This window comes from Populus euphratica, unplaced genomic scaffold (assembly GCF_000495115.2).
Source record: "Populus euphratica unplaced genomic scaffold, PopEup_1.0 scaffold79.1, whole genome shotgun sequence".
NCBI lineage: Eukaryota > Viridiplantae > Streptophyta > Magnoliopsida > Malpighiales > Salicaceae > Populus > Populus euphratica.
The window spans coordinates 493,472-565,560 of record NW_011499959.1 but is presented as its reverse complement, the minus strand read 5'-3'; the positions used below and the strand labels follow the sequence as shown (position 1 = coordinate 565,560).

Below are 72,089 nucleotides of genomic sequence, written 5' to 3'. Positions count from 1 at the left end.
GTTTTGCTGCATAATATGTATGATTTTTTATCAAATTTTATTATAATAATTAGAATTAATTTTCACTTAAAACACCCACAGTAATTAATATATCTCAAAGATAAATTTAAAAATTATTATTATTATTATTATTATTATCATCATTAATAAAAATATTAATATTATTCCTATATAAAAAAAAAAATTAGGGTCCTACTAGACCCATTAGAGGTGTGCCTCAGCAGTAACCATGACTTTAATTTTCTCTTTGACCACCAATACAGCCTGTGAACAAGCCTCCAGCCCCCTTTTCCTCTAAAAGAGAAGTGCAGTTCACACTTGGGCAAAGACGACTGGCTTTTGAAATATATCTCAAAGATAAACTGGTTCGTGTTCTTGATGATCTTCACTCCCATTTCTTTGGCCAAAGCAGAGTCTGAACAAAGTAATCATTCGATAACCTTATTATTCTTTATCTTCTTCTTATGTATATTTTGTATTTCTTGAAACCCCTTCACTGCTTTTGATTTATTTTCCACGCCTTAGGATCGAAGCTGCTGACAGCGCCTTCGCCATTACCAACCACTACATGAGTTATACCATTCCCCAATTGGTTATATGCTGTCTTCTTATATCGTAACAAGCAGCTCTGGTTGTGAGGAAAGAAAGAGGTCATGGCCCTACATGCTCTTGCCTATATGGCTATATCATCATCTCACTAAACCAGAAAGAGATTGGGGTTCTGCAGTGCCGATACTCTACATATTCTTCCTAGTCCCAGTTTGCTTGCCTACATGATTGCTTCCTAAACGGCGTGAGCATTTCTCCTGGAACCGGCTGGCCTGCGAACTTACAGGCAACCAGAAATGCTTGGAAGTGGCTCTCCAATAGGCACTGAAATGATATTTCTCCAAATTAAATTCATCTTTTGAAATAAATTAATGGGACTTCTTTATATTGAGCAAAAGTAAAGTGATCATGATTTTATTTTATTTTTAAATTGAGTTGAATTTTGAATTAAATTATTTTTTAATTAAATCATATTTAATTTTGCCTGTCAAAAATTCTTATTATTATTTTTTTCATTTTTTTTTGAAAAAAATTATGTTAACATCGTGTTGGTGTTTGACTACGGGACTAGACCTAAGTAATTTTAAATTTTTTATTTTTTTTTACTTTAAAAAATTAGTTTTTTTTTTCTTTACTTCAAATTAATATTATTTTGATTTTTTTTTATTATTTCTTTTAATATTTATATGCACCAAATTTCCATTTTTTCCTTTGCTTCAAATTTTTTTTCATGTTTTTATAGAATTTTTCCAGAATATTTCAAAAATTTTAACTTTTTATTTATCTACAAATTAATATTCTTTTAGTCATTATAAATTATGTTTAGATTGAGTTTGGCAAGCCAAACCCAATCTAGCATTGGGCCCTCCCTACCAACAGGACCTCCAAACATGATCCAATGTTGCTAGAACCTATTGCTCAACAGCAGTCGCCCCAGATGCTTACCTAAATGCTGAGTTCTTCTACCAAAATCCAAGTTTATAAGGCATGTTTAATCCGTTAAACTTAATGATAGTGGGTGTAACTATCCAATAATAGTGGGCACAACAACAAGAAAAATTCATGTTGATTATAGACGCATCAAACAGCAAGTTCGATTTTTACGTGTTAATACCCAACCTCATATTAGATTTTAACGCGTCCAGGATCAATTTCATATTAATTTTTTTAATATAATAAAGTGTGTTATAAATATTTTTTTTATATAATTAAAAATATTTATAAATAAAAATATTATTATTTGTGTTATAATCATCCTTGGGATTGTTGATAGAATTATTTATGTTATAAATATTATTATTTTTTATTATAATTAATATTATTAATAAAATAATTAATAAATTTGAAAAAAATTATTATTACTATTAAAAAAATTATTTTTTATATAATAAATTTTTAACATTGTTTTATGAAAATAAATTTTTTTATAAAAATAAAAAATAAACTTCTAAACCTTAACCTTATTGTTTTTATAAAAATATAATATAGCACCTCGTAATTTAATACTTTCTTAAAGAAACTTTTATCCTTAACTTTAAAAAATGAGGATTTGTTTTTATGGGAGCTTACATTCTGCCCTCCTTAAGAAATTTATCCTCAAAATTTAGGTTCAATTTAAGCTTGAAATCAAATTTAACTTGTTCTATGCTTTTCTTATCATTACTATTTTCTTTCAACCATGCTTTTTCTGTGTACCCCGGTTTGGGTATCCATAAGCATCCACTTACACTAGCATTAAAACGACATACAATTATATTATCATAATCCAACCACCGTTCTTACACTGTCATAATGTTATTACAGCCTTCACTCGTACATCAGTATGCTATCCCACATAGCCTTTGTTTGTCCGTAAACTTACTTAACATAACAACCCACCTCATCTCCCTCTTCTGTGCCTTCACCTTAATTCTCACTTTTAGGATTTCAAACCATGACAACCACCCTTGGTTCCTTAAAGTTATATAATCATAAATCCATCTAACCCCTCATTAATTACATCACATGAGGTGTATCATCCTTAAAGTTATGCATAGTCTTTATTTATTCCAAACATTATAGTATTGTTTTACCTATCATCATAGACACACACAAAGAATACACCCTTGCACCTTTTAAAATCATAATTTTTCATTATTCACTTATTTTATTGCTAATTTTTATGTCCTTCTGTATTTATGGTATGTACAAAAAAAATACACCAAAAATAATTTCATTAAACAATGCATCTCAAAGAGTTTTCCATCTTATAAAAACTTTAACTTCCTTCCATTCATTCACATTCACATGTAATACTTAAATTATACTTGGAGCATTCGTATTCAATTATATCAACTTATTATTTTCTTCGTGTATATCTAGAAATATTTTTTTTATCTTGTTTGTCAATCATTCTTATTTTGACATATATCTAATACTATATAATATTTTAACTTTCATAATTTATAATATCATGGTCAATTGAATCTTATCCAATAACTTTGATATTAACTATAACAACACGTAATTTAATATATTTTTAAATGAATTTTGAGCTTTAACTTAAGAAAATAAAGATTTTTTACGGGGGTTTACATACAAAGCTGTAAAGTTCTCTACTTTCTACGATATTAATGAGAATAAAATATCTTTTTATATATTATTAATGATATAATAAATATGATAAGTCCCTTAAAAAACCTTATATCCATCTATAAACTTAAAAAAATTATTACTTTAATATGAATGATTATTCTATATAGAGAGGTATGATGATTTATTGCATCATTAATATTTTATATTATTGATAATTGTTTTGAATCAGATATAAAATCTTAGAACTTGATAATGTCTAAGTATTCCGAGTTTGGCTTGTGTGCTAATTTTATGTTACTTAGAAAATAAGATAATAGTTTATATTTTCATAATAGAAGATAAAATTAAAATAACAATGATCATAATAATCTTTGAATTCTATTTTTTTTTCTAATAAAAAAAATGGTGAGTTTTATATTTTAAAATTCTTACAAACTCTTCATCAATTTAAACATTAATCTCTTTAAATTTATTTTTCATTCATTAAGTCACTGAACTAGAAGTTTATTTCATGTATTTTGTTAAAGAAGACTTTTAAGCAAATATTGCTAAACTAGAATGATAATAGGTGGTATAATTGCAAGAATTCATAAATTGATGATATATTTGGAGTCTTCACAATAGACAAGGAATTGATTAGTCACTAGCTACACCCTTTCAAGTTTCAATGACATGTACCTTTATAATCCCATTTTCTTTTGAAGCTCAACCGCAAAAGTATTGTTAGATGAGTTTTTCTAATTCTTAAGATTAACTAAATTATGTATAAGTGTTGTTTACATATAATTTTTTTTTCCTTTAAAGTTTTCATTTAAATATTTATTACTATCACCAAGATCTCTATTGATAGTTATTTTGCCCAGATTTTCACCCCGAGTTTTGCAGTAATTGCCTCACTCTCACTCTCTTATTTATAAGAGCTTGATACTTGCCTCAATAGTCAGGTATAGGTCATGGATTTCGACTTTCAATCAGGGTTCTCAATTCCACTCCATTTTGTTTGGAATGTACAAAATATTTTATATCAATTTAAAAAATAAAATAGTTTTCATCTTATTTTTAATTTTGATCTATTTCAGATTTTTTAACTAAATTTTGGCCAAAATATTTCGATTTCATTGCACATGTTTCATTTTGGTCTTAAAAAGTCATTAAATTAAATTAAATTGAACTTGTTTTAATTTAATTAATTAAACAATCCAAATGTAAAAAGCTCTTTTTCATTACAATTTTTAATAATAATGATATCAATAATAGTATTAAAAATTATTATTACTATTTTTATTAACAATGATATTAACTTTTTAAAATTAAATTTATCACTAATATATATATATATATATATAGTTTATATTCATATTTTTTTCATATTTATACTTTGTAGGAATTTAAGTAAAACAAAGAATGCTTTAAATATCATTAGCCTTGATAACATTGACCTAACTTTATATTTAAAATATTTGTATTAAAACATTTTACTTTCATAATATTTTGATATTATGTTTAAATTAAATTACTTTAAGTTAAATATTTATTCAATCTTGACTATGTAGAAATATTTTAAATTTTAAAATTATATTTATTTGGTATTGTGTTTGTATTATATAATTTATAATTAATTTATTTTAAATGTAAAATATATTTGTTGAATATATATATATATATAGTACAACACCAAACCAATAAATCAAAATATTCTAAAACTAAAATATTTTATTTTAATTAAAATAATAAAAAACTTACCAGAATTGCCAACCTTCCTTTCAGCCACTTTACTGCTGGACAGCCTGATTCCCTTCATTATTTAGAACTCCGCGCGTTTCACGACTTCCCTTTCATTTCCAAAAATTCAAAATTTCCGGATTTTTTTTTTAAAAAAACCCTTACAGTAAACTATTTCCCGCCAAAATGGTCATTGGCCACCGTAGACCTCCGATCTCGCCGTCACCGTCAAGAGCGATTCTCCAGTCGAAGCTCACAAAACTAGTCTCTCGCCATGAGCAAATGAAGATCTCCTATCAGCAGCTGAAGTTTCAAATCGATACTGGTTTGCATCAAGTACCAAATCGTATTTATCACTATCAGTTGTTCGCTTCGATTTTTTGGTTTTCTTCGGTTTTGTAGCTGAATTTCATTGATTTTGTAGGCAGAAGAAGTGTTTGCGTCTTTGGCGATTCCGTTGATGAAGCTTGTTGGTTTAAAAACTGTGGAAATGGCCAGTAGAGGACGATTCACTACAATTGTAATCGATGATAGTGATCTTAACCAGGTAATCACATCCTGAATCCATGCTTCTTTTCTTTTAGGTTATTACATTTTGATTTAATTGATATATTAGATCTGTTTGGCAGAGTGGAAGAGTTGCTGGTGGAGCTGGAGACCGAAATAATCAGATTAGTGCATTTGAAGTATAATACTTTTTTTTCTTTGAATTTTAAGATCTTGCTGTTAATTAGAATTAGAAAACAGAGTTGCCTTTTGCATGGTCACAGCCATAGAAAATGCTAGCGGCAAACGTGTCTGTTGGGACATGCGTTGTATTTACTCTCAACCGGTATACCATGTATGCAGGGAGAAAATTTTGCTGCTGGAGCAGCCATAGCTGGAAAAGAAATCATAGAGAAACGGAAGGTGCAATTTGTACAGCTTGTCAAAGTCCTTAGACAAATTGAGTCCCAGGTCAATTCAAGCCAAGATGAAATCCTCCAGAACCTTGATAACCACCATGACTTCCTACAAAAACTCATTCAGAAATCCATAGCTTTAGTGTCCACCCTTGACAGTGAAAACCACGACACCACTGTCATCACAGTACGGCTTCTCCAAACCATATCCCACCATGTAACTACAGTGCTTAGATCAGTAAAGGATGGTGTGGATGACCTAATACAGGGATTATCTCAACAGATGTGTAATCCTATGTTGGAATATGCCAAGGGCCTCAAGGATGATATGAAAAATGGAGCGTGCATGCGTTTATTGGCCATGGCGGATAAGATGGAAAAAGTGATGAAAGATGGCAGGGTTGAGTTGGAGGATGCAAGGAAGAAAGCGAGACTGGCTGAAGAGAGGAAGATTGAAGCACTATGCAAGCTGAAGGAAACAGCAGAAAGAGTGAGGAAATTGAAGGAACACCTGAACTCTCTTTCAGAAGCCAAAAGAGGACTCAGAGATTCTTCATTTTCAGAAAAGGTACATTCACTTCACTCGTTCATCCTTGATAAATGACCTATCCCTCTTTTCTCCTCTGTTCTACATCAATCCTTTGTTCTCGAGCATTTGAGCATTTGATTTGAATTGATTGCTGCACGTGTATGAAATGCATTGCTTTCGTGTTTTGTTTAGGAGTACTGATATGGTGTAGAAACAGGCACACAGAATCAGCGAAAGTTGATATCTGTTTTTCACTTGGGTAACACGAAGTGGTTTTGCTAGAAAACGTAATGAGAGGTGCTGGCTTTAGCCACTCCATCTGATCATTATGGAACTACTTTGTTTCACAAGGATAGAAAAAACTGTTGTTATTATTAATTTGCTACTGCAACAATAATTTATCGTTTTAAATGAGAAGGAAAACAAACTCCTTGGCTGTCTTTACAAACACGCACACACGCACACACACACAGCTCGTGTGCATGCTTTGTCGCTTCTTTGACATTATACTGAAATGAGTCAATAAGGAGTTGGAGATTCCAAGAATGACTCTTCATTCTAGCAACCAGTATTTGTCTCTCGTTTGTGCTGGAAAATTTTAAGAAAGCAAAAGGTTTGACTCATTAGTTTTTGCTTCAGATCTGAATGAATATCACAGAGACCACTAAACCTGTTATTGGAAAACATGATAAAAGGTATTGTATGTAGGTTTGTCGTTGTTCTGTGTTTTTCCTCCATCTCCATTTATTCATGTTCTGATAGGTCAGCTTAACTAAAGGAAAAACATATGAAAGCAATTCACTTGAAAACATTTTCTTTTCTTTTAGTATTTGACGGTTTTGCTGGGATATTAAGCATCTGGATGGAGTCTTGCTTTTGTGAGTTCTTGGAAACAGTTGATAATATCTTTCTTTTTCATCCCTGTGAAGTTCTCAGACATGGAGGAAGACCGAACAAAAGATGACAAGCTATTGTGGGGGATATTGAAGAAGAAAAGAAAATGTAAAGTACCAGAGAGCCCCTTGGGACCTGAAATGCTTTTGTATTTTGGTGCCACTAAGGATAACCATAAGCCCAAAGGGGTGAGGCCATTGTCCAATCACAGACCAGCCAGAAGGAGCTGTACAGCAGGGCTGAGTCCAAAAACTCCATTCTTGAATGTTCTGATTCCTTTGGGCTCATCACCTTCAGCGGTAAATCAACCAGTAACTTCATTGAGGTACACTGCTCACTGAATACTTTGCTTGAAGTTGTGGATTTGCTAGCTTTCATTGTCAATGGAGGGTTTTGCTTCCTTTTCAGTTAGCATGCCCGTTAGCCTTTTAACGGGCTTTGCACTATGGTGCCCTTTCTCAAATTGGAAGCAAATGCATGATTAAAATAGCAGAATAGTCCCTTAGTACTGGAAGAGTTCCTTGCTTGTTTAAAGTTCACATATGAGATTAGTTGTAGGCCATTGCATCCTGTTTGCAGAATGAGAGTGCACTCTATAGTGACACTCACAATGGTTACAACAGAGTGAAATACTGAAAAGAAACGAAGTATGGTTCCCTTTTATTGTAACTGTTTTCTACTCGTGCAGATCTTCTGCAAATCGTCCAAAAGTGCATTTCTTATCTTTCAAGCTTTTGATGGTTAGTCTTTCAGAGAAAAACACTCACAGAAGTTAGGAAGGTTCTTGGTCCAATTGGAGAACAGGCCTCAAAAACAATATTACGACGTAGTTAATTTGTTTCTCGATACTATTGCACCTGATGCTATATTTTGCCTTCCTATAGAAGCTACATGTTTAGTAATACGCAGGTGGGCGGTAGCCCACTCCATTTGCATAAATACTGAAAGGGTGACTTTTCAAGTTCTCAAGTTTGAGCTGCTTCTAGTCTATATGTCAACGAGGACATAAAAGTGAAGAATAAAGGAATGGAATATATATTGACCTAAACCCAATAACCTAACTTGTTATCAGAAGGAATATTAATCTCTTGGGAATCCAATCCTTGGATGTTGATGGATTGTCTCCTACTTGGTACCCATCAGGAGAGCCAGCACTCATCGATTCTCCGAGGAGAAGATGCATGACACGAAATTTTCACCTTCCTGTTTTGGTTAACCTGTTTTCTCCAAAAGCAGGTGCATGCATAGTGATAAACTTAACGGATCTAAGAAAACCTTATGATCCTCCTCCCTTGAACACACTCAAGGGACGGACCTACCTAACCCTAACCTTGGTGTGCCTGGTGTGCCCAATGGGATGAGCATATCCTAGATGAGGGTCTGATAGTGTGCTAAGCTCAGCCACATGGAAACTTTGCCGTCTCCGAAGCTCTAGCATGTTGAGTATAGCACATGTCTCTTCAATTTTTTTATATTTTCTCTCTAAAAAGATGTTTATACAAAAATTAGAGAGTACTCTCACCTCCACTAAGATAGATTTTTTGCAATTACTAGTCGCAAGTCATCTTGATGTACTAAATATTAAGTGTAATTAAGTTATCAACTACTTTACTTAGGAAGAATTGTCGATTATCCAACTCGAAAATCCTATTCCTGAACTACTTATTTTTGGAACATCCTCAAGTTACATCTCAAGTCTTCCTCGTACCGATTACACAATCTAGTAGTGTATAATCTTCACCTCTCTTTGATTACCTAAACTGCAAGTGACAGTATAGTTTCGAAAATTATGAAGCAATGCTGAAAAATAGGCAAAGCTAGAGAACCAGGGGAAAGGTTATAACCTAGAAATTTCAAGGAGCACGAAGACTAAAACAACCCAGGGCCGACCATAGCTCCACATCACAGTGCTCAAACCAACCTGGCCAATCAGGTCAACTCGGGGACCCCACAATCCGACCCCTGGACGTATTGGGTTTTGTTTAACAAAAATTGAAGGTCTTTTAGACAAAAATATCATAGAACTGAATTAACCTATTAACAAAGTAGACTCATTTAAACTCATGACTCAAGTCTTAAAGACGGGTTATGCGTCGGCCGAGTCTCTTAACTACGCTCCATATGATGTAGACATGAGACAAGAGAGAAAATTTTCTTAAAAACGGTTTCCATTTTCTTCCCGCTTCAATCACAGTCTGTTATTGTAATAGAAATGGGAAATGACTGTTCTTCACTTTCTTCTCCAAATGGAGACTTCAGATCCATTCTTTTCATATTGAATTCCATAATCAGCACCTATATGATTCACAAGGACAATCAAACACTATTTTACTATACTTTGAGAAAGTTCGATAGACTAAATATTCTGCACGAGATATTATTTTACAAGGAAGTTTATTTTAGACCACTGCTTGATGATACAGATAATAGCTCTTCGTTGTAAGGGTAAAGAAATGGGATTTAAAAATGATTATAAAGTAATAATAGCATAAGTCAAGATAATTAATGCATGGCTTTGCACGCATCACCTAGCTAGATGATGCAGCTAGAGAAGAATTTGCTGGCGTCTCCATATATGCACGCCTAATTCTGATAGGCCGTTGCTGCTTGGAATTTGGAAGGGACAGTTGCCAGAAAAGAATGATAGAGATTTTGCTAACTGACAGTATTCGTCTTCATGCATGTTTCTGCCTAAGAATTTGCAAATATGAGATTAATCCGTAGCTGGACAGGTTCGTTCAGATATTTAGAGAGATCAGATGCTTGTGCTAGTCAATTCAAAACCAAGATGGATAATTTGATATATTCTTTCAGCTATAGATTCCAAGTCTATAGTGTATAGGTTTGTAGTGGCCTCTTGTTTCCAGATTAATTTCACGAGACACATTGTATACATCAAGGTTGAATCCCCCTTAATCAATCTGTTGACTTTTGAAGAGGGAATAATTCAATTGAATATCTATCTATTATTTTCCAAAAGCTGGCAACTATATACTGCTTTTGCCAGTGGTTTTACAGAAAACCAACAGTAGACTATATATTTAAGTGGAAATTCATCAGTAAGCTAGGTGCATATCAGACACGATATCCCTTCACTTTACAGGTGTTAATTAAGATATGGTTATGTGCACATGAGATAATGTAGAACGATAAAGAAAATGCTGCTTTTGTAGGGATGATTCCACAAGAATTCAACAGCAAGTGGGCAAAACCAATCTATATAAACCCCATGAAGGCCTATATTTTGTTATAGCAACCGAGAATAGGGTTTCATGTATGGTACAACAATGGTTGGAGAAGCTCCCAATCTCCCTCAGAGGCTTCCAATATCTCAGTTTATAGTAATTGTTTCAAATAATGAGAATGTTGGATGCCTTTGGGGGAGATTGAGAGCTTACTCCCCATGACTAAATGGGATAGATTCAATAAATTTATAAAAATACAGTCCACGATTCCTTCTCACCAACCAGCTCTTTGCTTCTCTTTTCAAGGATTTTGAAGATCCAACTTCTTCTGAACTCTCTCCCTCAACTGCTACTCTAGAGCTTGGCAATCCTTGTCGATTGTTTCTGTGTAGTGGTTGAGGTGAGGGGTTCAGAACATGTTGGCTTCGATCAGCTTCGAACTCCAGGCCATTTGCTGTTAAAACCCGCTTTACAGGATTTTCTTGTTTCTTAATTATGTCTTGTTTTAAAATTGATCATAAAATAATGTACGTATAAAAACTGTGATTTCTTATTTTAAAAAAAAATTAGCATAGACATATCAAATATCTCATAGCTTGATTTTATCATTTTTTTATGCAACTTTATTATTAGATTTTAAATAATAGAAATTAATATTCAAAACTTTATCGACGCAAGAAAAAAAACGTATTTTTACCTTAATTTAAATTTTAGAATAAATATAAATATTTATGCATATTTTATTCTTTTTCTTGTATATTTTTTATGAAGAAAATAAAATTGACACAATTTAGTTATCCTTAATAAACATCTGAGATAAGGTCATATTGATATATGTAACACATAGTGGAATGAGAATAATATTATCTTAATTTTAATTTAATTTATTCATATATATATATATAGGTACTAAAGATTAATATTTTTTACGAACACTGAGTTCATTGTTATTATTTTTTTTACAAAAGAGTCCATGTGTAGATATGATACCTATATTACCCTCCATATATATTTTATAAATTACAATTCGGGTGGTTTTTATTTTCTTCTTCTTTGTTTTAGTTTGTTTAAACATACTTTTATCACCATTTTTTAAATATTAATTTAACCTTTACCACTAATAAAATAGTTTCTCACTGTAATCAATTTTTATTATATTGCCATTATTGTAAGATCTAATTATTATTATTATAAGAGTATTATAATAAAATTATGCGTAATTATAAATCTTAGTTTTAAAAAGGATTAATGATAATCTTAGTTTGTTTTTAGAAAACATAAACATCAAACTTTTTAAATATAACACAATAAGAAATTATCTGAAATCAAAACTTGAAAAATAAACTTTTTGGCCCTTAGGAAGTATCATATAACCTATTCATCATTTGATTTTTGAAAATGAAATTATTTGTATTTTTTTCTAAAATAAAGTCAAATACCCATTTAACAGCACAAGTCAAAAGCAAGTACATAAATTATTAGCTAAAGTTTTCACAAATGATTTATGACTAAAAAAATCAAATTGGTGTGATGAACAGCAAAGTGCTCCTTCGCATCACCAGATAAATAAATAAATTAAAAAGAGCTCAACTTTTTATTATACACACATCCATATTTTATTGTTAATTTACATATGATAATTTCACCCCTATGAACAACCAATAAAGTGAAAAATAAATGATAAAATAATATTTTTTTATAAGATTTATTTAATATTATCAAAATGATTAGAGGTATATTGATATTTTTATTTTTTTAACACAAACAAATAACTTAATTATCTTTAAAAACATAAAAAAAAACTGGTGTTCAAAATCTCTTCAGTTTTTTTATTTTTTAAAATAAAATAATTAAAATACCTCTAAAACAAATTAACTAAACTAGCTTTGAATGATTTTTTTATATTCTCTTTATAGTTTTTTTGTTATAATTGAATGTACTTAGGGGCAATTTAGTGTGTGTAACACACACACACACACACATATATATATATATATATATATATATAGATATATAGATATATATATATATATATATACACACACACACACGGGGTGGTTCACTTGTACTTCGAGTAGTGTATAAAATATTGCATGATAGCTAAATTCAGCATTATTGAAAAATATTTGGTGTTGTAACATTTTATATTAGTAGGTGAGAAATTGCTGATCTTATTAATAATATTAGTTGTCATCATATTATATATATTTTTTTAATGTTTGTAAGCTGCTAGAAACAAAACTATAAAAAATGAAAGTCGGGTTGGGCTGATTCAAAACGGACAATATATAATATATTAAGCCGGACTATTACATTTGGTTTCAGAGCTAACTTCACTTGCTGTTTGATAGTACTGACGAGGTAGTCAGGTTCTTTAAAGAGGATGAATTGTAATATTTTACATTGATGAGTGAAAAGTTGATTGTTGGTCTTATTAGTAGTACTGGTTGCCAACATATTATATGTGTTTTGGGGCTTGTGAGTTGCCAGAAACAAATCCGTGAGGCGTAGAAATCAAATTAAACTGAGTCAAAGTGAACAATATACAACATGTTTGGTCGAGTTGTTACCGGTGTCCTCTTCGTATTTGGGTAGCATGGTTGGGGAATAGACAATCTATTTGTTACTTATGATCTTTTTTTCCTCTCCTCGTTGATTCCCGCATCAAATCTTTTAATTTTTCATCCTTCAATGTTAGGTTATTGGGCCTTAAATATTGTATTTTTTTTTTGAGTTATCAATATCATATTCTAAGTTACAAGTTATTTAAGTTAACTCCAATTAATTTAAGTTTTTTTTAATTAATTTTTGTTTAGTTTTATTGTTCATTATTTAGTTTAATTAATAATTGACCTCTATTATTTTATTTTATTTATTTTTTATGAAGTTATCTTGTTCTCACAAGTTAGACAACTAATTTTAACATTTTAACTGGAGTAATTTGTTTTTAAAAAAAAAATTATTTTTTTAATTTATTTTTTAACATTTGATTTGTTAGTTATTAAGAATCAATTTTTTTTCATTATGAGGTTTTATTTTTATTATTTAATTTTTATTATTATTATCAAACAAGATCATTAAAATATTTTAAAAATATTTAGAGGATATCTTTTTGTAATATTGACAAACATTAATTTTTTTCAATCAATTAGTCATTATTTTTATTATTGTTAAATTTTTTTAATTATATTATTAAATTAACTGAGTTTATTAAATATATTTGAATTAATGAACCAAGTTCTTTTTTTTTCTTAATTTTAAAAATATTATTATTATTTAAGCATTTTTTTACATTAAAAAAAATTAACCCAGGCTATGACATGTCACGATTCACACATTTAATGTCCCGCACTCCATATTTTATCCAATTTCTCTTCATTCTAGCCCCTCCAAAAATCACTCCAAACCCATCATTAAATTCTATTTTAACTTCTTTAAATCATTAAATTCAGTATTTGAAAATAAATCTTCCAAATTTAAAACCAAATTTTGGTAAATAACAAATCCGGTAGCTGTTTTGGTTATTCAAACATTTAAAGATTCCACTGACCAAAATCATTACAATAAAAAATATAAATTCAACAAAAAATATTTGTAAAAAAATTACAAAAATAAACAAAAATAAATTGGGAAAATTAGCCAAGGCTTCAACTCCAACCACTGTTGTCTTTACATAGTCTCCCATACCGTGATATTTGTCCGGTTAGTGAAATGAAAAAAAAAAAATTATTGATTATTTAAATAAATAAGAATTATTAATATAAGTTTGTTTTTAAATCTAAAGAAAAATAAAAATTAAGATAACGTTTGGTATATTAAAGTTTCATGTTTTCATTTTCTATCTTTTAGAAACGTTTTTTTTTTTTTTTCATAATTCTTACCAGGTATGCTCCGTTCTGTACTTTGTCTTGATGGCCTGAGTTGTCGGTTGCTCTATTACTCTGTTATTTTCTGCCTATAAAATTATTATGGTAAACTATAACCCATAAGATTTATTAATATTTTACTTTTATCTTTAATTTTAAATATTTTCAATTCTACCCTTATAATTTCTATAATTTTTTAATTTTTTCTCTTTAATTACTACCAATGTCTAACTAGCAAAAAGCTAATTTTTTTATATTTTTCTTTTTTGTTTCTTATTTCTCTCTCATGTCTTCCTCTAAGTCCACATATATATTATCATATTTTTTTTAAAAAAAATATTCAAAACCTATAAAAAAATCTAAAAAGAATAAATTAAAAAGTACGCTATTTAATTAACGGTAGCATCACATTTTTAAAATTTTACAAAGGTAATATTGAAAAATATTAAACTGCAAGATTAGAAGTGACACACTGAGGAATCTATAGGGATCAAATTAAAGTTTAACCTAAATTATTCTTAAAATTTTAAAAACAGAATGACGAGAACCTTAATGTCCATAACCATAAAGAAAAGGTCAAATGATGACATGTAATAACATCATTCGCACCTTAGTGTTCGCAAAACCAATCCACGCGCGAAGGCGAACCTCTCGGACTGAGAAATTTTATGAAAACTTTCTCTGTCAGGCTTTTTTTAACTAAGCTTCAGGTGTCGTGGGTCCCGGTTTGTAATAAGTCTAAGAGACTGGCCTGTTTTATTTTTCTTTTATTTCTTGCTATTTAGTGAATTTTATTCTTTTTAACTTGAAAAAAAATAAATTTCATCCCTTATTATTATAAATATTTTTTTTATTTCACTTTTAAAAAATAAATCTTTTTTATCTACTTAAAAAAATTAAGTATTTTTTATTTTTTTGGGATAATAATTGAGAGGTTAAGCATTTTTTTTATTTCAATCCCATATATTTATCTTTTTTTTTAATGTGTTATTTCATTGGAAAAAAGTTTTGTATGATTACTATATAATTAAATAAAGAATAATCTTAAAAACTTATTAAATCAATGAGATGCATAACCAAATTAAAGATTTTATAAACTTTTTAATATTGACTTAATTGATAACTGAATTTTATAATTTATTTTAAATTATTTTTTAAAAAGTTAATATAATCTGATGATTATAATTACAATTCTTATTAGTTAATATAGGTTGATTCAAATCGATACATTAAGTTATTATTTTAATATTTTAAATAAAAAAATTATTTAATATGTCTTCGTTTCAATTTTTTAAAATAATATCATCCGCTATATTTTGAATTTATAATTAAATTTTTATTTTAGAAAATATATTAGCAATAATTAGATATTATTTTGCATTAAAAAATTACAAACTATCTGGTTATAATATATTTAATATAGCCATCATACTTATAGAATAAAGTTTGAAAGTATCAATTTAAGTTGATCCTAATTATTAAAAATATATCAAAATAATTTTGATTTTACAAAAAAAAAATTCTTTATTATATTGTACTCTTAATTAACCAAATTCCAAAGTAGCTCGAGTTTTTATACAGATAATGCTAGATAATGCTGGGTAAATTCTCTATTCTCTTGTTTTTCAACTTAGTCGGATTCCAAATTAACAAGATGATTTTTTATAAATCTTTCTTTACTATTTTTTTCATTTTCTTTATAAAAACAATACTAAAAAATAAAAATCTAACTCGTGAATTATACCGGTGATCCGGATCATTTCCTAGGTCGTCAAGTTCTATGGCATCTTGGATGCCTACAACATCTAGAAACCAATTTTATCATAAACTTGGGATATAGAATTTGATCACAATGGCGAGCCGATGTAGTTATTGCTTTCAATGTTTTAGCTCGAAAACATCTCCCAAAGCAAAATCCTAACTTTCGTCCACATTAGTTGCTCAATCTCCACCTTTAGTATTGCAGTTTATATATAGATGTTAATTTTGTCGTAAACAGTGTGTAAAGTAATTGAAACACAAACACACACACACACGGAATTATTAAGTTCACAAGCAGCAAATCAGGGTAACAACTATTCTGCAAATCCTCCAAGCATTTTAACAAACTCGATGTCAAGATAATAACCTCAAACAAAATCGTTGTTTTGCAGATTTAAGACAAGAAAGATCCCAATAAAATTTATTTATGACAACGATAAACCCTAGGAATCATTCTACATTCTGATCAGATCAATATTTACAAAGACAGCTAAATGGTGTTGATGATCGTGGTCAAACAGTCTGGATATATTCTGGGTCTTCAAAGTTGAGCTAGGGTCCTTCACGTCCACAGCTTCCTTCTCGAACCCAATCTCAGCCTGAGGGTAGCCATCACCAACCCAAGTGAACTTGCCTCCATGGCGATCCACTCATTCCAGTCTCCGATTTCCAATCTTTCCTAACATCAGACTTTGGATTATTGCTAGAGAAGAATTTGCTGGCGTCTCCGTATATGCACGCCTAATTCTGATCGGCCTTTGCTGCTTGGAATTTGGAAGGGACAATTGCAAGAAGAGAACGATAGAGATTTTGCTAACCGACAGTATACGTTTTCATACATGTTTCTGCCTAAGTTTTTGCGAATATGACATCAATCCGTAGCTGGATAGGTTCGTTCAGATATTTGGAGAGATCAGATGCTTTTGCTAGTCAATTCAAAACCAAAATGGATGGCCTTGAATATCGATGTTCTCCAAATCGAGTTAATGCTTCCAGAGATAATTTGATATATTCTTTCAGCTATGGATTCCAAGTCTAGAATGTATAGGGTTTGTAATGGCATCTTGTTGTTTCCAGATTTCAAGAGACATGTTTTCCATTGAAAATGACTCAGGATACATCAAGGTTGAATTCCCATCAATCATTCTCTTTGACTTTTGAAGTAGGGAATAAGACAATTGAATGTCTATCTATTATTCTCAAAATCTGGCAACTACGTTGTGCTTTTGCCAGTGGTTTTACAGAAAACCAACAGTAGACTATATTTAAGTGGAAATTCATCAGTAAGCTAGGTGCATATCAGATATGATATCCCTTTCACTTTACAGGTATTAATTAAGATATGGTTATGTGCACATGAGATAATGTAGAACGATAAGAAAATGCTGCTTTTGTAGGGATGATTCCACCAGAATTCAACATCAAGTGGGCAAAACCAATCTATATAAACCCCTTGAAGGCCTATATTTTGTTATAGCAACCGAGAATAGGGTTTCATGTATAGTGCAACAATGGTAGGAGAAGCTCCCAATCTCCCTCAGAGGCTTCCAATATCTCAGTTTATAGTAATTTCTTCAAATAATGAGAATGTTGGATGCCTTTGGAGGAGATTGAGAGCTTACTCCCCACGTCTATATGGGATAGATTCAATAAATTTATAAAAATACAGTCCACGATTCCTTCTCACCAGCACACCTCTTTGATTCACTTTTTAAGGATGTTGAAGATCCAATTTCCTCTGAACTCTCTCCCTCAACCGCCACTCTAGACGTTGGCACCTTGTCAATTGTTTCTGTGTAGCGGTCGAGGTGAGGGGTTCAGAACATGTTGGGTTTGATCAGCTGCGAACTCCAGGCCATTTGCTGTTAAAACTCACTTTACAGTAGTTTCTTCTTAACCAATTCTTATTTTTGGAGCTAATTTTCTTCTCATGCAATGATCATGGCACCAATTAATTTCTTCTCATATATGTGATTTTTCTTCAAAATCGATCATAATTCTTCAAAATCGCATATATTCATGGAGATCGGATTTCATGATGATGTATTGTGATTTGATTTCTACGTGATAATTCTAGTTTTATATAATTTATATTGTAGATTTAATGTGTTAACTTAATTAATTTGATTTTTTTTAAAATCATTATTTTTTCTAGTTTTTTTATTTAATATTAAATTTATTAGAAATTAAACTTTATAATTTTTTATGATTTTTTTATGTAATGTTGTTCTAGTTTCATGACTTAGTATTGAGTTTTGTGAATTAACTTTGATAGAATCAAATTATTTTATTATGTTATATTATTTATTTATTTTCAAGTCTAATCCCTTCAACAATAAGTTAATTAATAATTGAATTTCATAATTTATTTAAACTTAGTTTTTATAGGTTATTCTAATATCATGATCTAGTTCACGAATTTAGCAAGTTAACCCGGATTGACTCAAGTTATTTTATGTTTTTTTTTTGTTTTTTTTCAACTTCATCCAATGTTGGGTTGATTTTAAATTATAATTCATGATTTATTTTGATTTAATTTATATGAGGTTATTTTAATCTCATGATCCAAGTTATAGGTTTGTCGGGCTAACTCAGGTTGTTTTTTTATTTTTTTCATTATGGTTTTTTCAATCTCATTCTTCAATATTAATTGATTGAGAATTAAATTTCATAATTTATTTTGATTTGTTTTATATGGAGTTATCATGGTTCATGACTTAGGTTATGGACATGAAAGGTTAACTTGAGTTAATTTAATATTTTACCATTTTAATAAAAACAATTAAAAAAAATATTGTTTTGAATCGTTTTTTAGTTCAACTTATTTCTACTAGTAATCTAAGTTGCTTCTAGATTTGCTAGTCGATCGAGTCACGTCGAATCAACAATGCACCATTTAATTTTTTTACTAGATAAATATTATTAATATCTAGATATTATTTTTACATTAAAAAATAATAATTTAACTGCAACATAAGGTAGGTCATGATGTAATCCATCATAATTATTAGAGAATAATATAAATCATATCTTGGAATCTTATCTAACAGTTTAAACTATCAAGTTGAGATGATTTTTTAAAATAATATTAAAATCTTGATAATTAAGTCTTATCATTTTGAAGGATTTTTTTTTTATTCTATGCTCTCCCTTTATGTATATTTGTCAGGTTGGTGAAATGAAAACAAAATTTATTTATTTATTTCTGTAACATTTTATTATTCTTTAAGAATTAGTTATAAAATGTTATTTTTCAAAAACCAACAAATTATAATTTTCTTCTTCGATGTTTTGGATGAATATCATGGAACAGAAACAACATATAAAATAATGTTAGAACAAATCAAATTTGTTTCCAAATCGAAGAGACAAAGTTGCTTCGTCACATTCAAGGATGTTTTTAAAATCTAAATAAATTAAAAATTAAGGTAATGTCCAAATTCTTTTTATTACTATATTTTATTTTCTATCAATAAAATTAAGGCACGCTATTTAAATATCTTCTGCCGTTATAGTTTAAAAGTCTTCAATACTACCCTTATAATTTCTAGTTTATTAAAACTCTTTACTACTAATAACGAAAAGCTCAGTTTTTTACATTTTCATTTCGTTACTCCCTGTTTTTCTCTTATTTTTTCTTTTAAAAACTTGTCAATTTTCTCTTATTTTTTTCTTTAAAAACTTATTTAACAATGTAGTTATGATTGTGATTATTTTTTAAATAATTTTTCATGTTAAAACATGTACCAATATTTTTTTATTTTTTAAAAAATATTTTTAATATAAACATATCAAAATAATTTAAAAATACTAAAAATATATTAATTTGAAATGAAAAAACGTTGAAACAAACATGTCCAACATATATATTATAATATTTAAAAAAATTCAAAACCTATATAAAAACCAAAAAACAAATTTAAAAGGTACACTATTTAATGATAGCATCACACTTTTAAAACATTAGAAAGGTAATGTTGAAAAAACTTAAAATGCAAGATTATAAGTGAAACATTGAGGAAACTAGAGGGATAAAATTAAAGTCTACCCTAAATTATTTTTAAAAATATAAAAACAGAAAGGAACAGAGAACGGCGGCCATACCGTCCATAACCACGGCGAGCGGGCCATAAGGAAAGGGTCCATTGATGACGTATTACCAGACCAATGTCACATTAGTGTCTGCAAAACCAATCCACCAAAGCAAACCTCCTTGACCCATGCTCCCAATTAGGCAGCCATGCTAGCACAAAAATGAAGGTACTGGGCACCGCAAGCCCACGATTATAAAGGACCAAAGAGAGTGGAACGGGTCGGGTCGGGTTTTAGTCGAATTGTTTAATCCAATTGGTATTCACAATCTACTCGATCTACCCAATTTTACCAGAACTTGCCATATACAATTTGATCACAATGCCATATAGAATTTGATCAACGAAATACACAAGGAATTATTAAGGTCAGAAGCAGCAAATCAGGGTAACAGCTATTTTGCAAAGTTTCCAGGCATTTTAAAGCCTTGAACATCAACATAATGACCTCAAACAAAAGCGTTATTTCTCAAATTTTAGACAAGAAAGATCCCAATAAAATTTATTTATTATAACAATAAACCCCAGGGATCATTGATCAGATCAATATTTACAAAGACAGCTAAACGATGTTGATGATCGTGGTCAAACAGTCTGGATCTCTTCTGGGTCTTCAAAGTTAGGGTCCTTCACGTCCAGAGCTTCCTTCTCGAACCCAATCTCGGCCTGGGAGTAGCCATCACCAACCCAAGTGAACTTGCCACCATGGCCTCCTTTCTTTGGCGACCCACTCAATCCAGTACCTGATTTCCTATCTTTCCTAACTTCAGACTTCGGATTATTGTTGCTCTTGCTGCTCTTCTTCATTCTCACAGTAATTTCTCTTTCTGTAATCTCTCTCTTATCTCAACACGTGAAGCCTCTACAATGCGGAAAACGGTGGCTTGGGCGGTGTCTTTTATAGCGAAGGTTGTCGATATTGAGGTAGGTGCGTCAACCTTTGATTTGAGAACAGAAAATGGATAAGATCAACTATGCCAAAAATATTATAAAATCATGCAATTCTGTGGGTCATGGATCAATCTTGATGGCCCATGTGATCATGACTCAGGAAGTTCATATCTTGCCAGACCCTCAAGACCCTGTTTGGATCTGATTTGATTGCCGATGATCTCGCACCTCAATCTATACCTGTATCTCCCTCTCCTGAGGGATCTCAGGTTGAAGCTATCTTTGTAATAAATAAAAAATGATTTTGGGATTTTTTTTATCTGGGAAAATTATAATGACTCTTGACTGATCATGAGATTACAAATACTATCAATTCAAATACATTAAACACTAATATGGTAATGGTTTTTGACAAAAAAAATAATAATAATCATGTGGCTGTGATTAATTTAAATAATTGATGAATGGTATTTGGATGTTAAGACATTGGTGGTCTCTCTCCCTCGTCCGAAGTTAACTTCTTTTTTTTTTACTTTTAAAGGGAAAAGAGGGCATATGTTGAATTTATATTGTTTTCAATTCAAAAGAGAAAGAAAACAAAAATTGATCAGAAACATGTTTTTTTGGTTAAATTTTTATTTATTTATGTAGAATAGAAGTCTGCTAATGTTTATTTTATTTAGATGTGCTTTTTATCAACTTATAAAATAAAAATACTTTACTTTATTAATTTTTTAAACTTAGTGTTCAACTATAAATATCAAATGATAAATTCAAAGAAGAGATTTTATAGCCTTGAGGATAAAATATTTAATACAACCAATTACATATAAAATATTTCAAAAATAAAATGAATATAAAACTTGAACAAAATATTTAATATACTTACTTGTTGAAGCATTAATAATGTATAAAAAAAACGTAGATAATGTTGATATCAAGAATTAAATCTTTTACTTTTATAAACCAAAAAATCTCTTTATAAAATATAAGAATCTAAGCTTCAAATTAGAAGAAATTGAGCAAAAACAAAGGAAAAGAAAAATAAGGAAGAAAGAGCTATAATGTACCAAAGTCTTATTAACCATTACGTTCCAATGTTTATATTTTAAAAATAAAGATGGTATATTTTATCAGGTTCATCATTTATTCTAAATTAAAAGGGTTTTTTCTTATTAATTTTTTCTTTTTCTTTTTTAATTTTATCCTTTAATTTTTTTTTAATTTGGCTAGATTATCTTTATACCTATCAAGTTGATCAAGTCATTTTAGAACAATTATCGCATGGTTTAATTTTAAACTTGAATTAAACAAGAAATTGGATGAGGAATTATTTTTTATCTAACTCATCATTATTTATCAATTTTATCCTCGGATGTTTTTTACAAGTTGATTTGATTAGAGTGATTTTCAATCGATGAAATTAATTGGATCATATCAAAGATTTAATTTAAAAATTAGGTTAAGTAGGAGTCAAATTAGAAGGTTTCATGGTTGACATGTTTAGCTGAGTTTAATAAAAATATCAAATAGTCTTCTATAGCTTAAATATTTTATTATTTATTTTGTAAAAAAATCCAACATGTAATGTAGCATATATCTATAAACTAGTTTCCTACCAAAAAAATATAGATTTAACCATCATCTTTCCTCAAAATGCTTGTGATATTTTTAGTCATGAAATTAAATTTATACCTTAACATGCAATGTGATGTTTTTAAAAGTTTATGAAGTGTGGTGGTTCCATATGATAAGTTGGTTTTTTATTTTTTCCAATCTTATCATAAAAGAATTGTGTAAAACTCATTTTTTAGTCTGAACTCAATCTCAAAATTCAAGTCAATCCAAATCTATTTAAACTAACTAGTGTATTTAAAAAAAAAAATTGCTAAGAGCATTATTTTCCTCTCATCCTTTTTTCTTCCTCTTTGCCTTGATTCTCATCTCCTATATACAAAAGGATTTCAGAGATTTTGAAATCAAGAAAAGTTAAAGAATTAAGTAAGTGATTGTCTCTCATGTTACTTTCAATATGATTTGTATATGGAAAGATTAAAAAATTAATTATGGTTTTGTTATAATTTTTTATGATTGTTTGATCTTGGATTTATAATTGAAATATAGGGTGTTAGTTAGTTTAAAACAAATTGATTTGATGTTTGGATTATGGGTTTGTTGAAGAATAATTTGTGTTTTTTAGAAATTTACTGAATTCAAGACTAGCAAATTGCAATTCTAGAAATTTTGATCAACCAGTTCACTTATTGCTACCATTTAATTGATTGGTTTAAATTGACTAACTAATTGGTTTGTATTGCAATCAACCAATTAGTTAATGTAGTCAACCGGTTGATCTTACAGTAGAGTTTTATCATGTCTGTTAGATTCGAGTAAAAAGTTTTAACCTTATAAATATGATTTGGTTTCTAAGTTTAGGTTTTTACTATTTTATGTTATGTTGATTTGAGTTGTGTTTTAGTGTTTTCTATATCTATTATAAATTTTATTAACAATTTTCATAATGAGCCTTGATAATCTCTAGTTTTGTATTTATTTGTTTGTTTGCTCTATTTTTTTGGCAAGTAGAGAAATTTCTGGTATGCCTTACACATAAATATATATTGGTATTAAATGATGAGTACACTATGATTATTAGTTATATAAGCTTGATTGATTTGTTACCTTTTTTATACTTATCATTTGTTGTTTGATATAAACATGGTCCACCTAGCCCTTATATTTACTGTGATGTGATCATGCTTTCATTGTAAATTATTATTATTGAACCATGAACCCTTTACATATGATATTTATTCATTTGGAAACCTACAATTTTTGTTATCTTATTGGACTGTTGTTAGAAACTTCAAACTAATAAGGGATAGTTAATTACTCCATGCAAATAAAAAAAAAAAGTAATTAGTTTAAATGCACATGATATTTTATTTTTTAGCTGGTGATTGGGGTGTCAATATCGTATGAATTACTCTCTCATAGTTTTATATATATATATATATATATATAAATGATTTGTTATTAATAAATTCTCTATATAATGATTTTTAATTATGTTTTGGATTATTTATAAAAGAGTCGGAGTTTAATTTATTTATTAAATTATTAAGTATTTGATATTTTATTTTATGTTATATTATTTTATGATTTTTATAATATCAAATATATAAATTTTGAGGTTTAGCACGAACAAAATACTTTGAGGTATTATATCTGGGTTGCCATTCATGAATCCAGAGATAAGATAAGTTATGATAAATTATTTGAATATAATTTTTTAGTAATTTTAGAATTGAATAGTTTAAAGATTGAAAATAATATTTAAAGTGTTTTTTTTTAATGTAAATAGAGCAATGAAAGGATCATTAATCCAAGAGCTATTATCTAAAATCAACCACATCCTATAAAACAACATATTATATTGAATAAAGTTTATTTAAAAACATAGGCCAACTTGTATTTAAAAAAAAATATTTTTTTAGTTAAAATTTAATTTATTTGTATATTTTGAATAATTTTGATGCTGTGATTTTATAAATAATTTTTAAAAAATTAAAAAAAATATTATTTTAATATATTTTAACAAAAACAAATAACCATATTTCAAAATGTGCTAAAAAAAGCACCGTGGAAAGGCTTTAAGGATACTCATTCTGCTTGCTAGGAAGTTAGCATGTATATTTATTGGTCTCTCCACGTTTGAAGGATGGTTGAAGGTAAATATAAATGGGGCAAGTTGTGGAAATCCTGGGATTAATGGGAATGAGGGCTTGTTAGAGATCATATTGGTCGATTTGTTGCTGGAGTTGCAGCATAGAAGTTGAAAGATGGACAACGGTTAAATAAGAGTTGTGTGCTGCTAGACTTGTGTAATGGATTTTCAAATGGTGTTTCAGATAGAGTTTTATAAAAATTTAATTGTTATTTTTATTTAAAATTAATATATTTTTAAATTTTTTAAATTATTTTAATTTGTTGATGTAAAAAATAATTTTTTAAAAATAAAAAAAATATTATTTTAATATATTTTTAGATAATTTTTTTATAAAAAACACTACTATAATTATAGACACCGTATTCGACTTTAGTTAGCGAGGAATCTTATACCTCGAAGAATTGAACTTGAGGTGGATTCTCGATTAGAAGGCTCATAATCGATGACGGAGATGGAGGGGAGAATTTTGTTGATGTTGTGAAGCCGATTAAGCTATTGCTAGGCAGAGGGTGGTCGGTCCATATAAATCATTTTTGAACTTGGATTGAAAGTTTTTGTATTTCACACAATTTTTTAAAGAATCCTCCATATAGTTTTGCTGTGGTTCGTGGCCCTCTTGCTACTATATATATTCAAAATAATAAATAAAGAGTTCTAGTATGAATCCATAAAGTATCACATAATTCTAAGTTTTTTTCGTTTTTCTTAATGAATAACACCAAGCTTTCCTCCAAATGGTACTTTTTTATTGCATGATGCATGCAACTTATAAGAAAAATATGAACTTAATGGAAGAAAATCTAGTAATTTAAGGATCCATTTGAGAAAATTATAGCTTGGAGACCCAGATACCTATTAATGGATAAGTTCAGGACTAACTGGGAGGTTTGCTCTTTTCTTGAACATCTTCTCCCGAACCCTGAAGTTCAAGCCCAAGCAACCCAAGTCTGTACCTTCTACTGGGCTCGGTAAGTAACAGCCATATTGGTAGGGTGGAAGCCCGGACCTTTTTCCAGCGATGGAAACATGAGGTTTTGTTAAAACTTGAGACCCTAACAGTTTACTTCCCCTTCAGCAAGAAACAACCTCAAACGACAACCTGCTTTCTCCCAGCTTCAAATTTTATCCTGTATGAAGATTTTCTGCTTCTTTTGATTTAAATATTTTATTGCTGAATGGAAAACTTTCTGCTTCTTTTAATCTAACTTTTTTTATTGCTGATATAAACTGTGTTGTCTCAATCAGTTCTGACAATATCAATTCAAAGCTTGTTTATGAATAATAATGTTGGATGCCGGCTGGATTAGTTTAGCTTCTTGGGCTGCTTTTAGAATTGGTTTTCTCTGCTAGAAAAGTAATCTTAACAATATCTTGGTGGGTTTTGTCTCTCTTTTTTTTTTCAATGGTATTGAAAGATTCTTTTATATATATAATTATGTGCATAGCAGTGTAAAGGGAGATATTTGTGCTGCATTGTATGTTTTGCATACAAACTCTTTAAATTTGGAGAATAGTTGGTAAATTTGAGTTTTAGGTTAGAAAGAAATGACTTGATCTGTCAAATTTTGATTATTTTTTTTCAAGTTTATTGATGATGTATGTAATTTATTGTGGATTGAAGGTGCCTGATGAAAGCTATTGCGTAGCTGCATTGGTAATTTCTCTTCTTTTTTTCTTCTGATAATTAAATATATATCTTCCTTTGGAAAAATGTCTTTTTTCTTTATAATTTTTTCAGGTTTCTTTGTTTTGTCTCTTCAATTACGTTGGAAATACATCAGTGTCTGAACAGCTTCCTATGACATTGTAGGTTTGTTGAATTCTTAAGTAATCTTTCCAGTGCCTACTGTTCTGGAATTATACATCTCCTCAAGCGATGGTATGTTTTCTTTGATCATGTTATTCTTTTTTTTTTAATCTTCTTTCATGCATCACATTACATCTCCTGACAAATATATGTTTTTTTTTCTCCTGTCCATCCTTGACTGTAGATAGTTTTGTTGTGGTATTACCCTGTTGATAAGCAATTGAATGACTTGTTGCTGACAAGAGCTTATTTTGAGCACCATGCCTGCTGCTTCCTAAAGTGGCCTAGCCAAATCCATTGTCTAGTATCAGGGGTGCGGGTGTCATGGAGTTGTTTGGTCTCATAGTGAGCCACTTTGGAAACTATGTTGTCAATGCCTATTTGCTTGCTAAGTGCATCTCTTCTAGAAAAATAAAGGGGGAATGGTGCCTTTTTTATGCACGGGCTTTATTTGGTGAGAGGTAGTAGGTTCCCTTATGGAAACTTCTTGGTAATTTATATGGCATTTTCAACTTAACTTGAAAAATATAGATGCTTTAAGAGTGAATCTATGTGATATGTTGCTAAATGTTTTGCTTGACTAGAAGTGTAGGCACCAGATATCTTTAGATGCAAATGAAGGCCTCAATTCCCTTGACAATCTCATCTTAATAATGATGTAATATCTAGTTTTTGATTGGTGTGTGCAGTTTAGCTGCTAGGTTAATATTGACCTCTTGCCATTTGTGTGTGTTATATTTTCACATCATGGAGGTATTTTAGACCATACAATCAGATAAGACAGGTTCACAATGCTTCGATTTAATAGTCTTTTGCAGAACTGAATAGCTGATTTGATTTGATTATGCCATTTAACCGATACATGTTTGATCTAAATTTTGGATAATGCTGAAGGCCTAGATGTGCACAGTAAGACTGGTTGCTGGTTTATTATTCTTGTCAGACAATGTTATACGCTATTTGTGTGGAGATCAGTAGTAGAGTTCACCATGTGGTCCATTAGACAATTCGGAATGGCATGGATCTTTGGACCCAGCACACCTCAAGTGAAAGTGAGAAAGGGATTATTGAAGATAAATGATTATGTAGCTAACATGCTTTTATTTGTGTGTTCAGGCTGCAAGGCTGCTTGCTAATTTGCTTGTCATGGGATCTGGAATTATGGTGAGGGCATTTGCTCAAGCGTACCGTCAGGCACTTGCAAGTATGGTTTTCTTTCCAAATTCAGCACTTGGAGATCCTTAGATTGGGTCACCAATCCAGAAAGCCTCACTTTTAGTTATATTCATTTTATATTCAGCCTTCTTCAATGTCTGGTTCACAACTTCTGTTACCAATTGCAGATGCTTCAAAATCCGGTGTTGCCCACGAAACAGTGCAGAATATTAGAAGAGGAAGTAAAGTGATATCTGAACCAGAAGCCAGGCAAATTCTAGGCATTACTGAGCATTCAACATGGGAGGAGATCTTGGAGGTATGTCTTCAATCCCTGGTAATGTATGTCCTTGGTGGAAAATAATGTCATTAACTATAACACTATAAGTAGTTATTATTTCAGAGCAATATGTTTTCTAGCAAATTAGAAATCCTATTTCAATACCTTTGTTCCTTATCGCATTTGCTTTTATGAGAAATGCAAATCCATTTAAATGAAACATCTAAGATGGTAAAAAATGAAGCATTCTGTTATGTGTATCTTATTTTTAGCTTATACATGTTGCATGGAACCTATTCTCCATGAAATATAAACAAGCATCATAGGAGATTAGCTCTTCTTAAATTTTATGTTCCGAAATTCGTATGGATTAGTGAAAATTACAGAATTAGCATACAAGTTAGAGGTCACACTGGGTTCTCCATGAAGACATGAAATATTAGGAATTATTATTTAGATCAAACTGTACTTTGACTCCTTTTTTTTTATATAGTATTAGATCTCTCATGGATTGCTAACAATATGTCAATTGTTGCTTGCTTGTAGAAATATGACAAATTGTTTGAGAATAATGCCAAAAATGGTAGCTTTTATCTCCAGTCGAAGGTTCATAGAGCTAAAGAATGCCTTGAAGAAGTATATCAAAAGAAATCTGAGGGAAATGTATGATTTCTTTAGAGGTCTGATCTTGAATGTTCATCAATGAGTTGATGCATCCTCCAGAAACTTTACTTTGATTTCATAGAATTATCAGCTATGAAGCCCGTTTTGACCCCCTTGAGTTAATCTAGATCAAATAGGTAGTGATCCAATATTACACCAATTGTCAGTGTCATAACCTTAATGTAATCTCATCGGTGGACTAAATTCTTGTGGACATTAATACATCAGTTGGGGCGTGTGGTTTTCTTTTAATTGGAAAGGATACTTTTGAATTTTGATAACAGGTAGCCTCTCCAATGCCTCTGGTGAAAAGCCAAAGGTGATTGGTCTTTTGACATCTTTCTGTAACGATTTCCGCATCAGAACAGCTGCGTTTTTAATGTCCCTCTGGAATGATTGACCCTTTGTGACTGGATAACAACCGGTTAAGTTGTGCTGTAGTTAACCACAGCAGCAGCAAATGACTGGTATCCAATCGAGGCAATGCCTTATTTTCTCCCAAAGGCATTGGAAAAGTTTCCTGGCGTTATCTGGATTTGGAAATAGTTTGGGATTGACGGAGTTCACACGCTGCAGGTGTCTCTGTTATTTCTGTTTCGTGGACTTCGCTCATAAATGACCTTATTTAGAGACTGAGCTTTATGTCTTGACAATCGAAAATTAAGTTTAGATATCAGGACAACAAGCATTGACTTGTGTGTCAGCCCTTTGGACCAGACAGCTGATGTCGAGACAAATAGATCGGACTTCAGTCAATTTAAAGTAGGATAGAACGAATTTGGTCAGTTTAGGTAGCTTCCAGTGCCCTTCACCCTCTGCAAGGACTGGCAGGGAAACAAGCTGTCCGAGGGAAAATAATAGACCTTTCTGCGTTAAGATTAAGTCCGCATCTCACTTTCTATAATAAGTGGCTATTTTGGGCTCTTAGGATAGAAAATAAAATGTTTTGGTCGCATAACACAGCTGTAAAAAAAAAAAAAACAATTGGTGAATTAAGCCTAATTTGATATTGTTGTTCTGAAATGTGAAATTTAATTCTGAAACACAACATAAAAAACTAAGATCATGAAGTTGAGATATACAAAAAATTTGATTAATTGTTGATGTATAATACCATTATATTCAATCGGTAAAAAAAAATCAATATTATCCTAAAACTATTATTACATGCATTTAGTACATGATAATACTGGTATTTATCAACTTGACACCTTTAAGATACATCAACTTATATATTATTTAACAGTACAATACTCCTGCTATTGTAGATGATACCAATGTTCACATAAGAAATAATAGTATTATCATAATGATATAATATAAAGATGTTATAAAATATTCTATAAAAAAATAATTTAATTTTAATCCATTGAATATAATTTTAACTAAATTGTATTACATCAATCATAATCGTCAAAATTCATAAAAAATTTAAATAAATTCTCAAAATTTAACACAACATATTATTCACCAAAATTGAATATAATTAATGATATCAAACTTTATTGATATTTTCACTCTCTATTGTATAAAATCAAAGATAAATTCATAATAAATTCAAATAATTCAAAAAAAATATTAAATTATGCAACTTATCCATGATTCAATGCAATGCATAATTATCAAAATTCTACTTCTTTCATGCTTTATTGCGTGCAATTATCAAGCATAAAATTGATTGCATTCCTAGCTGACTCCAACCAATTCACAAAATATCTATAATTCAACAATTTATCTAAATTTCAACACAATGTATAATTCATTGAAATTCTTAATTTCTAATTGATGTTATTCTCATGTTAAACCACATCATATCAATCTTAATTGATTGCATTCATAACAATTTTATCATTAATTTAAAAAACCCTAAATTTAACCAAAACTCTAAACAATAATTTTATTTCAACTAAGCCAAACATAAATTATATATAAAATTCATATAATCAATAGCAATGTATCATATTTACCTTACTTATAGAACTAGAAAGTGTTGTGACGGTAATAATAATGATTTTTGGTGGTTTTTTAAGAGGAGAAAATTATTAGCTTATGTGTTTATGTTCTTCAATTTAAGTAAGGGTTTAAATTTCATGACATGTCATGCTTAAAAACCATTACATGTTAAGTTATTGTTATTTGGAATTGTAACATGATATTTGTTATGTTTGATAAAAACAATATTTACTAAATGTCTTGTTTTTAAAATATAAGAAGCTGAAATCGTATTAACATGTCAAAAACTATTTAACTTGTCTTATTCCTTCTACATTTTTAATTAATTGTTATAATTTTTTTTTATAAAAAAATCATTAGAAGCAAGCCATTCATAATCCAGACTAAGATATTCTTGAGAAATTAGTTTATAATATTTTTAGAGTTTATGTGATATTATGATAGTGATTATTTTTTAAAATATTTTGTATTTGAAAATGTCTTGAAATAATATTTTTTTTTTAAATTATTTTTGATGTTAACATATCAAAATAATAAAAAACAAAAAAATAATTAAAATTAAAAAATTAAACTTTTTTAAATATAATTTTAAAATATAAAAACAAATGAATTCTTCCAACGTAGCTTGCAGGTTTGGACACCGCACCATGCTTCATCAACAACCACGTCTGGTTACTCTAACTAGAATTGGAAATCAACCCTGGGATTCTGTTAGATTGAGCTTTGCTTTCAATTCTAAATGGACTTTCGTTGACTCCTGTAACTGACGGTGCCCACCCACGACGAATGACCCCCTCAATTAGATTCCCAGAATTTTTTGAATGGTAGGAGTCTCCGTCCTTGTATACATATATATACACATAATTATTCTCTACCAAATAATAAATAATAGACATTATTAAATAAAATTAAAAATACAAATACACTTATAGGTACAATATAAAGTATATTGAATAATAAATAATATCAAAATCATATGTAAATATTTGAAATTCATACTCGTTAAATAATAAATAAAATATAATTAATATTGGTTTTGATATGAGTGCATATGAGCACAGATATGCTATAAAAATCCTATTCATGCATTGAATTGAAACACGCTTATTTGATTCAAGTATTCTGTACTATAAGGTTCTACAAAAATGGTCTTGGCAAAATTATTTTTATTAGTCAATTCAAAACTTCGTTAAAAATTGTCCGAATAACTTCTTGAATTGAATTTCGGATGTGCAGACGTAGTTCGTACGTAAGAACATGTAGATTTTTTTTTCCCTGGTAAAGCTAAATATTAAATAAAGCATCATTACTCGTTTACAACGAGGGATCTTTTCTATTATAACAAGGTGGGTTGGTCTTTAGATCATTTTTTCAAAGGTCCAAAATTCACTTATTGGCAAAGAAAGTATCAATAAACTCAGTAAGTAAAGTTCTGGTTTAGTGGTGGAAGGGACTTGTCTCCTTTTTCTGCACCTGGATTCGAACCTTATCATGCACGCCTGTCACACCGCGGTGCCTTACCTGCTCACTGGGCTTGCAGGATGTTCAATGAGTCGTGGGGATTAATCGTGGTGCGCGTAAGCTGACCCGGACACCCCACGTAAATAAAAAAAAAAGTATCAATAAACTCGGAGATAATATCAAAGCACCTCTCATGTCAGTCACAAGCCTCAACTCCCATGCTCAGATTCTAGAAGCATAAAGAAGAAATTACGCCATGAGTTTGTCCACTTTAGCACCTTCAAAGTTCAATAAAGAAGTATTTAGCTTGAAGCTAAAACTTGGATTCCTATGGAGAAAGAGAGCAAAGAATATGAGGAAGGGGACAAAACTACGAGTCAAGTAAAAGGTTCATTAATGACGACAAGGTGAGAGCCGAAAACATTGACATGGAAAACCGACAAAAGCGCGGACGCAGCCGAAGTTAGGGATGCGAATTATTGAACCCACAAGTTTACTCTTAACATTGCCGCCCCATCGTCGGTTTCTTATTACGTGGGAACTGGGAGTGCCATAGCTGCGTTGAGTGTTCTTCCACTTGTCTAGTGAACATCTTGAGCTTTTGACTCTTTTTGTTAGCCTATCTCTCTCCAGAAAAAGGTAGAGGGAGCTGTTCTCATGTCTTGGATTCTGGCTTCTTCCATTCCCATTCTATTGTTTGACCTTTGGAGGAGTTTAGCGTTTAGTTCTCTTAGTTTTCATTTAACAAGTTCAATCTTACACGCTCAAACATGGATCTGGATCATGTAAATTATTACAGGTATTTTTTTACAATGGATCGTCTTCTTGTGAACAATTGATCGTTATGTTAGAATTGGGCCCAGCTAGCAGCCATTTGAAGGATTTGGATCCTTTAGATGACACAATATCGGATTGGCGTGGATTCCTTATGTCTATTATTATTTATTGTTGTTGTTTTTTTTATCAACATCACATAAAAGGAGCCCACTTTATTCCTTCATACCATATTAAATTTTATTGGATTGCCGTGGAGAATTTGAAGTGTTTGAAACTGTGGTCATTTTAGTTTTTGAAGTAGGTTTTTATATTATATTTCATTTATAAAAATATTAAATTGATATTGTTTTAGTATTTTTTTTCTTTATAGTTTTAATACGATAGAATAAAAAAAAAAACTGGAAAAAATTATATTAATTTTAAACGGAAACCACGAGCAATTACAGCTTTTATTGAAAGCACCACTACAATAGGACACACTAAAGCTAAGATGTACAAAATATACAAGTAATTATTGAAAACAAGAACTTGGATGTTGGAATGGGTAGGTTCTTTTCCAATTACAGCTCTCTTTAACCCCACTTCTCTTTTGTTGCTTTTTAACCCTAGAAGCCATATGACACACGTAGGGTTTATGTTGTTTTCCCTTTCCTTTTCTTCTCTTTAAGTGAACGGTGCCGTAAAGCAAGTTGAGGTGATGGGGATAAGTGTAGCCGAAATAATTAGTAAATTACGCGTCTTCAACCTTTAATCTTTAAGAACTTGAATACTAGCTTATTAAAAAAGTGTGATTTTTGTAAAATGCTATGATCATGTTAATGAACATCACAGTGATTTGATTGTTGAGGATACATTCCTTTTCTTCCTAGCTATATGTTCCGGCTGAGCTTTCTAGTTTCATTGAACTGATCTAGGCTTTGCACTAAAGTGGGTTCAGATGTACAATGGAATATAAATTATTGATGTCGGTGTTCCCTTTATCCTTAAGCCTATATGCAGGCCTAATTACATCTTCATGAGAGGCTAGGACTCATAAGATAAAAAGTACATATATGTTTTCTGCGTGTAGAACAATTTTTTTTAAAACATAAAAAAAAGTAATAGGTTAAAAAAAATTCAATTCATTATGGGTTAAATGGGTAATTTAAATATCTAGGAAAAAAATTAAAAAAGGATAAATCTATTAAACCTATTTTAATTTTTAACTAATTTAATTTTAAAGACTGAGATCAGTAGGAAAATATTAATAAATTTTTTTGCAAAAGTAACAAAAAGAATAAGAACAAAATTTGATAGAAAAAATCTAAGGAGGATGTAATTTAATGAAAAAAATATAAAATAATTTCTAATAAAATAAATATCAATTAAAAATAAAAACTAAAATTTAAAAATTAAAAAAAATCATAAGGGATGAAATTAAAAATATCTGTAAAAACAAAACAAATTCAGACAAATATCCTAAATATGGTTAAATTATAAAAAGCTTACAATCTCTAAAACACTAGATCTGGTCAATATGTAATAGTATGACCATGTTTATTTATAAAAATAATAATAAAATACAAATGATTTATCATGCTTAAAAAAATATTTAAAATAATAAAAAGTAGTACCTATAAAAATCAATATTATAACCAATAATAATATATAATCAATTGAAAACACAATGCGTGAAATTATAAGAGAAAAATAGCCATCACTTTGATTATGTTTCTTTCTTCTTTGTTTTCTTTTTTGCAAATATAAAATAAAACTATCTTGATACTTATTTTTATAAATACTTATTTTTGTTATAAATAATATTTAGTATAGAAATAATAATAATTGATACATCTTATATGAGAATATGATCATTTATCAATCATACCATATGTTAAAACTCAACCCAACTTATTATATATTATTTGTTTTGGCCTTTATCATTCTCATGGATTTGTTCTTGATGACAACGCATGGCCTCAAAATACATGTGACAAGTTAGCAACTAACATTACTAATAAGGTTAGCTACCAAATTCTCACTCGTCGATACTGGATATTACAATCCATCCCTCTTAAGGAGCCTAACGACTTTGTTGGTACAATTGGGCAACCGATAAAACCGACTCTAATACCAAATGTCATGGCTCATTCAAACCTGCCAGATATTGTTCACTTTGAGTTTTATTGTCCTTATGAATTTGTTCTTAGTGACCACGCAAGACCCAAAACCACGTCTAATAAGTTAACAACCAGTACTACTAATAAAATAAGCTATCAAATCTTCAAACGTCAATGTGAGATATTACACTATGACATTAATTTTAAACTATGAAATAAAAATAAGATAGTATAAGAAATTAATTAAATCTAGTGAAAGCAATTAATTCAAACAATGTTGAAGTGAAGTTATATTTAATTAAATGTTTAATATTTCAACTCAAAAAATAAATTCATAATTGGATCTAAATTATAAGTTCTTAATCCTATAAAGCAATCTTGATTATGTCCCATTTATTCATAATTAAATTTTTTTTTTTTCATGTTAATCTGTATTTATACATATTTATATCATATATTGGTGTTATTAGAATCTATTTGATATTGTAGTGATAATTGTTTTTCAAAATATTTTTCATTTGAAAATATATTAAAATAATTTTTTATTTTTAAAATTTATTTTTGATATTAGCGATCAAAACAATCTAAAAACACAAAAAAAAAATTAATTTAAAATAAAAAAATTAATTTTTTTAAAACAAAAAATTGATCAAACTATTAAACCCAAATCATACCGCGATGACTATAGTTCAAATGGAGATTGGTTTTCTAATCAGCCAAAGTTGATTTCAGTGATCAAAAACGCAAGAGACAAAGTCAAAATCCATCAAATCTTGTAATTGAGTCGATGGATCAAACATTATATATATGGTTAAAAAAATAATTAATTTGTATCCTACGTATGGAACTTAAACTTGGTAACGATCTGTCCTCTTAAATCTTGTACTCACCACTTCTTGTTATATTTTATATGCAAAAAAATATACATATCAAGCCACCGGTCTGACCATTTATCTAGTGGTTGAATAAAAAAATCGAAAATCTGACTAGATCATAGCACTAGTCCGCCTCAAAAATTACCTGATATAGATGTAGTTGTCATTAATTTTATCGTGTTCGTGTAGTTCAACTACAAAGAATAAAAGAAACGAAGTCAACGTACAATATTACTTGTTTCTTCTTAAGAAATCGTTTTCCCATCTTAAGAAATCAAATCCACGATTAATTGTTCAATGAATCAATCAAGCTGATCAACAATAAAACCTATAAAGTATTAAATCCGACAAAAAATAAATAAAAAGAAGGTCGAGGATCATATATAAATGTTAATGGATGAATATTTATATTGAAATTAAGCAAAAGAATCATTTCTGATCGATACCTACATATATATTATCCCATCCCCAGGGCTCTAACAGTCAAAACTAGAATGTAGTTGAACAAGGATTATTCTTTTTTTTCCTTTTTCAACGAATGAATGAGTTTGTCTGCGATGGACGAGCGAGCTCGACGTTTCCAGGGCTGCGCGCCTGACAAAATAACGCGTAATGCAAAAAACACGTATGGCAGCCCTAATTGTTCTTTTCTCATCTGTTTTGCATTGAATATCAGATTTCGTCAACTCCAGCCGAATTCCATGACAAATAGAAGTTGCAGGTTTTCACACCACTGACCTGAAACTGAAACCGCTAGGTGCTGCCTCATACCTCAAGCAAGCTTCAGCGGTATACAATATATATTTTCTGGGGGTTATTCAGATAATTTAGAGATCTATGTCAAGCTACTTCTATATGTATTAAGTCTCTTACAGTGTACTATATGGTCCATAACCACTTATATTCAAAATTACAACACATGATCATATAATAATATCCATACCGCAAAACCTATGCAAAAATATATATCCAAGTATATTATATCACTCTTCGAAATCTGCTCCCGATCGAGTTTGCATGGCTGCTTCTCTCTTTGCGATTCAAGGTCCTGCCCTGCGATCGATCGATCCTGTTTCATTTATAGTGGCATTAGCTTCGTATATGTGCATGATGAAAGCATGCACCTCCATTCTCCTTCCCAGTTTCCACGTGTCTCAGGTTTCGTACAGTAGTTGGAGACACAGAATTGATGTGGTGTATCTTAGATTTTCCTCTGCAAATATACTGTCGGAGATCGAGCTAGAGAGACATTAACAGTGATCAGGTAATATCTAGCTGCTGCTGTTAATTCATTCGTCATGTATATTTACTTGTTTGTTCTCGGCTTCACGACATGAAGTCTTGATGATCAATACATCGGCAGCAAAATTTACCAACTCTCTTAGTGGCTTGTTGCACCAATTCTATCGATGTTTTTATTCTCAGTATTTACATAATTTCCATAAAATCCAATATCATTTTCATAAATTCGAATCTAAAATAAAGCTAGAGGTTATTGCAATTTGATGTGTATATATACATATGGAACTGAATCAATTGCACTGAGAGATTACCCAGGAGCGAATTAGATGCAAACAAAATTTATTAAACAACATATTTTCTTGATCACCCTAGATGGGATTGTGGAAAATTATATTATAAGTTCAACAAGGAAAGTAATTAAGACAAGAAGAAAAGACAAGGTAAAAAAAAAAAACTGCAAGTGAAAAAGAAACACCAATATCATAACTAGGAATTCAGCTCTCACCGATCTTTCCAACATCATAACTAGGAATTCAGCTCCCACTGATCTTTCCTAATTAACTTGCTCTCTTTGATCATGACTTGATTAATCAGAGCCCCTCGTCTTTGTATTTAGAAGGATCATAACGAGAGTTGTAAGAACTTCCAAACTGCATTGATAATCTTAAAAGTTCCTCTTGCTGCTGCTGCTGCTGCTGTTGAGAAGATATCGGCCACGAATTAGAAGATGCACTGGAGGAAGTCGGTGAAAGAAATGTTTCTCCACCAAATGGAACTGCTGACGGCATGACGTGGCTTAAGCCATAGCCTGATGTGGTTCCAAGAAATTGTGGATATTGAAAATTACTTGGATTATATGCTTCCTGTGGTCGTTGGGAACGAGCTAGAGGAGCCATAATGTGATTAGGGACAGGTTCAGTAACCGTATGCAAACCTTGGCCTCTAGTAAAGAAACCTAATTCCGTCCCGCCAGATGGAACCCTTTCAGGAAAGTTGAGCTTAGCCTTGCTTCCTTTGAACCTAAGAGCTGCTTCATCGTAAGCAAGGGCGGCAGCCTCAGCCGTTTCGAAAGTGCCTAGCCACACTCGAGCTGCCTTCTTGGGATCTCGGATCTCAGCGGCCCATTTTCCCCACGGCCTTTGCCTAACTCCTCTGTAATGTCGTCTCCTTGCATACCCTTCACCAGCAAAAAAAATGTTTTTGTTTCCAGGTTAAGTATTCATGAAATAACATGTAAATAATCAGTTACATTCGAATAAAATAAAGTAATACTTGCTAGCTAAAAGACTGATTTAAAGTGTTAAAAAGCTCGAAGCATGGAAATAGCTAGAAAATTGATAGAACAAAAGGTAAAATATTAGTGGGGTAAAAGGTAGACGTAACAACACTTTCAAATGGTTTTCTTAGAAGAAAACACAATGATTACTGCACTCATGTCATGATGAGAAGAAAAATTGGAAGTATATGATCTCTTCATTGCTTAAATATTATATAGGATCCATGCATTATTGTAAAGGTTCATCATTAAATGCTAAAAGTGATTTTTACCTTAAAAATGCCTTGTCGAAAACTCATTTTTGGTCTGCTGTGTAGGAATTTGAATATTATATAGTTCAATTCATTTTTGTTTGTTTGTATAGCTTCATAGAAGGGTCACAATTTAGCTTTGAGTTTTTTCATTCATCCATTCCTAGAAGATTTTTACCTTTAAGAGAAAAAAAAAAAAAGAAAAGGAAAAGGAAAAATCATGAAGAATTTTGAAAGACATGCAATCAGAAAACAATATATCCTACCCCCAAAGTCCTAATTAACAAGTGATCATGATCAATATATATTGTTACCTGGAGATTTTGGATAGGAAAGAAAGAATTTGGGGAATTTCCAAAAATTATTATATATGTGCACGATACCTTGGTCTTGAACAGCTGGTTGGGTTTGATCATTTTCTGTGCTGGATTGTGTTGAGGTCAATGGATTTTCATGCACTTGAGCTAAGTTATTGTGGCTGCTTCCAATTACTTGAGCTAGAGCTGAAACCATCACATCCATGTCTTGTTGAGATCGAGCTGAGTAGACAGGGAAGGTGTGATCTTCTTCTTTCTCCTCCGGTTCATCGGATGGAAGGGGCCTCTTCCCATATCTTCGATCCACTTTATGAGCTATTGATAATACCTTGTTCTATGTTTTTTCGCTAAAGCATGAAGCAATAAATTAAAGAGAGTAACAAATTTGTTGCTAGAAGCTATACTCGTTGCATTTATGTCGGCGTCAAGTCAAGACAGGGAGCATATATGGACTGGTATTGAGATCGGAAAGAGGCCAAAAAAATGCAGAAATGAAGTAAGAAAACAAGAATGGAAAGAAGGAAGACCTCAGCTCTAGGGTTTTTTATACATCTTTGGTGTGGCTCTGTGTGAACAGGAGTTTGTCGAGAAGAAATTGGTTGTCCAATAATCTCTCTCTCCCTCTCTCTCTCTCCTTTTAACATATTTTTATTTATTTATTTATTATTATTATTATTAAGAACAGAACGAATGTATGTTCAAAGGAAGGTATCTGCTTCGGACTTTAGGTATAAAGCCGCTTAGATGTTTCAAGAGATAAACAGGGATCGAGATCCTTTCACATTTTAAACGACTTTAATTTATTAAACTAGAAAAACGAAATATAAAAGGTGCTCGCTCGCTTTTTTATTTTTTTATTTTTTTTATCATTCATAATATTGCTATTATTATGCGTGGAAATGGCGCTACTTATTAGCTATTGTGATGCCAATTTGTTTAAAATCGTGATGCAATGAGATTAAAATAAAATCCTTCTTTTATAAATCAAGAAAGAATCAAATCTTTATATATTTGAGTGTACGTACACCTCTAAAGATAGGAATATTATATGATCCATCATGTCGGTGAAACTCATATCAATATTAATTTGTATTTATCGGTTAAGATTTCATTATGATTAATTTCATCCAGGTTAGTGAATGATTATGAATTTTTAAATTTATTAGCTATTTTTTATGAATAAAATCAATGATATATATATATATATGATAACTTGATGAACAGTTGGTGAGGGTCATGGATTATGTGATTTTTGTTTTAGATGTTTTTATTACAAGTTCATAGATCAGACAGATAGGATGAAGCTCAAGAAAGAGTTTGAATTAGTTAAGCAACCTTTCTAACAGAAACGTGCATAAGTTCTTGATCCGATTGTTAGATATTGGGTCAAAACAATCTGAGCATGTTCGTGAGCCTTGTTCTCTTATAAGATTAGCTGAGTCGGGAATTAGACTCGGAATTAATTACTAACTGCTTTCTTTTAAAAAAAAAATATTTTTTGATTTTTTCCTAGTTAGCTATCAAAATTCTATTTGATTTAAGTTTTAATTAGCTATGTCAGTAATTTAGTTTACTATTTAAACAGATACTGCGAGCTATTTACATTCAGAATTTATCAAATTAAGATTCCTTTATAATTTTAAGATATGTGGAACCCTTTTTTTATCCCTTATACAATATGTCGAACAATGTTAAAAATGATATTTATACAAGGTTTATTAGTTATTATTAAATTGATAAGAAATAATTTAGTTTTTTTATATTTTTGAAACACAACAAAATTACTAACTTATCCTTAAAAATAAAAAAAATATTTAATCGGTGTTTAGGAGATTTTATTTATTTTCACTTTTAAAAAACACATTAAAATAACTAAATTATCCTTAATTATAAGAAAAAAATTTAACTGGCATCCTGAGGCATTTTTGCATTTTTACTTTGATTATTTGGTTATAATAAGGAACAATTTAATATTTTAATAAATATAAAATATAATTTAAAAATAAATTTGGTTGGTATATGCGAAGAACACAATAGTAAGTGAGCGATGTCCACTCGTGAGGCATATCCAGATGACCAAACATCGCATTCTATAATAGCATTAAAATCGTCTTAGTGGCACCTACATCCCTAAATAGCACGTGTGACTTACTAACATCTGAATGAGTATCAATGGCCATTTCTTTTTCTTTTTTTCCTTGATTTCTATGTCTGATTCTTTAAATTTTCAAAATAGCATTTTAATTTTTTTTCTTTAGATCTAGTCTTTGTTATTTTGATTACTATTTGTTTTATTTGAAATAACTTATAAAATTAAAATTCTTTTTCAATTTCACTCTCCTTTATTTTTTTCTATTATAATTGACCCTTTTTTATGTTATTTTTTTTTTATTTTATTCTTCTTTGTTTTTTCCTTATCAAATTTAATTTTTATTTTTTTAATTGCTATTTTTTATTTTGATAATTTTTTAAAATTAATATTTTTTTCAAGTTTCACCTTTCAATATTAAATTAATTGAAAATTAGACTTCTTAATTAAGTCAAGGTCTAGAATTTCACAAGTTGGTTTTTTTTTTTAAACTCGTGTTTTTTTTCAGTTTCATCCTTCAAAATATATTTAATTGGAGATTGAGATTTATTAAAAAACAATTCCTTGCATTCTATAGGATTTTTCACTGATATTGAAAATGACTTGGGTTATCTTGAGTATTATTATTTGTCATTATTTGTTAAATTTAGATTTTAAAAAAATAAATTTATTTTTGACTTAAAATAAATGAATTGAATGTTGATTTTATTGTATTTTATTTGGTTTGTTTTATGAGTCATTACTCTAACAACACATGCAGTCTTTTTTGTTGTCTTTATGCAACCTTTAGTAGTGGCATTAGAACGATCTATATAAGCTCTTGTTGGTGGCGGGGTGTTGTTTTCTTTAAAGCGATGTTGAGTTTCTAACTAACCTTTTTTTTTCTTCTCTTAAGTATAATATTAACAACTCATTTCTTATAGTTAATCACTGTCTTTTTTTGTTTTTTTTTTTATTTACTATCGATGTCTTTTTCTTAATCATATTATTAATTTAACTAAGATTATTAAACCCAAACAAGGTCATTGATATTTTTTTAGGTGTTTATAGATGTAATCACCCTGAAAACAAGTTTTTGTGATTCCAAAACTAGAACCCTAACTTTTTTTCCACCAAAGATGTCTAGAGTTTGAACAAGTTAACAACATGTCATCCATAAAAATAAATGATGCGTCATTCATTTTATTCAAAAAAAAAATTAAGGGTGCACAATGTGTTGTCCACCCTTTAAAATAAGATATATAGTACGATATATTGTCAAGATTTTTTTTATTTAGAGTCAATAACAATGGACCATCCTTTGAGGCCTAAACACCTAACCTTTTTTTTAATTTTCAATAGAACTCGCTACAAATAAAAAAATGAAATTTAAAGTATTATCTGATTTTAGCATACTTTTCAAATAAAATTATATTTTTTATGATAATACTGATAATCACTTTGTAAATTATATATGAACCTAATATGAAATTTGTTTTCTAAAAAATATATTCTTATGAATATTCAATGAAAATAAGATTCTTGATTTCTTACATAATTTTCTTAAGTTATTATTCTTTTTTTTCTTTCTTTGTGTCATGTATGAATTATCGAATCATATTTTTATGTTTTTTATTGAAATTTGCTTTTTAGATCAAGATAAAATTTTATTAAAACAAAATAATATATTTTATAAAAAATATGTTTTTTTAAAACAAAAAATACATGAATAAAGAATAAAGAGAGAGAGTTTTTATTAAAAAATATATTTTTAGATCAATAAAGAAAGGGAAATTCAATTAAAAAATATTTTTTTCAGAATTTAAGTTGTCTGATTTTCTATAACTATCTATTTGAATTGTAATATAACTGAATAAAAATAAATTTTTGAAACTGCTATATGTAACATCCGTGAGATAAAATCGATAGATACTGTATAATTAATTATACGGGAATGACAAAGTGATTTTACAACTCAAATTTTTATAACAGTCACGCTACCTATGATGTAAGCTCATACGTCACATCGATTGTCTATTTCTCAAAAATAGTAAGTCAATGATTAAGGCACACTAATTATTAAAATTCGAGTTACAAGTGGAAATCTAATCCAATTTCACTTGGCTCAAAAAAAGAAAGTTTAATATAGTAGCTATAAAACTTGCCATGTGAATATAAAAAATATTAATTGGATCTCAGTCGGGTTTTAATTAAATTATCTTGGTTTCATTAAATTAATTTCTCAAATAATTTATCATCAAACATAACTTGGATCATGTTTTGAATGATCAGATTAATCAATCTAATTAACCAATCTAATTGAGTTTGATAATTATGATTAAAATTGATATATTATTTATTTTTATTTTTATATATTGTTTTCATTTTTTAAAATAAGATTAATCATATTGTCTTTAATGCAATTTTTAATATGTGGGTGTGACTTAATATATGTTGATGGAGTATGGAGTGATCAGTATTCTGTATTTAGAGTTATTTCCAGTTATGTTTAAAATGAAATCCACAGCCCTTCAAATGGGTCTTCAATTGCGTTTATAAAATCATTTCAGGACATTATTAATTAGCTTATTTAAGCCGTTTTATGATATGTAAAGCGCATTAATATTATTTGTATTTATTTAAATTTGATAATTTAAATTTAAAATGTATAATGAGATATCTCACACACCGAAATATATAATTCATGTAGTAAAAATTAAAGGGTCAGCTTGGCTCTGATAGCGAAACATTAGCCGAGGGAGATAGAAAATTGAAAAATACCTCTTTAATTGACAATATTAGACCAAACTCAGGAGGATGTCGTTTTGGACCACAAAATTCGTAAGCAGTATTTTCAACATGATCTAAGTGCATGCTTTCAGTCTCTATGATGACCCAATACCCACAATTTTTTTATCTAGAACCTTCAATGTTCTTGGCATTGATAATTTGCAAGTTGGTTTCTGGATTTTTCTTTTGCGTGTGGTTTAAATGGCTGACCATAGGAATTGTCACATTTTTCTTCCTTGTGTGATGTGGATATAATTTTTAAGAGATCATTAACTAATAAATATTTATATTTACTGCATGTACTGTTAAAAGAACCTTAATTTTTATAGTTTTTTGCTTAATTAGGTGCTCGTTTAATGTTATTTAACTCTTGTTTAATATAATTGCTATATCCTCTTACATAGCAATATACATACAAAATGATTGATATGATTGCTCATCATGGTAGTTCAACACTTGTCCAAAGAAATTGGAATCACAGGGCACGTTTCATACATTGATCTCTTGTTATTTGCGAACAAGTGTTTGTGCCTTACATGGATTTAAAATAAGTGATGGCAAATGTTTGCATCAGTTTTTAAGGTAATTAGCATACATGAAGAATAAAGAGAAGAAGACATTCATTTATATATTGAAGAGGATACTGATGCTGCTCCTACAACATTGAAAATGCCTAGGCGGTATTGCAACCAGTATGATAGTATGTGAAATGATTATAATTTTTTTTTTTCTTATGACAAGGGGGGTAAAGAAAAAAAATAAGGTTGTTTTGTTACCTGAATTAAATGGCGTTGATTTTGATAATAAAAATGATGATATTAATGCTGATAAAAAGACTAAAGTTGAAACATGTGTTACTATAAATTGTTTTATTAAGAGTGATAAAGTTATTGATATGTACAATTATAATGAAAAAAAAGATCATGATCATATTTATTTAAAAAAAAAAAGATTTGAATCTATAAATGAAGCTAAATATGATTGGGTTGATATTTTAGTAGATGATGATTCAATTGATAAAATTATTTTTGATGTTTCTAATTCAGATAATGATTGGAAAGTTAATAATAATGATAATATTATAAGCGTGAAAAAAAATTAAGTTTGTCGACGAGGATAATATTAATGGAAATAAAAAACATAGAAAAAGGAAAAATGATCCTATCAATGGTTTCAAGTATAAAAAGTTTAAGGAAGAAGTTGATGGTAAGAAACTTATATTTTCAACTATCTAAAAGAATTTAAAGATATTCTAAAAGAAAATGAAATGAAATATAGTTATTACTTAAAAATATAAGTTATCTTAAGTATAAAATAGCATCAAAATATATAGTTAAAGATTCAACAAACAAGTAATTTTGAGCAAATCATTTAGATTTCATTTTGATGCTTATTAAAAAGTTATGTGGAATATTATTACTAAGAATGTTTGTTGTTGCCATGAATATGTGATTGTTGATGCTATATTTAAATATCTTTTGTGTTGTTAAGGATAATTATTTTTTAAATATTTATTTTATTAGTTTGACATGAACAAGATAATAGTTATAAATATTAATATAACATGCACTAAATTACCTATCAACAGTAATTTAACACTTGTGAAGCTAGATTTTATATTATGATTCTTGATCTAAATTTTATATATTCCATCTATTATTAGCTCGACATTACGAGAATATACTTCACTTGTTGTAGTTAATTATAGTTAAATCAATTAATGAAAAGTATTGTAAAGTATTATTGCATAACTTATCATCACACCTATAAAAATTCTTGTTTTCTTAATATTCTAACCGCTGCTCTTTCTCATTTTTGATGCACCTTTTAAATTCAGTCCATCCAAGTTGTTCCAACCTTATAAACTATTAGTAGATGATGATATTTTAATGATGTATGAAACTCGGCAGCGTGTTAGGTGTGAAGTATTGTTTTGACGGTGGTCGGAAAACATTGTTGTGTGAAATTTAGTACTGGAGATTTGGGCGGTATGATATGGGTGGGTGAAATAGTGTTTTTGGGCTTCTGGAAACTTGAAAATTAGTGTTTTCGGCTCGTGAAAATTTGGCTAAAGGTTAGGTGAATTTGTGTTTTTTTCGCTACGGTTGATAAGTTTAGGTTGTGGCATAAATATGGTGTTTCTCCTGCGTGATAGTGAATAGTGGCATTCCTATATAATATTCATGAGCCGTGCGGGTAGCGGCTCTTCTTGGTTCAACAATAATATAATAGTATTTTTATTATTTTTGGAGTTTAGAGTATTTTTAGTTATTAAATTAAAAATAACAACAAACATGTTAAATAATTAAATAATTTTTATTGATTTATTTTAGGCATGCCAAGTACAGGATATAAACATGTAATTCTTCAAAAGTTAACAGATAAATACAATTTTGACCGATCTTATGAGATGATGGAGTAATTTTTCAAAAAAAAAAAAAAACATAAAAGTTCCAACAGAAATATTTCATTTGGATGAGGGTGTTCAAATGATGTTGAACCAGGAATTGGGCCTGAAACACCAGACTAAAACCCAGTCTACTTGACTTCCGTGTTGTTGTTATTGGACTTGGACCAGTGATTTTAGGCCTACCCAAGATTGCATCAAGCGGGGACGTTTGGCATTAGGGTTTCGAAGAAAACCCCAGCTATAAACCATCTTTACCTCCTTTCGCAGCCTCCTCTCCTTTGTCTGCCCACCATACACCACACAGAGACTGAAGAGCTGGTGATCTGAAAATGGTGCAGCGTCTGACTTACCGGAAGCGTCACAGCTACGCCACCAAATCTAACCAACACCGTGTGGTCAAAACCCCTGGTCAGTAACACTTCCTTTTCATAAAAAAATGTTTTTTTTCTTTTGTTTATGCTAAAGAAAGTAGCAAAGTGGGTTAATGGGTGTGATTTTTTGTTTTGTTTCTGGATTGAAGGTGGGAAATTGGTTTACCAAACCACCAAGAAGAGGGCTAGTGGACCCAAGTGCCCAGTTACTGGCAAGAGGATTCAAGGGGTAATTTTTTTCCTTGATCTGTAATGTTCTTTTTGTGCATCTAACTGGGATGTTATTTGTTGAAACTGAATCCAACTTTCTTACAACATTGGACTGCTAAGGTTCTTTTTTATTTTTCTAGTGTGGAAACCTGTGTACCTTTGATTTGCTTGTCTTAAGCTTATGTTAAGGACTCTGGATGAAATTGTAGACATGGTTGAAGTTGATGCGTCAAGATTTTTGGTTAAGAGTTGAAAACTTAACAATCTGTATCATGTTGAATTACGTTTACTTTTTACATGCCGTAGGTCCGTTAATGCCTGTATAAGGGTAGGTCGATTAATGTCTGTATAAGGGGAGGAGTGGTTGGCTGAGAGTTTAGGATGTACAGGTAACAGATCACTTTTTTTTTTGTTATGCTGATTGGTATCGCCCAGAAATCTGGTCAAGCAGATTGCTGCAATCTCATCTTACAAGTGTTAAACCATAGAAGGGTGAAATCGAACAATGCTGGTTTGAAGTCAGCCCTGCTTAAATGCTCTTCTGCGATGTTTGTTGTTTGCATGATAATCTACAACACTTTGTGTTGTCTAATAAGATGTTTTTTCTTTAATCTTGTTAATGGTTTTAACTTCTACATATTGTTGCTTATTTGACATAAGATTTTGATTTATATGTGGCTGGTCGATGATTTCTTACTTATTCTTAAAGATTTAAGTGAGTGAGCACTCAATGATTGCAAGCCACAGTGTTTTGAACTCTGCTTTTTTTAACAAAGAGTGATCTCATAGTACTGGTTCTGATTGAGTTTTCTCATTCTTTGCAGATCCCTCACTTGAGACCTGCTGAATACAAGAGGTCTAGACTGTCAAGGAATCGCAGGACTGTGAACCGTGCCTATGGTGGAGTCTTATCTGGAAGTGCTGTTAGGGAGAGGTATGCAACCCTGATAGTATATTGTTTTGTGGTTTTTTGTAATTGATTAAGGCTGGCTTTAAGTGGGGTTTCATGTGTTTATTCTACAGAATTATCCGGGCTTTCTTGGTGGAGGAGCAAAAGATTGTGAAGAAGGTTTTGAAGATTCAGAAGGCAAAGGAAAAACAGGCCTCAAAATGATGAAGTGAAGTCTTTTGAGTTAGAGGATGTGTTTGAGCAAAATTTTGTTATGATTAATGACAGTCAAATGTGGAGTTGATTGTTAGCGTGTTTGATTCTCTGATGACTTGGATGTGTTCATTTCACCTTTTGTCAATTTGATTTCCTTGCCTATATTTGGATAGATTGCCAATTTCCTTGCATTCCATGTTCTTGCCTACTGCCATAAGATGTCTAGAACCTGCTTGGTGTCTAACAAGTCTGAATTCTTCTAGCTGCTCTTAGTGTTCTCATGATCTCCTATCAAATTTTTTAGCTGCAGCAATTTAACAATACCTTCCATTAGCATTTTTAAAATTTAAAGTCAGTTAAATATATTAAATTTTTTGGAGGGTGAAGCCATGCAGCCGTTATCCTTTTCAAGCATAAGGATGGTCAACTGATAAAGTGGGAAGGAAGTAAAGGATGAGAGGAAAAGGCTTTGGTGAAGAAGATTCTGCACATGATTAGGGCCTTCATTCATTATGCTCCAGTTGGTTCCCGCCCGTCAATTCCCCAGCAATTATAATTAAAAAAATACGAACTTGAAACAATGAAAAAATAGCTTATAGTTGTTTAGATAGAGAAATGTTTTATGAGTATATTCCAAACCACACAATTGTTTTTATGAACAAAAACTATGGTACTTTCTAAAATTTTGTTTAAAATATTTTGCAAACAAGTTATTTTACATGATTTAAATAGAAACTTTAATAATCCTTATGGTGTTCGGAAATATGGTCTAATTATTTTTTTAAAACTTTAATTATTTATTTTATATTATTTTTGTTTTTCAAACTGTGATGTGTTGGTATAAAAAATAAATTTTAAAAAATAAAAAATTATTATTTTAATATATTATTAAACAAAAAATATTGTAAAAAATAATCTATATCTTTCATGGAAAACAAACTTATTAATAAGAAAAAAAATTATTCAAAATTATATAAAGAATATTATATAAACATCCAAATCAATCATCTATGTGCACACATTTTATTTTTTATCATAAACTCCCATCACAAATATATATATATATATATAAAAATCTTATATAAACTCCCATCATAAATATATATATTAATTTTTTTTTATATAAATCTATTGATAAATCTTATTTTCTCTAGGTTTGTTTATATTGAATAATTATTACAGTATTTGAAAATGCTGAAATGTATTAAAATAATATATTTTTTATTTTTTAAAAATTATTTTTAAGATTAATATATCAAAATAATTTAAAATATAAAAAAATTAATTTTTAATAAAAACAAAATAAATTTTTATGAAACTTGGTTTTGAACGGCGTTCCGGATCAATCGCTGCCCGTGTCACTCGTCTGCATACTCCACACGAACACAGACTAAAGAGCTGATACGAAAATGGTGCAGCGACTTACGAACCGGAAGCGTCACAGCTACGCCACGAAATCTAACCAGCACCGCGCTGTCAAAACCCCTGGTAAGCCAGTAACATTTACACTAATTGACCTATAATTTGGTTGTGTATGTGTATATATTTGTTTATGGTGAAAAAATGGCAACTGGGCTAATGGGTATTTGTTTGGTTTCTAGATTGAAGGTGGGAAATTGGTTATCAAACCACTAAGAATTGGGCTAGTGGACCCAAATGTCCAGTTACTGGAAAGAGGATTCAAGGGGTATTTGTTTTATAATCTGTTAATGTTTTCGTTTTTTATTGCATTTAATGTAATTTTGTCACGGCCTTGAATTGGTAAGTTTTGTTCAGGATGATATTTTTTTGTGTAATTGATTTTACTTGTTGAATCCTTCAATTAAGGATTTTGGATAAAATGATAGACTTAGTGCCGGTTTGTCGTTGAGGTTGAACTTGTTTTTCCATCAAAAATTAAATTTTTTTCTGATTCAAACTAATTTTCTTTTTAGTATTTTCCGATTATTTTGATAAATTGATGTAAAAAAATTGTTATTTTAAAACATTTCCAAACAATATCTATAACATTCTCAGACACCCTTTTAGTTGATGTAGATTTTCAGATTATTCTCCAGGAAATTTGATGTTTTGGATCATATTTAACTTGTTTTACAGTCATGGATTTGTATCGGGGAGGGGGAGTGGGGATCCGTGTGTGAACGTTACTATAGGGGACAAACAGTGATGCGGGGTGGTGAGCATTGCTTAAAGCTTAGGAGATGGAGTGGATATTATGTGATATTGATTGGTTTCCTGGAGCCTGCTTTTTGGTTACAAGAATCCCGATTCGTATGAGTGTTAAAAGGGTGAACTTCAGCAATCCATTAAAGCCCCGGGACAAGCAGTGTCTTCTTTAAGTCAAACTAGCTTAATTGTACTTCCTTGCAGTTTCTTATTTGCATGATGATCTATGATACTTAGTTTAGTCGTCTAATAAGATGAATTATTCTAATGTAATTAAACAGCATGTGCTGGTGTGTAATTTTTTTATTGCTTATTTGATACAAGGTTTTCATTAACATGTGAATGGGTGATGGTTTCCTGCATGTTGTTGAAGATTACCCAGTAAAATATAATTTCTTATTGCTTTGCAGATTCCTCACTTGAGACCTGCTTGTATACAAGAGGTCTAGATTGCCTAGGAATGGCAGGACTGTTAACCGTGCCTGTGGCGGAGTCTTGTCTGGAAGTGCTGTTAGGGAGAGGTGCATCACCTTGACAGGTTCCTGTTTTGTGCTTCTATCAAAGTGATGAAAACCAGCTCTAACTGTTCTCGGTGTGCGTGTAGGATCATCCGGGCTTTCTTGGTGGAGAAGCAAAAGATTGTGAAGGAAGTTTTGAAGATTCAGAAGGCATAAGGAAAAACAAGTCTCAAGGAGCTAGAAGAAGAAGAGGATGGTGGTGTTTCAGCACTGCTAGAAGAAGAAGAGGATGGTGGTGTTTCCGGAGGTAGAGGATGATTCAGCACAAGTATTTTTTAAAAGCAATCAATATTATAAGCTTGAATTTTGAGCAAAGGAAAGGAACATGCAGTTCTTTAGCAATTACAAAATCTGGTCAAACAAGTTGATATTTAGGAAACATAATATAGAGCACCAACACACCTAAAGAGTGTTACTCGACTTTCATCGAGTCCCGTCTTGAATTACAAAGTCGCTTGAGTACAATCATCTCAGAACAATGAATATTGGACGTTACAATCACGACTTTGTTCCATGCGTAGTCTTCCAGCTTTGCAAGATCCTGCTCTTGGCCCGTAGGTTCTCCCTCCCATCTGCATAAACAGGACTAGATGGTTCCAATGTATCAGTTCTTTCCTCGTATGGTTGAATCCATGAAAAGATCTTCATTATGGATCCTCCCCGAGCATGTTTCAAAGCCATCAAAAGCCACTATTTCAATCTGGGAATAAACGGAGAACCTGTCCGGCCAATATGAACGTGACGAAGAATTGTATGTACACTATTTCAAATTGAGAACCCACCTTTGCTGTTCAGCATGAGGTTTCTGTCGATGAATCATTGTTCAAATTGAGAACGCACTTCTAATCTCTTCTGGTAGAGGATGACCAGGGCCCAATCACCTAAGAAACATTGCGCATTTGGCACCATGGCCTACAAAGGAAAACTCTAGTATGAATCCACAGATAGAAAACTGTATGTACACTTCTTTTTAGATAATCAAATGTTTGGTTGGATATTTCTAGATCGCATGTAGGATAAAAATTGGGTTGGTAGTTCTGCCAGAAGTTCTTGAACAACAGAAATCTCTCCACCTGCAAATATCATGCATGTTAAAAATAAAAAATAAAATTAAGAAATCATTGAAGCTTCCATCCCAAATTGATTTACTAGATATGAAACTTACTTTGTACATCTCGTAATGGTATAAACTGGACTATATCACGCGAAGCAACACGTCCAGTTGAACTTTCTAGTCTATCTCCTTTATCAGCATCTAAAATCTGGGAAGCAATTGAACTTTCAGAAAATTGGAGGCAGCCATAAAATAATTGAGGTCTATACAATGGTATATTTCCACTAGAGAGAGGTCTTGATGTGAAAAAAGATACCTCCATTTCTTTAAAGTCAGCTCCTCCAACTCCAACAATGAGGATTGATAGAGGTAGGTCAGATGCTTTCACTATGGCATCTTTGGTTTCTTGGAGATCAGTTACAACTCCATCCTGAGACAGTCACGTTTCAGTGCACAAGAACGGTGAAAGGAATTAAACATGGAAGTTTTGTTTTCCCGAGAACATGATAAATCCATTTGGAAAAACATATTACATTACAGAATCAGAAAGGGCTAGCGCTGAAAAGAATGCCTCGAGATGAAAAACAAAAGGTGCTAAACCGTGAAATTGGTGATAGAACTGGTAAGCGCATTTACCAAAGACAAAATTAACAGTGCAAAGAAAGATCAGCTTGATTTTCTACCAAAGACAAAATTAACAGTGCAAAGAAAGATCAGCTTGATTTTCTATCTCATTCTTACTGTAATTATTAACAAAACAAAATATTTTCTTCCTCCATTTGCAAGAGACTGGCTAGCAATTAGTGCAGCATTGCTGATCACAGGTCAAAAGAGTGTTGGCCCTGCCAGAGAAACATTATAGAGAGCACTGGTATATGCTGACATAATTCCCTGGACACCATCAACCTGGAAGAGAGACATGCTCTTAAATCACGGGCATTGTATGAAGGAACATTTGACTGCTGAGGCAATAAAAGCAAGTGAATGATTTCCAAGTATTTCACCTCACAGTGATTATTGCTTCCGTTCAAGTTAAAACAATGCGAGACTGGACCATCAATTGGTCGTGCTCCAAATCCCCAGGCTGGAAAGTGCTTATCTGAATCATAAAACTGCAACACCTCCCCGACCTCTATGATTGCCTGGAAAACAAAATGGCCAATTCAGTGATGTATGTTGTATAAAGAAGGTAAAAGGTAATGAATAAATAAAATAGAAGGGAGCAATTTTCTTACTCTTTGGTATGCATTCAGCCGTCCAGAAGGATCAAGATAATGCAAGGAATCAGGGAGGCGGGGATTTCCATTGGAAGCTGTAGTATGAAAAATCAAAGGCAGAAGAAGAATATGTTAGGGTGTGGCTAAAACATATAAATTACAAAGTTATTTAATCATTTTTACAAACTATTTATTCATTTTTATGAACAATTGTTTAGATGGAAACATCTTACATAATGAGTGGAAGTGAGATGTCCACAAGAATAAATGTGGACGTAAATTATCACAAATTATCATAAATGCAATAAACACCTCAAAACATGACTCTGCTTCCAGCTAAAAAGCTTTAGCCCCTTATGATTTATCATATTACAAAACCTCATATTGTTCAGACATGCTTTGAATCAGAGACAAATTTTGCTCTTTTTTTCCAGGTCTGTAGATCAAATAAAAATTCCTACAGATCAGCACAAGTTCTGTAGTTGGTTAAAAACATTGTGCCACCTGTAGTTATAGATGAAAGTTGAGAGAAAATGTCAAAGAAACTGACAGAACTGGAATGAGAACAAGGATATACAATATTCAAGAGCAAGAAAAAATATTGGCATGGATTCACAAACTAGCTTATCAAACCAAAAACAAATAATGATTTGCATACACTCCAAATGTTAATGGAAGAAAAAGAGTTTGATTCATAGAGAGAGAGAAAAGCGCTGTTGCAGCAAACGTTCAATTTATTAAACATTTACCTGTGAAATCAATTGCCACCATGAAGTTCAGTTCACATCCCCCGGTCAAGTAATCCAGAAAAGTGTGTCGACTACTTTGGGAAAACTTTTCCACAAATATCTGGCTCTTTAATACCTGCATTAAAATATGCAAATTAGACATGCAACAAAAAATACAGAAAGATTTATGATTGAAATAAGCAGAGACCTTATTCTGATAGTTATGCCCAACAGTAGTGGGTAAAAATAAATGCTCTCCTTCACCACTAGAATGAAGCTTTTCCAACTCAGCTAATGATTTTTGAACTTTTCTGATAAATCAACAATGAAGAAGATCTATCATCATGACAGTGTATGGAGGTAAGGTAAAAAATAAAAACAGAAGAAAAAGAGGTCACCATTTACCCAATTAAATCATGCTTGCCACTGCTATTGAAGTTAAAGCACTCAATCATTAATGGATTTTCCTGCAGTTTCAATTAGAAAGGTAAGATTGACCTGGAAGACCATAGTGGGTATGGAACTCAAATTAAAGAGAGAGAAAACTTGGACAGCTCAAGGAACTTGCTCTTACCTTGCTTCCAACTTGTTGAATGCTCAAAAAGACTGGTTTCCATATTGGGTGGTTATCATTTTTTAGGACTTCTGTTTTACACACAGGTATGAAGTGCTCACCCTCAGAAATTTTTGATATTAACAAAAAAGGGTCCTGCAAATATAAAACAAAACCATTATTTATGTTACTCGTGGAAAGTCTAACAAAAGAACAAGAAATAAGATTAGCTCATACACTTCTTGAGAACAGATCCTTTTGTTCCAAATTTGAGCACTTTAATATCATCTCTGTTGTCGTCTTTGAGCTAATGCATTCCTCAGCATGTACAATAAGCTGTCCACAGCGCCGTGGATTGCCTGGTATTGTAGGATCTTCTCTGTATACAAGATCTAAAGTCAATGACCTGCTTGGCCTGGTCACAACCTGCACCAACAGAAACAAGACTGGTTCAGTAATTAAAATTTCAACTTCAAACAAGTTACTAAGGTCATTCAATTTTTATACGTATATCTCTCTTACTGAGAACAAAACATATTTGATATAAATTTAGCTCTTAGCTTTCACCTTAGTTACTATAAGGTCTCTCTCACTAGAATCGAGTAAGAAGGATTCCCTCCTTTAGACGTAAGATAATGAGATTCTCATTCTTTGTTATTTATAAAGAACGAAGTGAAGAAGAGTGGCACTCTAATCATACCTCAGATAATACACAAGATGCTTCCCCAAGAAATTGTTGCTCCTCTAGCTTAAGCATCTGCATTTGTTGAATCACTAATTATAGATGGCATGCTTCCATTCATTCCAATGACAATAACTTGTGATTTCTGCACTGTTTCTTGAAAACAATTTTCTGAACACTGAACTATATCCATGTAATGAGTGATCGTAAAATTTACGTGCATCTTAAAAATCAACCAGCAAACACCTTTTATATGGAAAGCTAAAGCTGAGGGAAACAGGCAGCAATTTGCTCAAATGTAGTCAGTGCAAATCTATTTATGAACACAAGTTTCTCTCCCCTGTTTGCACAGAAATATATCATCAGCCATAAATATGGGGCATAACTAAATTAACAACCCCCACCCACCCCACTACCAAAAACATAATAAAGAAAAAATGCCACATGGTTAACAGAAAATTTTATCCTAAGATTATTCCCACCTGGTGCTTCATTGTGTCTTTAGAACAGTTAATCAATAGCTTTCTTGCATCTTTAACAGACTGAGGAAAAGTTAATTATTGAATTGAGGGCTAAATATGAACAAACATTAATTCCATTTTTTTTTTTTCCGGTTTGAGTTCATACCAAATTAAGTACCTATAGAGATTTTGCATTTTATCCTTAATGAGGAGGGTGCAAAAGAGTGTCTCTAGTTTAACTATAATTAGTTGTCCAATTTCATCATAGATTCAATGAGTATATCTCTCAAAAATTTATTAAAAACATTTTTAGACTATAAGGTCACTATCATTTACTGTACCTAAAAACATATTATCCACCTCCAAATTAGTCTCTATAATAAAATATCAACAAGGATAAGAGGATGTCCCTTAAAAGGGTCGTTCAGTGCTTAAACTTGGAGATTTGAAAGTCAAATTCAAGGATGAGATGACAAAAATTTAAAAGGTTTACTTTGATTATGAAATCCATGGCTTCAAGAGCGTTTGGAAACGCAGGCCAACCTGCGTTTGGAAAAATTTAATTTTTTTTTGTTAAAAATTAATTTTTTTATGTTTTGCATCGTTTTAATACGCTGATCTCAAAAATGATTTTTTAAAAATTAAAAAATATATATATAATTTTGATGCATTTCAGAATAAAAATCACTTTGAAAAATAACCACAACCACACTTCCAAACAAGCCCGAATCATGAATCTCATGATGCCCCAAACCAAAAAAAAAGTTGTATTGAGGATAGACGGTTTATGGAACCTTATTTTAAGTTGTGCAATTGCAGATTTCTTTTCCTTGTTCTCTTTTGAGTTGCGTGGTACATTTTCAATATTATCAAAACCATAATTATTTGATCATCCATCTCTTTAATTAAATTGATCCTTTACACTTGGTCTTGCAAATTCCAACCACGACTTTAGTAAGAATAGCATGAATGGTGAAACATTTAACATGTTGCTCTAAACAGGGAGTTATTATTGAGCAAACATACTGATCTTGCAAAGAGAATTAACTTTGTTAGGGATATTTTTTTATAATAAACTACAAATAACAAAATCTCGGTTAAACCAATTCCTTCCTTAATGAACAAACATTAATTCCATTTTTTTTTTTTTTCCCGGTTTGAGTTCATATCAAATTAAGTACCTACAGAGATTTTGCATTTTATCCATAATGAGGAGGGTGCAAAAGAGTGTCTCTTGTTTAACTATAATTAGTTGTCCAATTTCATCACAGATTCAATGAGTATATCTCTTAAAAGTTTTTTAAAAACATTTTTAGACTATAAGGTCACTATCATTTACTGTACCTAAAAACATATTATCCACCTCCAAATTAGTCTCTATAATAAAATATCAACAAGGATAAGAGGATGTCCCTTAAAAGGGTCGTTCAGTGCTTAAACTTGGAGATTTGAAAGTCAAATTCAGGGATGAGATGACAAAAATTTAAAAGGTTTACTTTGATTATGAAGTCCATGGCTTCAAGAGTGTTTGGAAACACAAGTCGACCTGCATTTCAAAAAATTTAATTTTTTTTGCTAAAAATTAATTTTTTTATGTTTTGTATCGTTTTAATACGCTGATCTCAAAAACAATTTTTTAAAAATAAAAAAATATATATAATTTTGATGCATTTTAGAATGAAAAGCACTTTCAAAAGCAACCACAACCACACTCCCAAACAAGCCCGAATCATGAATCTCCTGATGCCCCAAACAAAAAAAAAAAGAAAAAGTTGCATTGAGGATGGACGGTTTATATGGAACCCTATTTTAAGTTGTGCAATTGCGGATTTCTTTTCCTTGTTCTCTTTTGAGTTGTGTGGTACATTTTCAATATTATCAAAACCATAATTATTTGATCATCCATCTCTTTAATTAAATTGATCCTTTACACTTGGTCTTGCAAATTCCAACCACGACTTTAGTAAGAATAGCATGAATGGTGAAACATTTAACATGTTGCTCTAAACAGGGAGTTATTATTGAGCAAACATACTGATCTTGCAAAGAGAATTAACTTTGTTAAACCAATTCCTTCCTTAACGAAGAGCAAAAAGAAAGGAAGAAGTATACATGACTATTAAAGGGTACCTTTACATCTATGTTGTGAAATTGAGTGTCAACGTCATATGCATGAAACCTGTGTTAAATTACACAGATTAAAATAGAGTAAAACCATTAAAACTCATATTTGGTTGAGGAAAATATAGAGATACTGGCACAGAACTTACACCAACGTCTGAACAACTTCAAACTGGAATGTAATGGTGTGTTTTGCAATCCATGTTGGATTTAATGAATTAAGAACTACTTCTGTGCGAAAAGCTTCAGTAAGTGTTCCATCTCTTCCTTTGGTATAACCAACCAGCATAGGGTCACTCTAAAGCAGATACAACTTAAATGGTAAGAAACAGAACATAGAAAAGAATCTGAAATGATTAAAAATATCAAAAGTAACTAAACATGCCCCTCTGAACCCATGATTGGAAATTCATTCACTGTTTTATAGCAGTGTCCTTATAGTCAACACCCAGCTTTAGGCTAGTCATTTGAGAACTCAAAGCAATCAAAATCATCTTTAAAGAAGTTATTATAATCAGAAAAAAATGAGGAAATTTGCTTCTATCACATATAAAAAGTTGGAAGCTCCATGGCCAACTTATACAAGATTAACACATGACTTCAATAAGTTGCCACTCTTCAACTATTAAATTCTTAATCAAATTGCATAACAAAACAAAAAAACGCAAACCTTTGAAAGCACATCCCGGTCACGCATGTTCGTAGCAGAAAACGATAACTGCACAGATATTTGTTTTCAGAACACAAAATCAATACAAAGTGCGCAAAGAGCAACCTACACAAATACACTATCTGTATAAAATTAAAATAAATATAATCTATCATTCCATTTTGTTGCCAAATGTCTAATACTTGCTGGCTAAAATTCAATAAAAAAAAAAAACCTAATTAATAATCAACCAACTCTATTTAATCAGAAAATTTAGCATCTTAACAACACTAATTAATTACTAGCTAAAAACTGTTAAAAGCTGGAAAAAAGGAGTCACTTCAGAATTTCATCTAATCTAACTAAACAATGCTACACATAACATTACACAACTTGATTTTCAACGGTTAATAATTCTAAATCAAATTTATTTCCTGTAGTGAAGCAAGCGAGAGAATCCATGACTGACCTCGATCTGAGAGCCGTACAAGCCACGAGACTTAAGAAAATGATCTACAGCGTCGTTTCCAGCTGCGGCAGAAGCGGCAGCGGCGCCGCCCCCCCCCCCCCCCCCCCCCCCCGCCGGCAACGTCAGAGAAGCAATTCCCCATTATACTGCGCCAGTAGTAAACGGAGCTGTAAATTAGCAGCAATTATACCTTTTTCTTCACAAGAAAAACACGGAAAATAAGTAAGGAGAGGAGAAGAAAAGAAACAAGTCTGATTATTTTATAATAATTAAAAAAAAATGGGTAAACTGTAAATAAAGTAAGAGTAAGTGCATGTTTCATACGTTTTGTATTGTGGTCCCCGTCGTGTCGTCTCTGTTGTTCGTCGAGTCTTTGTCTCTCTTTATATATATATATCCGTTTCTTTAATAACGCGTTTTTAAAGCGCGTTTAGCTTAACCAAACTACATTTTGATCCCTGTAACTTCATCGATAAACTATATCTGTACCTGTAGTCTGAAACTTAATGCTATTACTCTTATAATCCTTAGGAACCTTTTTCTAAAAAACAATGAGTCTTTTCACGTTTTTATGCTTTATATATATATATATATATATATTCGAGTATAAAGCTTATATACCATTTATGAAAATGTGTAGGTGTAAGATTTTTATTACTTAAAAAACTATGAAAATAAAAAGTCCAATTCAAAGTGTAGGTTTTTCTTATAAAAAGAGTGGAAGAGTTTAATTATTAGGGATGATATCAAAACTAATTGGAAACAAGGAGGATAATATTAAAGACTTTTAAGCTGGGTAGTTGAGAAGAGGTTTACTGTTTACCCTCAAAATTTCTCCATGGTCTAATAAGGTGAGCAGCGATCATTTTGTAACAAACTACGGATGTTCTTAACATTGTATTTTGAAAATATTTTTAAAAATATTTAAGATTTTTTATTTTTTAAAATTAATATTTTTTTTAATATTTTCATATCATTTTGCTATAATATCAAAAATAATTTTTAAAAAATAAATATTATTTTAATATATTTTAAAATAAAAAACATTTTAAAAATAATTACAACCACCACGTATACTCTGAAACATTGCAACGCCCTCCCGAAAAATATTTATGGACTAGAATAGGTTTTGAGATGAGGTTAATTTACTTTGATGCCATCGAGTCTGGGCTCTGGGGGTATGTGACTGGCGCTGCATGAAAAATAATAGGAAAGATAAAGATGGTGTCTTGGGCTGTGGTTGCTGAGAAATTTAACCAATTGAATGGAAGGCACCGTTGAATTTGAAGTTCCAGAAATGTCTCGAAACTTGGAAGGCAATTGCCTTGCTAACTCCAAGCAATTTTCCACGTATATGACTCACCAATAAAATATTAATTGGGTGAGTTTTATATTAAACCCAAAAATAAATCAAACTGGCTAACTCCGTTAACCATGTTAAAATTGAAAAACATAAAAAATAAATAGAATAAAATTATTTTAATAAAAACAACTGACTCGGACGGTATTGCATGATTTCGCTTCTAATCTTCTGGTTTTAAAACCGATATGCTTGGACTTTACACTCTTTTTTTATTGCCTTAGCTAAACTGGAAATTAAATTTCAATTTAATGCCTTGAAATATTTCTTTCTTGACCCTTAAAGACTTTGAGCATAATAAATATGATTGATTGAAGTATGTCGCGAAGAGAAAATGCGTGGGACCTTTTTATAAGAATTATGGTTTTGATGTACAAAAACTATTTATTTATAATTTTATTTATTTGGGGTTGCTTTTATGGTTATAATTTAAAAAATATAAATAGGTTTGATTAGTTTGATTTAGATATATGTGTAATAAAAAGTATGATTAAAATTTATATATAATAAAAAACATGTATAAAAATTTAGAAGTTGTGTGGTTGTGGTTGCTTTTCAGAGTATTTTTTATTTTGAAATATATTAATATAATATAATTTGATTTTAAAAAATTATTTTTGATATCAACACATCAAAATGATCTAAAACATAAAAAATATTAATTTGAAGTAAAAAAATAAAAAATAATTATAATTTTTTAAAAATATTTTTGAAATGCAAAAACAAACATTGTTTTAAGAAACTCAATTAAAAAAATATATAAAAACTGCCTCACAAAAATTTTATTTCAAACTCAATTTTTTAATAAATTTCATAGTATAAAATATATTTTTTATAGTTATCAAACATCTTACTATATTTTTTTACATTGCAAACACAAAAACAGGTGCAAAACACACATGCACACCCTTACTTTTAAAAACCTTTCATTGTGTAGTTTTCTTTAAGTTGCTCACCTTGTATTTTTTTTCCCCTTCCAAATCCGCTGATTAATTATTATGTTGTTCATCCCAAATTTTGATTAAATTTCTTGTAAAAAAACACACACACACATCACAATAATTCTATGTTTCGAAGATTTCAAGCAGGAAAGTGGGGGGCTCAGATGAGAGAGATTTTATGCTCTAATTCTTGAAAAAATATTAAATATATGAAGAGTTGTACTTTTCATATGATAATTCCGCCCTCTCCTATTACTTTCACAAGACCAGGGACCTGGCTGCAAGCTCGCAGGGTGATTGTTCAAAGGTCAAGACTGGAAGTAAAATCCATGAGTCCTGATCTCCAATTGGAATATCAAATTTTATTTTAAATGTTTTAAATTTATGTCCTATTTTGAAAATCGAGTGGCCCCATCACATAAAAATCAGCCAATTATTCAATCACTTTAATTACCCTCACCGAGACATAATTCAGATCTGAAAGTAACATGTTCATGGACCCAGGGTTATAATCCCACAGCCTCTTCAGCAAGTTTATGAAAAGTATTTAAAGTATTTAAAAGAATATAATATCTTTTGAGAAACACCACTAATGATGTCTATCAGTGTTAGAATATGAATAATTTGTCCTTGCCAGCCTAACATACAAGAGTCGAGTCTATGATGGGTAACCCTCCCAACCATCCCTTCTTGTGTTTTAGTTTCTTGAACATGGATAAATTTGATTTTAATTTTTTTTCTTGATCCAAATCTCATATTGATAACCAATAAATAGTATAAAGTTATGAATTCTTATCTCTAAAATATTCGAGTTTATATTAATTCTTGATCTATATAATAACAGATTATTTAGTTTGATATATTTCTATCTTAAACAAAATTCTATGTTAATAATTCATAATGGATATAAGCAATTATTGAGTATTTACTATCAAATAACAAGGTTTTCTATCTTTTTTTATTTGATTTGGAGTCGATCAAGTTCCAAAAATTCAACTAATTTAGAAATAGAGTTCCCGAGTTAGATAATCGGTTAATCAATTGATCCTAATAATCTCATTCATTCTCTTTAGCTAAGATAGTTGATAACTTATACTTCGTGTTTGGTATATCAATGTGTCTTATGACTAGAATAAAGATTGTGAAGATCATCTGATACTTCAATAAATACTTTTTTAGAAATGGAAAGTATAATAAAATTTTAAAAAGAGATGCTCTAAAAATATATATATACAATATAGAATAAAGACTATAAACTTTTATTCTAAAGGTCTCATGGTGTATTTATAACTCATGAGTCTTGTCCTTTTATAAAGAGGATGGTTTGAAGTGTAATCTTACTCTAATAATATTTAATGAGGGATAAATACCTTTTAAATCTATATTAAAGTTTAATGAGAATATAATGGGTCATTAAAAGATTTTTATGTATCTAAAATGTATGATCTCAACCTGACAGCATTTAATAAGGGATACACATCCCTTACATAATATCGTGGGTCCTTCAAGATTTTTATACACCTACAAGGTGTATGAAGATTAGAGTCCAAGACATTAGACATAGTAGAAATTAGTCATTCACTTAGGTGTGCCAAAAGAGGATAATAGTTACCTTGGACTTAACTAACTGTCAAATCCAAATGTATCGAGTCTCACATGTTTGTCAGATCCACGTGACCTTAGACTTGGTTGACTTTCACGTCCAAATGTCTTAGGTATGATATGTTTACTAGACCCACATTGACTTAGACCTTGCTGACAACCATGTTAAAGTACATTGAACTTGACTAACTGTCCAGTCCAAGTGCCTTACATATAACATGTTTGTTAGATTCGCATTACCCCATTCTTTTGAGCATGCCAAAGAAGTATGGTTATTCATTTGGATGTTTGAATAGAAGATGTGCAGTCTTATAGGCGTGTCAAACGTTTGGCATACTGTCAAGCCTAGCATGTCCAAGGCTTAGCACACTACATACCATGAATAACTAATCATGTTGCATGAAAATATCGATATCAATGTAGCCCATCGATATCATTAACTATTCCGAACCAAAAACAATTAATCAAGTTCTACATTCCTCATGTTTTAGGATGATTATGTCGATGTTAGCAAACCATACTAACATCATTTACCTCTGTTTCTTGGAGCCAACTAATCAAATCCAGGGGAACACAAATATCAATAGAACTTATTGGTATAATTAATTATTCCCAACCGGATTAGTAAATCAAGTATGTTTTCATTTCTCATTCATTTCATTAAATGCTCCCTTTTTGCTAAATTTATATATATAATTCAAAAATTAAACAAGCTTTCATAATTATATACACTTTAAAAAAAATATAGGTGTAGGACAACTACCTACTATAGAAGCTAGGCTTGTGCTCCCCTGCTGTTGTTGTGCAGCTCTTGTGGTCTTTCATGTATTCATATGTATACCACATTATATTTCTTTTAATAACAATAAAATCAATAAATAGTGATTTCCCTTAAACAATTTCTTCCTTCAAATTTGTGTTTCCAGTACATCATTTAAGGTCATTGTTTTTTTTTAATCAAAACTAACATTACAAATCTCAGTTCTGAATGTTAAAACACAGAACTTCATATTTTCTAAGGGAAAGAAAATCAATCCTGCTCCTAACATATCTAAATTACATGTTTTAGCAACTTATTGAAATTGCCAGCAAAAATAATAACCCGATCTCTCCTTACATTTTTACCTATATTTGAATTTCTATAACTCCAAATTAGACAAGGTCAATCTCATCAAAAAGCTAATATTCTTGGCTATAACTTTTATGAAATGACCTTTTTCAAATTCTATCATTTACAAGCACAAATCCTTTATGGAAGTTAGGAAAATGAATATGTTCAATTTCGTCAATGTTTTAAATGAACTATCATACATCCCCATTTTTCACTCTCTCTTTAAAACAACTATTTATTCACATTATAAAAAAACACATTACAAACAATTTACAAAGAAAATCATAAATTCTTCTCTTTTAATTTACCCCCTAATGGCTAGCCACCTTTGTTTTTTTAACCATTAATTTTTTTTCTTTGGTATCTCTATATAATTTCACATTAAAGACAATCTTAAATACTCTAATTAATTCAATTTCACACGATTCTACATTTCCTTTAAATTCTACTCAAGAACCCTAACTTAAATTCAAGATTAATACATCAATTCCTAATAGAATTCAAATTGGTTTGCATAATCAAGTTTAAGGCTCCTTACCTGGTGATAAATTAAACTTTGAGCCTTAACTAGTATAAATTTTTTTACTCTTTCCTTTTTGCAAGCTAGTCAACTCTCACTCTCTCCCTCTCTCCCTATAATTTTCTTCACTTGTTTCTTTCTAATTCCTTGTCTAATGATGTTTTCCCTACCAATTAATCTAAACCTTGTATAAACTTAACAAATTTGGTTTTCTTTCTCAATTTGTTTTGTGGTAGAGAAATTTAAATTTATGTTATCCCTTTTTGTTGATGTTGTAGTCGATCTTAAGGAGAAGAAAAGAGGGTATTTATAATCTCTTTTTTATTTGATATTTGACCCTCCTTACTTAAATATTTTATTTTTGACCCTCTTCTTTCTTCCTTTTACTATTTAAATTACACCCTTTTTCATATTTTTATAATTTCATTCATCAGCATTTGAATTTAATTTATTTTCCTTACATTTAACCTTACCCTTTTTACCTTCAAGATAATTAAAACTCTCTTTTCTATATATATATATATATATTTCAACATATCTTACTTAGAAAACTCATACCAAAAAAATTTTTGATCCCACAATTTATTTAGTTTGTACATTAATTACATTAATTATCTCATTTTTATTTTTCCATCTATATTATTTTCAATTTATGTAAAAATTTATTCTCGTGATTTCCATCACTTCTCACTTAAAAGTTGGGGTCTCATATTCTTTTTGTTTATCATGCTATTTTTTGTTTTGAGTTGCTCAAACAATGCTTATTTTATATTGATATCCATTTATATTTTACAATTTGATTTTTATATAAAATTTCAGATAATTTAAGCAAGTTTTTTACATGTTCCTTATTCATTACGTAAAAGTCGAATTATATACATTTTAATACTATCATCTCTTGCTTGCATGTTTAAAAAGTGTTTTTATTTTATTTTTTAATTGTCACACAATTAAAAGCAACTTGCATTTTTAAAAGGAGTCCACGGCAATACGCGGCCAACTTATCTACTAAGATTCCAAGTGACTTCTTGAAGCAAGCTGACTAGAACCTATAATAGACTAGCTAAATACAAATTACATGAAATATGCTTGAAATCCTCTTCAACTATGCCAGTGGGCACAATTTAATAGCTGCCAACGGGTGACCATAGCAAGGGGGCAAAAAAACAGAACAAGTTCAGCAGCTGCTGCTGAGTAGCCTGGAGAAAATTGGGAAGTGGATATGGGTTGCGTATTACTTTTTTTCCCCTCGTGTAAAAGCTTTTGTGGTGCAGCTGGAATAATTACTTGTTTTTTTATTATTATTATTCACTTAACTCGAGAAATTGCCGTTGGAATTCAATAATTTTATTTTTAGCTACACGAAACCATCATGGAGGAAAAGGAATTGGGCCCCCGGCAGAAAAGATCCTGCTCAGCACGAAAAAGCAGGGACACAGACATGGCAAACTAAAGGCAAAAACCATGCATGTCCCTTGCTATTTGGCAAATTGAACCAGCGGCTTGCTTCCTATTACCCCTAAAAGCATGGCATGATAACTAGACTCCATGCCCACCCAACAATAATGTTGCATGGTGTCATGATTGGTGTAGAAAAATAAAGAAGCATCATCTCACCAATCAGAAGCATTGCCTACGGTAAATAAAGTAGCAATTCAGGCCTACAAGAAAGATACTCCAATTTTTGCTACTGGTATACCAATTTATAGAAAATTCATCCAGGTAGGGTTCTATCATTGAAATACGGTATTACGGAAAATAAAAGGAGAACAGGATAATGAAAAGGATTTTTAAAAACTGATTAGGTGTTCCAAACTTGTCATGGAGTCAACGAGCACAAAGTTGAGGTCCAGTAGGTCAACCACTAAGGGGTGGATAGTGGTGGGAACAGATAGACTTGCCGAGCGTGTCCTAGCCCCTAGGTCGCCGATCTAATGGCCACCCTTGGTCTAATGATCTCAACACTCCATTTTAGGATTAGAACGTCATCCCATCCTGGCCCATATAACTCGAAATTCCATTTCAAATTTCAAGGTTTCCCACACGGAAGAAGACCGAAAATATAAAGCTTGACGCACTAATGAAGTCAAGTCTTCGGGGGTCAGGTGTTTAATCTTCATCCTTGAACAAGAAAATTGTTACTGTTTTATTGACGGGTCAACGGGCTCAAGTCCATCGTTGCACCTCATAGAGTTTCGCTAGCAAATGCACAAATAGCTTCCCGAGATAAGAACCATGGCAATGACGAGGAAACTTATATCAAGATTCCAAGATGTAAACATAGGTTGTCACCACATGAAAATTGACAAGGAGTTCGACAATTGAATATAATGAAAGTTTTTTTTAAAATATAATTTATTTAAAAATACATCAAAATAATATAATTATTTTTTATCTTTTAAAAATAATAAAACAATCTAAAAATATATAAAAAATTAAAAAAATTCCGCGAGTACATCTGATGTAAACATAGGTTGTCACCACATGAAATCTAAAAATATATAAAAAATTAAAAAATTTCCGCGAGTACATCCCAAACACCACCTCCAATTCAAGATGTTAGACCGCGATGCAAAGAGTACAGGATTAGGATGGGCTGCAATGCTCGAACCAAAAGACCGGACCAAAAACATCCCCTGCCATGATTTAAAACAGCAAGATGGGAACAGCGACAACATCGCGAACTTTCAAACCATGCTTCCAAGTTCATAACTATAGACTGCATATTGTCTTTCTACGTGCATTCTTCTTGAATCAGCATGCATCGTATTGACTATTAACATTTATAACTAACGTTATAGGATAAAAGACGGCCATTGGATTTATGGAAGGAATGACACTTAGTGCCAATAATTTCAAGTGAACAAAATCGAGTTTGGATAATGCCTCTAGCGTGCATCTCCTTGTATTTATCTCATCAGGCCAGTTTGATACCTCAGACAGACGCGGGACATTACTAGAAAATAAAAAATTGGGCGTGGAGACTGTTGTTACCTCCAGCAGTGAGGGAAAAAGATTTGAGTGAATGGCTTGTTCGTTTCAAATCATGCTGGCCACCTAGAACATGTATCAAGGCCCACAGCTGAAATCTATCCATTTGGCAACTACTGGTTCGTTCCCCTCGAGTTCTCTATCTTTCTCTCACATTCCAACGGCAAACTTGCGTCTCAACCCAAAAATGCTCTTAAGATAAGCTGTTCCTCTTGAAAACAAATCATGGAACTTCCGCCCAAAGCAAAATGAGGAGCACAGCCAACATGAACAACAAAAGGAATTGCACAAAATGCATGAAACACAGCTACAAAGGTTATATGATCTTGTGCAGTCCGATGTGCAGATCAGAAGATATAGAAATCAGAAGCGGGAGGGAATAATGCCATACTGCTTTAAAGACTCGTTTCTGATGAGCTTTTATGGACTGGGATGGCTTGTGGTAATTGTACCTGATATCAAAGACATGGATCACAGGGTCTACCGAACCAGATGTGAGGTACAAACCATCAGGAGACCAAGCTTGGTTGATCAAAGCTGACTGAGAGTCACTACTTTCTTGTTTAAACCCAAAGGAATGAATTTCCGTTTGCCTCAATCTAATATCAAACAACCTAAGTTGCTTCCCAAGAGTCCTGAATATGAGATCTTCTATTAGAAGATTCAAGAAGGTTGGAAAAAATATGGAATTACATGGAAAAAAAAAAATATGAAACTTAGTACCATGAACATGCCTCCCAGGTGACTGAAATAGTTCTCTCTAGCTGCTATATACGTTTAGTGCTATTTTTATTCATTTTTTTTGCTTTAATTCAAATATAATGCAGTTTATCTAGACACCCAGTGGAAGAGATGACAGTGTGTGAAACAATGTCACACCTAGTTAATTTAGTAGATTTCTAAACGCATAATAAGCACATTATTATTAATACTAATTGGCAAATGAGCTGACAAGGACTCAGGTCAGAAAGAGAGGAGAGGAAGAATGCAAATTCTTACCCTGTTTGGACCATGAATAGATTGAAGTCGCATGGATTTGGCAGAACACTCATGCATCTGCTGTCGAGTTGATGTTTAAAGTCTGCTCTCCCAACTTGCACATCAAACCCAACAATTCTCTTGTCTGCACCAGCAGACAGTACAATCTGCTTTTGCTGCATCCCAGCAACCCCCATGACTGCAGAAGAATGCATATTCCTGTGCAATGCCTTTGGCTTCCATGAGTTCTCTTCATCTTTCTCATTCCAAAGAACAACACCATGATCACTGCCACCAGTAACAAAACAGGTATTTTCCCAAGGCATGAACTCTATGCCGTTAATAATACCCTTAATATGAGGTTTGTCCTCCAAGAAAGTTACCCGTGCTCTCTGCCAACACAAAAGACAATTAAGATTATTTATCCAAAACCCTACATTGTACATGGAAGTGCACGCTCACATAGCATGATGTTGTGTGTACAGAGCACGCTAACCCCACTGTTGTCAAATCCATGTTATACATATGTAATTCAGACATCCATTTAAATGGCACTAGCATATTTATTCAGAAAGTATATTTCAACCATGATCCATACCCCTTGTGTTTTATTCAAATTCAGAACTGATATCTGAGCATCCCCACTATCTGCAGTGTAAGCAGAAAATAAGCTATTTCCCAAAGGGTGCCAAGCTATATCTTCTGGCCATCGCCGTTGCACTGGAGACACACTATCAGTGGTGCTAAGCAGAGAGGCACCTGACCTGCAATTTAAAAAGGGGTAGAGTAGATGCTAGATGAGAATCTTCACATTACAGTGCTGAAGATTAAATGATGAAGCTGCATGTTTGAAACAGTGAAAATGTTTCATGCTTCAACCAACTCAAATGGAAGCAACTGAGAATTCTCTCTTGCATAATCAATAGCAACTACAGTTCTTTCTACTAATGATGGAAAAACCACTGATTCCTCCCCCCTTACATAACCCTCCCTACAGTTGGAAAAACAAAAGAAATGGAAAGAGAGAAAAAGGGGTGGCTGGTCTAGAGACAAAAAACCAAGACACTATCGCAACCATCACGAATGAACTTAGCATCACATGTAGATAAATAACTCCTCCAATTATGTATAAAAATCATGCCACCTTCCGCAAGTATTTTTATCAAGAATCCTGTTCTCCATACCTCGAGTCCGACTATAGAACCAATGAGTAGGTCCCATAGGAGGCTGCTTTAAGTTACTGATTGCTATGTTTGTCATAGTAGGGGATCTAAAGGCAGGAAAGTACATGAATGTATTTCCTTTGGCTTGTAATAATAATCGTCACAACTTGATGCTTGCAATCTATTGCAGTAACAAATTTATTACAGCATCTACTTGGTGTATGTGCCTTGGAAATGTGACATAGTGAGTGCTGAAAAAGAAATGTGCTTGTGGTAGTGGGATATAGAACAAAATCCTCCAGAACGTGACAAGGCAAATGGTGTGAGGGCTGGGATACAGTGTCTGAAAGAAGTGAAGTCTTGAAATTGTTTTTAAATCTGTTCTTTGTCAATGGAATAGCAAATAGATACAGGCCTGGAAGGGAATCATATTGCCGCATCCATCATCAACTACTTGTGGAACCACAAACAAGCCTAGCAATTTCTTAGTGAAAATGCAACTCTCAGCTTCATATTTGTGGGAAGAGGTCGAACTACAAAGCATTTGTTCTAAGAAATTCTTCATTCATTACAAACTACCTATTTCTATCAAATTGCTATTGGATTAAATTAGAATCTATGGAGAGCTTTCCACACCCTAATCAATCCACAACATAAACCTTACACCGAAACAAGTCCAGGATTTAGCAACTACATTCCTGTTAAGATGTAAAATCTTAACTTGTGCACAGAGGATATTCCATACAGTATCATAAATTTAAGGAACCGACTGCCTAATTGAAATATCAATGCGAAAGCATAAACCATTCTTTGCAACTCTAAACCTAGCATAGGCATCGTGTTTGTGATTCACCATATGCTGTATCTCTATAAAATGTACAAAACACAACAGCATGGCAAGCATTCTCGTCACATGCTGGATCTATTTGTCAGCTATTCATGAAAGCTAATGTACACAATTGCACACAAACTTTAAGGCTTACCCTCTAGCTTGTAGTTGCCATAGGTTGATCATTCCATCTAAAGCACTGTATGTATTCAAAACATTATACAGAGGTTAGATTTCATAGATTATATGATTGAATAAGAGAAAACTAATACCACATGGCCATTTTACATATTTCCCTAAAAAACATTATAAATTGGAAAAACATTAAGCAAGAAAAACATGCAAGATCAAATTGAGATGAACTTCTCCTTATAAATCCACCAATAGTCATGCATCTACTTCCTTAAAACCATAGAACTTATAGCTGGAACAAAAATTCTCCATGTTTGAAGCCACTTGCAAGTGCACTCTATGAGTTATGAACGATGTTGTTTAAAGTGATTGTAATAAAGTAAATGCCATTGTTGAAGCCTTCTTGTTCGGATAAGGAATAATGTATCTTTGAAAAGAGTTGCTGTTCTGTTTATGTACATTTCATTTTTTTGTTACTGCCACTCCACATGGTATTCTTCTCTTCATGACTCAATCTCTCTCGCTAAGAACTCGAGTACCAAATATCCATCTCTTCATGGCCCATGAGAGCTTCAGATGATCTTTCTACCTATTGGCTAAATCAGTCTAACCTTCCAACAAGCACTATTTGATGATGCTTAATGCTTCTACATAGTTGTAAGAGCTAATGTGTTATGAAAGTTGTCCAAAGCAAAGAATTTTGATTAAGTGAAATAAGTTGATGATGTTCTTCATATGGAAAACCACAATCTAAAATGTCAAAAAGAAATGGGAAACAGCAACAACTTATCATCTCTAGGTGATAGCACAAATATTTTTTGAACTACCTTCACCATCCTAATGGTGTAAAGCTAAGAAAATCACATGTGGTCAAATTTCATTTCATTTTCTTTAGTTTGATAGGTGATTCATTTATCAGTGAAATTTAGAGACAGTAGATTCTCAAGTCAAGGATCATGTCAAAAGAACATAAAATCATTCGTGAGAACTATGATTACAATGTCAAAAATAATCGGGCAAATCACCTGGATACAAAAAGCTGATCATTCACCGGACATACAGCAACACTTCTCAACTTTCTTTTGTGCTGGCTAGAGATATGATTACTTGTATGGCAGTGGACTGTGCATGGAGAAGAGCTCCTAGACACCAGTGGAATCAATTCCTTGTGTTCTTTCTGTTCTGAAATTTGATAGGAAAAAAAACAAGTGAACATGTAATGATATACCAAATGAAGCACAATGCAACCCCAAGCATGCAATTATAAACAAAAAACATACACAATAGCAAAATACAAACACATGTACCAATCTTCCTTTTATTTCCTCGATCCTGAATTTCAACAACTTCAACATCAGATGAACTTCTGTGACACTTTTCCATCTTCACTTTCACTGCACTATTGGATTTTTCCACTTTCACATTCGCAGAACTATAAGGTTTTTCTACTTTCACATTTACAACACCATTAGAAGGAGCAAGAGAACTCAGATGAGCACTAGAACCACATGAAATCCTCGCACCAGAACCCACCGATTTTACTGTTTGGGGAACTTTCGGGTTCACAGCAGGAATCACGAGTTCAGTTCTAGATTGAGACTGACTGCTAGAAGAAGCTTCATTCAAACGAACCGGACTTGGCGACTTCCTCTCCATCTTCACTTTCTTGATACCGTTCTCCACAGAAGATTTATTCGACACTGATGCATTGCTTCTTCCACTTAACCGAGCCAATTTCGTCTGAGAATCCTCTAACCTCTTCTCCGCTTCAACAAGCTGCACACCTTTCCAAGCAAATAATCAAGCACCGATTTAATTTTGTTAATTAAACCACTAATTTCAGTATTTTTCTTTCTATTTCAATCAATCTATCAAAGAATCAAAAACCTACTTAATATTCGAGAATTGATTTATTCTGTTATCGATAATTAGAAAATCAGATAAAAAAATCAAAATTTAATTATAACAATAAAAAAAAGACAAAAAATAAACAATATTTTATTGAAAAAAATCGGAAATGAAGAGATTTGAAAATTGAAG

At 31.2% G+C, this 72,089-nt stretch overlaps 6 protein-coding genes and 1 pseudogene across 11 annotated transcripts in view; 4 read left to right on the top strand and 3 right to left on the bottom strand.

The window, feature by feature from the left end:
- The first annotated feature begins 4,940 nt into the window (after window positions 1-4,940).
- On the top strand, window positions 4,941-7,835 carry LOC105138572 (uncharacterized). Of its 3 annotated transcripts, none has more exons than XM_011044699.1 (5): window positions 4,941-5,181; window positions 5,270-5,392; window positions 5,475-5,531; window positions 5,695-6,315; window positions 7,213-7,348. In XM_011044699.1, exons 1-5 carry the CDS (start codon window positions 5,032-5,034, stop codon window positions 7,261-7,263), a joined length of 1,002 nt encoding a protein of 333 aa, XP_011043001.1. In that variant the 5' UTR covers window positions 4,941-5,031; the 3' UTR covers window positions 7,264-7,348. The 3 variants fall into 3 exon arrangements, with proteins under 3 accessions (XP_011043001.1, XP_011042999.1, XP_011043000.1); XM_011044697.1 differs by having other exon boundaries at window positions 4,944-5,181; window positions 7,206-7,835; XM_011044698.1 differs by lacking the exon at window positions 5,475-5,531 and having other exon boundaries at window positions 4,944-5,181; window positions 7,206-7,835.
- A 17,831-nt stretch (window positions 7,836-25,666) lies between these two features.
- On the top strand, window positions 25,667-28,880 carry LOC105138571 (mitochondrial import inner membrane translocase subunit tim16-like). Of its 2 annotated transcripts, XM_011044696.1 has the most exons (6): window positions 25,667-25,823; window positions 26,316-26,348; window positions 26,505-26,573; window positions 27,618-27,705; window positions 27,845-27,975; window positions 28,483-28,880. In XM_011044696.1, exons 3-6 carry the CDS (start codon window positions 26,571-26,573, stop codon window positions 28,603-28,605), a joined length of 345 nt encoding a protein of 114 aa, XP_011042998.1. In that variant the 5' UTR covers window positions 25,667-25,823; window positions 26,316-26,348; window positions 26,505-26,570; the 3' UTR covers window positions 28,606-28,880. The 2 variants fall into 2 exon arrangements, with proteins under 2 accessions (XP_011042998.1, XP_011042996.1); XM_011044694.1 differs by lacking the exon at window positions 26,316-26,348 and having other exon boundaries at window positions 25,668-25,823.
- An 8,450-nt stretch (window positions 28,881-37,330) lies between these two features.
- On the bottom strand, window positions 37,331-41,030 carry LOC105138600 (Integrase-type DNA-binding superfamily protein). The gene is made up of 3 exons (XM_011044727.1): window positions 40,977-41,030; window positions 38,917-39,184; window positions 37,331-38,183 (listed from the first exon to the last, which is right to left on the bottom strand). Exons 1-3 carry the CDS (start codon window positions 41,028-41,030, stop codon window positions 37,597-37,599), a joined length of 909 nt encoding a protein of 302 aa, XP_011043029.1. The 3' UTR covers window positions 37,331-37,596.
- A 5,328-nt stretch (window positions 41,031-46,358) lies between these two features.
- Window positions 46,359-47,995, top strand: LOC105138570 (60S ribosomal protein L34). Its single transcript, XM_011044693.1, has 4 exons — window positions 46,359-46,526; window positions 46,639-46,718; window positions 47,524-47,633; window positions 47,723-47,995. The coding sequence occupies exons 1-4, from the start codon at window positions 46,448-46,450 to the stop codon at window positions 47,811-47,813; spliced, it is 360 nt and encodes a 119-aa protein (XP_011042995.1). The 5' UTR covers window positions 46,359-46,447; the 3' UTR covers window positions 47,814-47,995.
- Window positions 47,996-49,125: 1,130 nt separating this feature from the next.
- On the top strand, window positions 49,126-51,089 carry LOC105138566 (60S ribosomal protein L34-like; annotated as a pseudogene).
- On the bottom strand, window positions 50,805-58,694 carry LOC105138567 (protein BONZAI 1-like). The gene is given in 17 exon segments (XM_011044688.1): window positions 50,805-51,561; window positions 51,654-51,750; window positions 51,859-51,972; window positions 52,284-52,448; window positions 52,547-52,684; window positions 52,778-52,854; window positions 53,509-53,623; window positions 53,696-53,798; window positions 53,893-53,954; window positions 54,062-54,196; window positions 54,278-54,466; window positions 54,741-54,797; window positions 57,314-57,362; window positions 57,454-57,602; window positions 57,975-58,022; window positions 58,423-58,539; window positions 58,541-58,694. Coding segments are annotated over 17 exon segments (1,734 nt in total). The 5' UTR covers window positions 58,565-58,694; the 3' UTR covers window positions 50,805-51,466.
- Window positions 58,695-66,754: 8,060 nt separating this feature from the next.
- The window catches only part of LOC105138568 (uncharacterized), a 5,694-nt gene continuing 359 nt past the window's right edge, over window positions 66,755-72,089 (bottom strand). The window contains exons 2-7 of one of the 3 annotated variants that reach the window (XM_011044689.1): window positions 71,357-71,825; window positions 71,075-71,231; window positions 70,072-70,116; window positions 68,524-68,689; window positions 67,947-68,317; window positions 66,755-67,582 (exon numbers count right to left, since the gene is read on the bottom strand). In XM_011044689.1, coding sequence (XP_011042991.1) covers window positions 67,264-67,582; window positions 67,947-68,317; window positions 68,524-68,689; window positions 70,072-70,116; window positions 71,075-71,231; window positions 71,357-71,825 — 1,527 coding nt within the window. In that variant the 3' untranslated portion in view covers window positions 66,755-67,263. Of the gene's footprint in view, window positions 67,599-67,946; window positions 68,318-68,523; window positions 68,690-70,071; window positions 70,117-71,074; window positions 71,232-71,356; window positions 71,834-72,089 lie in introns of all 3 variants that reach the window. The other 2 variants (XM_011044691.1, XM_011044690.1) reach the window with 2 other exon arrangements.

What these genes read in the sequence shown, in the direction of transcription:
- LOC105138570 (XM_011044693.1), top strand. Translation starts at nt 46,448, where the DNA reads ATGGTGCAGCGTCTGACTTACCGGAAGCGTCACAGCTACGCCACCAAA. An exon ending in CCGTGTGGTCAAAACCCCTG is followed by an intron (nt 46,527 to 46,638) that starts GTCAGTAACACT and finishes TCTGGATTGAAG; the next exon opens with GTGGGAAATTGGTTTACCAA. An exon ending in GGAAGTGCTGTTAGGGAGAG is followed by an intron (nt 47,634 to 47,722) that starts GTATGCAACCCT and finishes TTTATTCTACAG; the next exon opens with AATTATCCGGGCTTTCTTGG.
- LOC105138600 (XM_011044727.1), bottom strand. Translation starts at nt 41,030, where the DNA reads ATGGCCATTGATACTCATTCAGATGTTAGTAAGTCACACGTGCTATTT. An exon ending in CACACGTGCTATTTAGGGAT is followed by an intron (nt 39,185 to 40,976) that starts GTAGGTGCCACT and finishes GAAAAAACATAG; the next exon opens with AACAAGGTATTATCAATAGC. An exon ending in ACCAGCTGTTCAAGACCAAG is followed by an intron (nt 38,184 to 38,916) that starts GTATCGTGCACA and finishes TTGCTGGTGAAG; the next exon opens with GGTATGCAAGGAGACGACAT.
- LOC105138572 (XM_011044697.1), top strand. Translation starts at nt 5,032, where the DNA reads ATGGTCATTGGCCACCGTAGACCTCCGATCTCGCCGTCACCGTCAAGA. An exon ending in TCGATACTGGTTTGCATCAA is followed by an intron (nt 5,182 to 5,269) that starts GTACCAAATCGT and finishes TTGATTTTGTAG; the next exon opens with GCAGAAGAAGTGTTTGCGTC. An exon ending in ATTCTTCATTTTCAGAAAAG is followed by an intron (nt 6,316 to 7,205) that starts GTACATTCACTT and finishes ATCCCTGTGAAG; the next exon opens with TTCTCAGACATGGAGGAAGA.
- LOC105138571 (XM_011044696.1), top strand. An exon ending in GTACCGTCAGGCACTTGCAA is followed by an intron (nt 27,706 to 27,844) that starts GTATGGTTTTCT and finishes TACCAATTGCAG; the next exon opens with ATGCTTCAAAATCCGGTGTT. An exon ending in CATGGGAGGAGATCTTGGAG is followed by an intron (nt 27,976 to 28,482) that starts GTATGTCTTCAA and finishes GCTTGCTTGTAG; the next exon opens with AAATATGACAAATTGTTTGA.